The sequence below is a fragment of the Equus caballus genome, chromosome 7 (genome assembly GCF_041296265.1).
Source record: "Equus caballus isolate H_3958 breed thoroughbred chromosome 7, TB-T2T, whole genome shotgun sequence".
In the NCBI taxonomy this organism is placed as follows: domain Eukaryota; kingdom Metazoa; phylum Chordata; class Mammalia; order Perissodactyla; family Equidae; genus Equus; species Equus caballus.
Genome location: NC_091690.1, coordinates 33,353,090 through 33,425,178, shown reverse-complemented (window position 1 = coordinate 33,425,178; position 72,089 = coordinate 33,353,090). Strand labels below are relative to the sequence as shown.

The 72,089-nt window shown below is 36.3% G+C and overlaps 2 protein-coding genes and 1 pseudogene across 2 annotated transcripts; 2 read left to right on the top strand and 1 right to left on the bottom strand.

The window, feature by feature from the left end:
* Window positions 1-9,782: 9,782 nt before the first annotated feature.
* Window positions 9,783-10,715, top strand: OR8B12I (olfactory receptor family 8 subfamily B member 12I). The gene has a single exon (NM_001391579.1). It carries the CDS (start codon window positions 9,783-9,785, stop codon window positions 10,713-10,715), a length of 933 nt encoding a protein of 310 aa, NP_001378508.1.
* Window positions 28,706-29,604, bottom strand: OR8A12P (olfactory receptor family 8 subfamily A member 12, pseudogene; annotated as a pseudogene).
* On the top strand, window positions 52,308-53,240 carry OR8B12J (olfactory receptor family 8 subfamily B member 12J). The gene has a single exon (NM_001391199.1). It carries the CDS (start codon window positions 52,308-52,310, stop codon window positions 53,238-53,240), a length of 933 nt encoding a protein of 310 aa, NP_001378128.1.
* Window positions 53,241-72,089: the final 18,849 nt, after the last annotated feature.

Genomic DNA, 72,089 nt, shown 5'->3' with positions numbered 1-72,089 from the left:
TCACCTGCATGCCTCATCCAGTGGCTGCGTTTCTCTCTGTGTGGTACTCTAGGTGATCACAGACCTGGAGTGCTGGGTGGAGGAAGGGGCACTTTCGTTCTCCTGCATTTCCACCAGCTGCTGCTTTTCTCTCCATGAGTTGCTCTGGGCAATCACATGGCTGGAGTGCTAAGGGGGAAGGGGTGTCTTCTTACACCTGCATACCCCTCCCAGCTGCTGCTTCTCTCTCCACATGGTGCTCTGGGCAATCACAGGGCTGGAGTGCTGGACAGGAGATGGGTACCTTCTTACACCTGAGCACATTTCCCAGCCTCTGATGCTCTCTCTTCACAGTGTTCTGGGCAATAGCCAGGCTGGAGTGCTGGGAAGGAGAAGGGGCATATTCTTACAGCACACCTCCCCTGGCCTCCATCTCTCTCTCTGCACAGCACTCTGGGTGATCACAGGGATGGAGTGCTGGACAAGGGAAGGGCCACTTTCCCTCACCTGCATGCTCCCCCAACCACCACCTCTCTCTGTTTGTAGAGCTCCCACCCATCAGCTTCCACTTCCTCTGGAGGATCCAGCCCCATCACCTTCAGATGTATGGCTGTGTGGGTCTCTCAGATGTCTGTTGTGTTGTGTAAATATTCTCTGTTGGTGTTTGAATTCCCTTTTGGTTGTATTTTAGATCGGAGTGTTCAAGGGGAGAGCTCACTCTGCCATAATGTTTATCTCACTAAGAATTAACATTTTTAAAAGTCCATAGTACCCAAAGCAGTCTACAGATTAAATGCAATACCCCCCAAAATTCAAAGGGCATTCTTCACAGCAATAGAACAAACAATCCTAAAGCGTGTATGGAAACACAAAAAACCCTATATATCCAAAGCAATCTAGAGAAAGAAGAGCAAAGCTAGAGAAATCAAGTTCCCTGATTTCAAACTATATTACAAAGTTATAGTAATCAAAACAGTATGGTACTAGCATAAAAACAGACACATAGATCAATGGAACACAATAGAGAGTCCAGAAATAAACCCACAAATATATGGTTAGTTAAGTTGTGACAATGGAGCCAGGAATATACAATTTGGAAAGGACAGTCTCTTCAATAAAAAGTACAGGGAAAACTGGACAGCCACATGCAAAAGAATGAAACTATACAACTCTCTTACACCGTAGACAGAAATCAACTCAAAATGTATTAAAAACTTGAATGTAAGATCTGAAACCATAAAACTCACAGAAAAAAAATGTGGCAAGCTATTCTCTTATGCATCAGTTTTGATGATATTTTTTGAATTTGATTTTAAAAGCAAAAATAAAAAAATGTGACTACATCAAAGTAAAAATCTTCTGCAAAAGAAAAACAGAAACAAAACTTCTGCACAGCAAAGGAACCCATCATCAAAATGAGAAGGCAACCTAGTGAATGGAAGAAAATATTTGCAAATTAAATATCTGATAAGGGTTAATATTTAAAATATGTAAAGATCTCATACTACAAATAGCAAAAAAGAGACAATCCAATCAAAAAATGAGCAGAGGATCCAAAGGAGACATAAAGATGGCCAACATGTACATCAGAAAGTGCTCAACATCACTAAATATCAGGGAAATGCAACTCAAAACCAAAATGAGATAACATCTCACACTAGTTAGAATGATTATTATCAAAAAGACAAGAAATTACAAGTGTGGTAAGGCTGTGGAGAAAAGAGAACCCTTGTGCACTGTTGGTGGGAATGAAAAATGGTGCTGCCACTATGGAAAACAGTATGGACTTCCTCAAAAAATTAAAAATAGAAGTACCGATAATCCATAAACATTACTTCTGGGTATTTATCCAAAGAAATGAAAACAATAACTTGAACATATATATGCACTGCCATGTTCATTTCAGCATTATTAACAATAGTCAAGATTATGTGTATAATATTATATTTACACACAATAGAATATTATTCAGTCCTGAAAAAGAAGCCAATCCTGCCATTTGCAACAACCTAGATGGACATTGAGGGCATTATGCTACGTGAAATAAGTCAGACACAGAAAGACAAATACTGTATGATATCACTAATATGTGGAATCTAAAAAGAAAAAAAGAAAGGAACTAATAAATACAGAGATGAGATGGGTGGTTGCCAGATGTGGAGGGGGAAGGAGAATTGGTTAAAGGAGACAAAAGCTACAAACTTTGAATTATGAAATAAATATGTCATGGGGATATCATGCACTTTATGGTGACCTTAGTTAATAATACTGTATTTTATACTTGAAACTTGCTAAAAAAACACATCTTAAAAGTTCTCATCACAAGAAAAAAATTTGTAACTTTATATGTTGATGGGTGTTAATTAGACTTTTTGTCATCATTTTGCAATAAATACAAATATTGAATTATATTGCTGAACAACTGAAACTAAGATAATGTCATATGTTAATTATGCCTCAATTTAAAAAACCCAGCATTGAATTTATGTTTGTGATATGAATTTTTATAGAAGTATATTTGTATGGAAGTCTATTCTATTAAATAAGATTTTATAGTGCATCTATTATATATTCATCACTGTTTTAGATACTGGGTGTGTTAGTATATGCAAAAGTTATGAGATAGATTTTTCTTGGAAGGACCTTTTATTAGTTGTGGCTTATAGAATATATTCTTGAAATAATCAACAAATAGCAGAAGGCTCTTTTAGACCAAGTATATATAAAGAATTATGTAAGAATGAGTGAACAGGACAACAAGAGAATGATCTAATTGTTATGTTCAGTCTATCTGTTGACTTCTCAAGAATATAGCCATCCCTCACCCTTCAACTCTTCTGCTCCCTCGACATGTGTGACACTTCATTTATTACACAATTATTTGCTAACTTGAATCTTTGCTAATGCTACATCAAATCCTCAGAAACACCTGCAAATTTAGAATTATTATCTCTGATTTTTATCGGGACACTGAGTGTAGACAATGTTAAGCAACTTGCCCAATTTCATGCAACTATTGAGTAATAGAGTTAGGATTTAATTCAAGGTCTGGTTGACTTCAAAACCTGCTCTTAGATGCTACACATGTTTTTTTAAACACTTCTGTTGATCCACTTCTTTTTCTCATGTAAGGGCAGCTTTAGGGGAGACTTTTAGCTCTTACCAATCATTCTCTTTTTAAACACACTTGCTTGGAGAAATTCACCATTCCCTTTTTTTTTGTGAACAACTCTGGCCCTATAATTCTCCAATTTGCATCTATATCTCTTCTCTCCCAAGCTCTGATCTTCCATTGTCAACTTCTTTCTGATCTTTGCCTTTTGATAATTCTGCTAGGACTTTTTATTCTTGTCTATAATTCAGAATATTACCCTCTTCACTCTTTAATTCTTCATTTCTGTCATTCTACTCCTGACTCCCAGGGCTTGAAATTTTAGTCAAATTTGATTTGTGTCTCTTTCCATCATTCTCTCCTGTACCACTGAAACACTAAATCGTGTTAATAATTCCATCACTACCTGTCCTACACTGCTTGTTTTTTTCTGTATTTACTCACTGTGAAAAGTTTCTAACTGATCTCCTTGCTTGCTGTTCTCTCTGTTTCAGCCTATTCTGACACCACTGGCTATATTAAACACCACTACTATTAATAGAGATGTTTCAATACTAACATTATTTAAACTACTTCATTTTATACCTTTTAAGTGCTGTAATCAGCACCATTTTTTCATCACAATAATCCTTTGAGGTGTGGTTATCATCTTGATTTTAAAGTAGGGGACTGGAAGGTCAGAGACAAGTTAAACACTTCCTAAGTTCACACATCTAGTTAGAGGAAGAGGCAAGTCACATACTGAAGTTAGTCTGATTCCAAAGTTCCTGCTCTGAAGATTTAGGGAGACCATTCACTAATATATATCTGAGACAGAAAGGTGGTGCTACTAATGGTTCTGCTGAAACAACAGGCATAACTAGGACTGTTTTCGACAAATTGACGGGGAGTCAGCTTATTGATACTCTATTGTCATATTGTTATTCCTTTCCAATACTGTACCCAGTTAATGGGGCAGGTTGAGGATGTATTTGCTTTTTCAGAAGAGGAACTCTGTTTTTATGTTGGTGTTTGATTCATCACAGGACAGCCTATTGTAAATATACAGTAAAGTTGTTGGATAATATTTTAGCTGCTTAGTAGAGAGATGAGAACTAAAGTAACGAATTTGAAGGCCATTCTTATAGAGGAAGTTGTTGAACAGAGGAGCTCACCAGGAAGAAGAAAAAGTACATAGGACACTGGGGAAGTAAAATATGAGGGGAGAGGAAAAGGAACAAGAGACAATATGAAAGTTATTTCTTTTAGACTATAAGTTCCTCCAATGCAGGAACAATGTCTTTTTGTTGCTAAATCTAGAATTTTAAAGTGCTAAATGAAGTACAAATTAAAGATTAATTGAACATTAAAAATAATTATATCCTTTCTGCCTCTTGAGTAATCACCTTAATTTTATTCATTTGCTTGGAAGTTCAGGCTATTTCAAACGAAGAGTAATCAGGTGCCATCTTTTTTTTTCCAGCTAGGCTCTATGCCTCTTCTTGTAGAATTAATGTGAGTTCTGGTGTTTCTCTGGTGTGTAGAATGAACAACTCACTCAGTACCATACTAGTGCCCTTTGATGGTCTACAGTGACTCTGAGACGTGTATGTAAACACATTGTATACATGTTTACATATCAAATATACATTTACATCACATATATATAATGTATATAGATACACATATGTTAGATACGTGCTAGAAGTAACTGAAACAAAGAAATCATTAAGCAGATATTCAGGTTTTAGAAAGGAGAAAATTCTGTACCAAAATGAACATGGTCAAAAATATTTCTCTGTATACTGTGCCAGCTTGTGCTGGAGCAAGTCATCAGTGAACTTGACTTTGGAGAAGCCATGGGTGAAATGTATTTGAAATAAAGTTTTCATGACAATAGCCTCTGAAGTGACATCAACTCAGAGGGAATATTCCTGGTGTTGCATCATACAGACAAGCAACCTCTGAGGCTCCTAGAGGGAAGCCAACTTTTAATGAATCCCTGAAGTCTTCTTTACCTTTAGTTCCCTGTGGGAGTTTATGACAGTTAATTATTTCTCTCCACTTGTAACTTATGTGTAGTGCAATTAAGATCAGGGTTTGGGATGCATTAGAAACACTAGGAAACAGCAAAATTCCAAGTGTAAATCTAAAAATGAAGCACCATTATTGTGGAATATTGGCTGAAAATGTCTCATAGAGATGGATAAACAAGCATACAGTGATGTATGCAAACACACAAACACAGTGATAGGTGCAGTAATTGCAGTTAGATTTGATAGGGAGCTGGGTTTCTGCCTTTGTGGTACAATTTCATAAACTCCACATGAGAAGCTCTCAGCAAAAACATAGCTTACCCACTTGTTCACTGAGGCTTGATTTTCTCTGAATACAGAATTTTTGTCCCCTTTTGCTAAAAGTAGCATAAACACCCTCTGAAAAGATTTGCAGTATAGGTGACCACACATCAGCTCAACTAGTGTCTGTACAAAGGGGTTATCGGATCCCTTCCTGTGAGCTGACTCAAAAATTAAGTGAATTTAGAGCAGCTGGTGCTGCCTATTTAAAGACCAGAAATGTGTGTGGACAGTGACCTTCATTGTGTGACTTTACGATTTTATAAAAAGCTCAGAAAGGTCTTTTGGTCTCTCTGTCTTGTCACTAAGCACAAAATTCCCTCCATGAGAGCCAGTGCTTATGCTGAAGCTATTGTCTGAAGCATAGGACAATAATGCATTGCCTGGGAGAAGTGATACATTAAGTCCATTAGAGCAGCTGATATTAACAGTACAGCTGTGACTATAGTCTTTCAAGTCTTTGTTCAAGTGTTACTTCACAGAGAGATCTTATCGACCATCCTATTTAAACACACCCTTTGGTTTGTTTTTTTACAGCTATTGCTATCTTATAAATCTTACCTAAGGTACTTATTTCTTTTATTTATTGTCTATCTTTCCCCTACTGGGGTAACCGCTCAATGAGGGGAGTGACTTTGATTTGTGTAGAACTTTATCTGCAGCCCCAAGAACAGTACAGGACACATAATTTCTCAACTAATATTTGTTGGCTAAATTTTTGGAGCTCTGCTTTGGCAGCCTGGGTTCAGTTCCCGGGTGCCGTCCTACACCTCTCATCAGGGGCCATGCTGTGGTGGTGACACACATACAAAAGAGAGGGAGACTGGGATGGATGTTAACTCAGGGTGAATCTTCCTTAGCAGAAAAAAATTCATTTAATTCTTGTTTCTAACTCTCTGTTGGAATTTGCTATCTGTTATTAAATTTTCTCTCTTTTATCTAAATTTAAATACACAATTAGACCAATAATTTCAAATTTTATGTCTGCTAATTACAACTCTTAGGTCCCATGTGGATCTTCTTTTATTTAGCATATTATTTTTTTCTTCGTGATTCTGGGTCCTATTTTCATGTTCTTTGCATTTCTAGCAACATTAATTTTATGATGCTGGGCATGTAAATATATTGTAGAGACAGTGGTTATGTTATTCTTTCCTACAGAGTATGAATTTTGTATTGGGATGATTTTAATTTACTAGCAGATCACATTGATCCTGTTCAGAACTGGATTTACCTTTTGCTACCATGTATCCGTTTCAGTTTGCCCTTATTCTGAGTGCTTAGTCCTTACTCTTAGGGTTTGGGTTTCAGGGGTCCCAGATTGATGCCTTGTTTCTTCTCCAAAGCCTCTCTACTCTCACTAGGTCAGAAATCTAACATCTCCCCAGTACTATGTGATCTATGTTCATGCCTTAGTCGTACTACAGCTGTTGTCTCCTAGACCTCTAGAGTCTTGCCATGCATACACAAAATTTAGGATTCAGCTAAGAACCCAAGTGAGCCCTTTATCCAGATGGCTGAGGGTCCTTGTCTATGTCTTCTTCTTCTCCACACCTGGCCCTTAAAATTCCAGCTGTCTTAGTGTCCCTGAACACTGATCTTTCTTTATTCCACTGGTAGCGACTGCTGCCATTTGCTTGGGCTCCACCTCACTATGCTTGGTTTAGAAATTGCCCATAGGGAGCAAGTTAGGATGAAATGTGGTAGTCATTTAATTTTCTTACCTTCTCTTAAGTACTTCATCTCTGTGCTGTCAGCTTCCCAAAGCTTGAAAATAGTTGTTTTATATATATTTCCCAGTCTTATAGTTGTCTATGGTCAGAAGGTAAGTGTGAAACCAGCTACTCTATTACACCTGAAATCAGAAATCTCATTCCTTAATTTTTAATTACTTGTTCTTTGCATTCCTGCCAAACTAAGACCATATAGGCTCATGCACTAGGAGAGAATGGAAACCTGGAGAGTTAAACTAGATCTATCTGTGACCTTGGACCAGTGGCTTTACTTCTTTGGATCTCCTTATTTTGTCTGTAAGACAAGAGAGAATATGAATTCTATGGAGCTATAAGGTGATGGCATTGGGATCATGTGGGAAGATTTAAAAAAAATACAGCTACCATATTCATTCTCATAGAGATTCTAATTCAGAAGGTCTGAGTGAGGCACAGAATTTCTTTTTAGTAAATTCCGCATGTAGTTGTGGTTCTCAGCCATATTTTGGATATACTGGATTTGATAATTTGCTGTCTTCTCAGGTCTAAAACTCTATGAGTTTGTGGTCTTGATGTTAAATGAAGTAAGTAAAGATCTGAGAGACTGAGACATAAGGTAGATAATTTTTCTCAAGGAGAGGTTGGTGGTAGGGAATAGAAGTCAGAAAAAGACAAAAGCAAATCAAAGAGGAAGAACAACTTTGGATGTGTCTCTGCACTGGGCATCTGATCTGATAGGATTCAATTTGAGAAAACAGAGAAGCTAGAAAGTCACTGGAGAGAAGTGCTTGAAGAAAAGTGGGTGGAAGGCAGAGACAGTAAAGGGACTTTGACTAGCTGGTAATAAGAGAAAGGTTGTTTTAGAAAGAGGTTGAGAGCAATTTCCTGATATCCCTTACTCTGATATCTTGTTATCATAAAACTTAGACTCCATGAGAGGGCAGGGGAACAGAGAAGTCTCTTTTATTGTCTATGCTGGAAGTAGAGCAATTATTCCTAGAATGAGCTGGAAGATGAATAATTTACTGAATGTCCTGTCTTAAATTACAATAGATGTCCCCTTCTGTCAATCTTTCTTTGATATAATAACTTCTTTTTATTATAGTCATTGTTTATTTATTTGTTACTTTTCAAGAGATTGTCATATCCAATAGGCAATGACCACTCTTTATGGATTTCAGTAGCTCTACTCAGGAGGAAATTTAGTCTAGTGAATATGATTCAGGACCTTGGAGTTAGAGAGACATAGGCATGTGGGCTCTGAAACATATTGTCTGTGTGAGCAACTTACCTTTAAATGGATATCATTACTGCAAGGAATAAATGAGGATATGTTTGTGTAGTGCTTTGGATCTTGGCGGCCAGAAGTCAGTATAAGTGTGCTGTGTCAGGTACATTACTGGGTATGCAAGAAATGGAAATGATAATAATTTTTTTCACAATGATTTTTCCCCTGTAGTGCTGGTTAAATGTTACCTGGAAGAAAGAGTCATCTTTAAAAGCCTAAAAAGTAATATCAAGAGTATAAATAAACATCTGTTCTTCCTTTGGTAAAATAATCTCTGAGGAAATGGTCTTGAGGGAGTCTTTGTGTTAACAATTAGGCCACTGAGATCTGTAAAATGGAATAAAACACTTTAATCCCCTGTATCCATTGGTCAGGAAAAGGAACTGTCTTCTTCCTTGAAGCTGGATGACAAATCAACAATTGGAAATCATGTTCTTCTGTGCAGAAGAGGTTATAAGATAAAATAGATGTTCTGATCCTTTGGACTGGACTGGGAGAGGAGAGTTCTGAGCTCTAAGCTGTGTCTTCTATTCACTATGGTCACTTTCCTTCCCAGAAAAGTTGTGCACAAGAGACAGTATTATGGCTCTGAAAAAAGGAAGATGAGTCAGTCCCCGCCGGACCCTGGTGAGTCGTGTAACATCATTGCTACAAGTGCAAACTATGAGACTCGGGCTGCCTAAGTTCACCTTCTGGCAGCCACTCAGTAGTTTTGGGACTTTCGGATAGCTTCTTAACTCAGTTGTCTGATCTGCAAATGGGATAATAATATTATAACATAGCTCTTAGTACACAGCCCCTTGTAGCACCACTTAAATAAGTGTTAGCTTAAAAAACTATCATTAACCCCATAGCCACTTGAGCTAAGAAATCTTGGAAAATGTAACCTCACTTTCTTTATCCAACAGCAGTGAGCCAAATGCAGGAGCTTTGAGCAGAGTCACAGTGGTTTCTGCCTGTCAGGACTCCCACCATGGAAGAGGCCCAAGTTTCAGCAAATGAAGCAGAGGCAGAAGAGAGAAGGACATAGAAAATGGACTGACTTAAAAATCTAATGACATCTATCTTATTTTTCCTATCCTTTTCTCTGGTAGCACCAGTTCTCTCTCTGGAGGCAAAGTTCAGCCTCATAATGTTCTCCGGAAGTGAAGGTCACTTGGGATGTGAAGATAAATCCATAGCAGACAGTTGACAACCTTCCTACCATACTGAAGTTCAAATCTCTCTGTGTGGATTCTAATCTCAAGAATGGGGGGTAAATACTGGGAGTGTGTTCGTGGTGTTTCTTTCTCTCTAACATTTTCTCTTTTCTTGTCCCCACAGAATACCCTATTTCTGCTTGTCTCTAGAGAATAATGGCAGCCCCAAATTCTTCTGTGACAGAGTTTATCCTACTAGGCTTAACAGACCAACCAGGACTCCAGATACCTCTCTTCTTCCTGTTTTCAAGTTTCTACATGGTCACTGTGGTGGGGAACCTGGGCTTGGTAACTCTGATTGGGTTGAACTCTAACCTACACATTCCCATGTACTTTTTCCTTTTCAACCTCTCCTTAATAGATTTCTGTTACTCTACCACCATCATCCCCAAAATGCTGAAGAGTTTTGTCTCAAAGCAGAACATAATCATGCATGCAGGGTGCATGACTCAACTCTTTTTTTTATGCTTCTTTGTCATCTCTGAATCCTTCCTCCTGTCAGCAATGGCATATGACCGCTATGTTGCCATCTGTAAACCACTGGTGTACACTGTCACCATGTCTCTTCAGGTCTGTTTACTCCTCTTGTTGGGTGTGTATGTGATGGGATTTTCAGGGGCCTTGGCCCATACAGGAAACATAGCAGGTCTGACCTTCTGTGCCAAGAACCTTATCAATCATTTCATGTGTGACATCCTTCCTCTCCTTGAGCTCTCCTGCAACAGCACCTATGTCAATGAGCTGGTGGTTTTTGTAGTTGTTTCCATTGGCATTGGAATGCCCATTGTCACCATCTTCATCTCTTATGCTCTAATCTTCTCCAGCATTCTCCACATTCACTCCACTGAGGGCAAATCCAAAGCCTTCAGTACATGTGGCTCCCACATAATGGTGGTCTCTCTTTTCTATGGTTCTTCAGCTTTCATGTATCTCAAGCCACCTTCTATTTTGCCCCTTGAGAAAGGAAAAGTGTCCTCCCTATTCTATACCATTGTGGTTCCCATGTTAAACCCATTGATCTATAGTTTGAGGAACAAGGATGTCAAAGTTGCACTGAAGAAAACCTTGGGAAGAGAAATATTTTCTTGAGAAAGTGTAGTATTTGAGGAAGGAGATATAATGCTTTGTTTACTCTTGTGTGTGTTTTCAATGAGAGATCCAAGTTCTAGGTTTTTTTAGTCTCCTGTACAGAAAGAGAAGTTTAAGTCTTTATGTTTGGATTGGTCTTTAGTGCAGATCTGTTCTCCTTGTCCCTAGACCCATCTCTACTATTTCAAAATTTCTTTATTTTATTCAAAGTATGTCTACAATCATAGATCATTTAAGCTTGAATGTGCCTCAAAAATCATTTAGTCCAACTTCCTTAGTTAATGGCTTTGACACTTAGAAATATTTATTTTGGCCAAGGCCACACAACTCCCTGGTACTGAAATTGACTGGAATCCAGGCCCTTGAGTTCCAATCTACTTTTTTCTAATGTCATATTTTCATTCTTCACTGCTGCCCTTGCTGTTTTCAGTTTAAAAATATGATACCTTATCATTTAAAACCTCATTTTATTCGTAAAAATTTAATGTAACTTCTATATTAATAATTTTTGAACGTTTCATTTTTTTGAGTGATAGAAGTGAAAAATTTACTTAATTTGGTCTTTGCTCAACCAGAAGAGAGGCGTGTTGAGAATGTGGGGTGTGGGTGGCAAGTATGTAGGGCCCACTAGCAGGTAAAGCATGGTAATTCCTGAGATCATGTATGAAAACCTAGGGACCCTGCTTAGGGAATTAGGACTTCGGTAGGTTTAAGGTTCATGAAGATGCTGAGTGAAAAGTTTTATACATTATTTCAAGACCAAGAGAGTCAGAATTGAGAGATTTTTTTCCTCTGTGTTAGTTTGGGTGTTTTAGCTATGAGGCAGAAATCTGTGGCTCACGATAATCACCTAAGTGTCTGTAAGTTCTAAAGGAGGAGTAAATAATTTGGGGGATCTAGTTAGTTATTGAGGCTGCACCAAGCAGCTGATTTTTAGAGGAAGCAATTTGCATTGAATTTTATGGAACTTCAGATTGCACTGATCTTCTCATACAGGTATATGTGAGGGATAATTCACCTCAGGACTTGTTTATAAATCCACAACATTGGGAAAGAGAGGTATTAATTACTCAGAACACTTTGATCTCAATGACTTAGTAATGGAAGGTTCTTTGGAAAAGCACTAATGTATTAAGTACTGGGTAGACACTGACTTGTCAGCTGTTCTTTGGGAAGTTTCTCTTCTTTGGGATAGAAGGAAGTTTAGATGAGTGTTTCGTTTTGACCTTTAGAATGACACAGACGAAGTTGGGGAAGCTGTAAAACTGAGAGGTTTGGGGGAACATTTTGCTTTAATCAGTATGGAATAGGGAAAAAGAACTGAGTTTGGGAGGACTGTGGGGTGTGTGTCAGGTGGGTAAGGTGAATAGGCCACATTCAGTAGGTAGTAAAGGAAACAGCAATTTGTGAGGCATACAGTGGGGACAGTTTTGTATCCGGCTCAGTCACCTAGTAGTTGTGTGACTTTGAGCAAATGACTCAATGTCTCTAAATATTAATTTCTGTGTTTTTAAAAGAGAGACAATGATCTTGATTTCATTAGGTTTTTGAGAGAAATAAACACCAGGCACTTAATGAATCTTAGTTCCCTTCCTGCTGGAACTCCTTCATCCAGTTTCAGCACCTCCTCTAGCTTTTGCCTGACCTAAGGCAAATCACTTCATCGTCCTGGAACTCTGCTTAGTCATGAGAAAAAAGATCTCTTCTGTAACTTTCATTTAAAAGGTATATTAAATATTATTAAAATATATTTTGAGTAAGTAATACTTTGCCAGCCCTGGTGATCTAGTGGTTAAGATCTGGTGCTCTCTCAAGCACAGTGTGCGTCACTTCTGGGTCAGTGAACCACACCACCCATCTGTTGGTTGTCATACTGTGGTGGCTGCATGTCACCTTGATGCTGAAAGCTATACCTCAGTATTTCAAATACTAGCAGGGCCACCCACGATGGACAGGTTTCAGTGGAGCTTTCAGACTAAGAGACAGTAGGAAGAAGGACTTAGCCACTCACTTCTGAAAAATTAGCCATGAAAATCTTATGAATAACAGCAGAACATCCTCTGACACAGCCTCTAGAAGGTGAGAGGATGGCTCAAAAAGATCCGGCAGGATTCAGCTTTGCTATCAACAGGGTTGCTAGGAGTTGTAATTACCTCCACAGCACTAACGACAAAATTAATACTTGCACATGGTAGAAAATTGAAGAATATACGTAGAGATTATACAGTAAAAACATGTTTTCCTCCCATCTAGTCATGCTGTTCCTGAATTCTCTTCCTTAGAAGCAATAATTGTTGCTAATTCCTTATGAATCCTTCCATATTCAAGCATATACGTGTCTTTATATATTTGTATGTATATTTCTTGTGCGCCTTCTTATATTCAAGTAGTATAAAAACGTATTGAAGAATGATTTTTTGAGTGGAAACAGCTTAGAAGAGGATGGAACAGAGAACATTTCAGAGGTAAAAAGAAGAGGAGCCAATCACAAAAGAGGCAAGGGGAAGGATTTGGGTGACAAGAAAAAGGAGAAGAGATGCATCCTTGGCCCTGGAAGTGTCCCTATGGATCCAAATCCTGCAGCCACAGAATAACATTTTGTCCCCTGGTCTTCTGTCCTCGTTCTAGGTTGCACCACCTTTATTCTTGGGTGATGCTGTAATGAGGTCAAAGCTCTTCATAGCTGAAATACTTGTCAGGATGGCAAGTGTTTTTAATTCAGCACATGGTTCTAAACTTGTTTATTTATTTATTTTAATAAATGAGGCACATGCTTTCTCTTTTTCCCACTCTTGAAGTAATTCATATTTAATGTCACAAGTTCAGAATATAAAAAAATGTGTGAAGAAAAAAATTACCTATACTTCAATGTAGTAGTTTAGATTATTGGTCAAAATTTGTCACTCATCTAGTAATAGTATTGATCCATACTCTTGCCATGGTCTCATAGAAGTTCGCTATATTTGCTTGCCTCATTACTGGTCAGGTTTGCCATGTGACCCATTTAGGCCAATAGGGTATCAGCAAATGTGACGTAAGTAGATGCATGGGATGTGTTTACACGGTGGGGCTTGCCCTTTTGTGTTTCTGCCTTTGCCTTGAGAAGAGCTTCTCCTAGGCAACTGCTATTGCTTCCAACTGATTCTCATGGTGAAAACATGTGGAGCAGATATTGAATCAGAGTTGCCCACCTAGGCCCAGGCAAGATGAAGCACCACAATCACCTTGTTGATGCGTGAGGAACAAATATTCACTGTTTTATGCCAATGAGATTTTTAAGGTTGTAACTGATACACTCCATGTTTTGTGCTGGTCTCAGCTTATCAATAACCAATGTTGTGGTTGGACCAGTCTTCATGGTTCTTATTATGATTGCAAGATGCCCTTAAGCAATAACCATCAGGAAACTTTGAAAAAATAAAGGTTTATTACTTATAGGACCTGGCAATTAGACATCACAGCTGGGGCCACACAGCAAAGTTGCTGGCGGGCAGAGGCGGTGGGAGGCGGGGAATGCACAGGCCTAGAGTTTTACTTTTATTGGGGTTGAGGTTGATGGCCCAGGGTTTGGCAAGTTCACTCTTTAGTATAACTGTAAAACATAAGAGTGGAAATTTGAAGCATGGGAAGAGAAAAAAACATGTGGCCCAGATAATCAGTTATTGAAATCAACCAAGATCTCTCAAACAAAGGAGCTTCAGTTGGCTAGGTGACCTGGATCTTTATCTAGTCCTGTGGCTGGTAATGTGTGTATTTGAAATAGCCATCTTTGAAGTGGATGCCTAGGTAAGCAAAGCTTAAGTCAGGCACTTCCATTACAAAAAAGAAAGAAAGAACACCCAGCTGTCTGTGTTTACACTCCTGCATTCCGAATTAAGGAAAGGAGCATCTCACCTGAAGTATAAAATTTTGTTCCAGTGGAATCATAGTCTATATTCCATGCTATAAAATATCGTCTAACATCTCTATAATGTGAACTTCTTTGCTTACCAATAAATATTTTCTGAATTATACTTTTTATGGTTTTCATTATGTAGGTATGCCATATTTTATTTAAACCTTTCCCTATTATTGAACATTAAAATTGTGTCAAGCTCTTCTGTTTTATTACTATAGATAATGCTGTGATTACAATTTCTGTTAACAATTTTGTCGGGGTTTCTGATTATTTTCTCAAGAGAGATTCCTATTTTATTTTCATTATTTTTTTGCTTCAAAATATTTCCAGTTGTCCCTCTGATTTCTTCTTATGTTTCCTATTTGTTACTTAGAAATGTGTTGTTAAATCTTTGTTTTCTCGGATAAGTTTTTGCTAAATTGACAGGTGGATCAGAGCTCCAGTCCTGTGTGTTCTCTTTGTTCTTTGGTCCTCCTGATTTGGATAATTCTAACTTCAACACCTCTGAACGTTTTGATCTTTAGCTTTTCCCTCATAATTTTCTTCTCCTCTATCATTTCTCCTAGAATGATGATTTTTGTGACAATTAAAAACATAACCACCTATTTGACATCAAAGACCCAGCTTTTCCCTGCTGCTATGTGTGATAATCCAGTTTTCCCAGCATCATTTACATTAGTTGACCATAAATGTGAAAGCAATTTATGGGCTCTCATTTCTGTTTCAGCAGTCTATGTGTCTATTTTTATGTGAGTACCCTTCTAGTTTGAAATCAGGAAGTGTGATGCCTCCAGCTTTGTCCTTCTTTCTCAGGTTTGCTTTGGCTATCCTGGGCTTTTTGTGGCTCCATACACATTTTAGGATTGTTTTTTGTATTTGTGAAAAATGACAGTATAATTTTGATAGAGATTGCTATGAGTGTATAGATGGCTTTGGGTAGTATGACCATTTTAACAATATTAATTCTTCCAGTCCATGATCGTGGAATATCTTTCCATTTATTTGCATCTTCTTCAATTTCTTTCATCAAAGTCTTATAGTTTTCAGTGTAAAGGTCTTTCATCTCCTTGGTTAAATTTATTTCTAAGTAATTTTTAATTTTTGATGTTATTGTAAATAAGATTGTTTACTTTATTTCTTTTGCAGATTATTTGTTGTTAGTATATAGAAATTCAACTGCTTTCTGAATGTTGATTTTACATTCTACAACTTTACTGAGTTTGTTGTTTTGTTCTAACTTCACTGAATCAATTGATTAACTGAATTCATTGAATAGTTTTTTGGTGGAGACGAAGATTTTCTATATAAGATCCTGTCATCTGCAAACAAAGACAATTTTACTTCTTTTTTTCCAATTTGAATGCCTTGTTATTTTTTCTTGACTGATTGCTTTGGCTAGGACTTTTAGTTCTATGACAAATAGGAGTGATGAGAGTGGGTATTCTCACTTTTTTCCCAGATCTTAGAAGAAAAACTGTCAACTTTTCACTGTTGAGTATGATGTTAGCTTTGGGCTTGTCATATTTGGCCTTATCATATTGAGTTAGTTCCTTCTATACCCACTTTGTTGAGAGTTTTTAATATGAAAAGATCTTGTATTTTGTCAATGCATTTTCTGCATCTATTGAGATGATGGTATGATTTTTTCTTTCATTCTAACCATCCTTCAATCCCAGTGATGAAACCCACAGAATCGTGATGTCTAATTCTTTTGATGTGCTGTTGAATTTAGTTTGCTAGAATTTTGTTCATAATTTTTGCATCTATATTCATCAGTGACATGGGCCTGTAATTTTCTTTGTTTGTACCTGGATTTGATATTAGGGTAATGGTGGCCTAATAAAGTAAGTTTGAGAGTGTTCCCTCCTTTTCAGTATTTCAAAATAGTTGAGAAAGTTTGACATTAATTGTTTTTTAAATGTTTAGTAGAATACTCCAGGGAAACCACCTGGTCCTGGGCTTTTCCTTGTTGGAATATTTTTGATTACTTATACAACCTCCATACTTGTTATTGATCTGTTCAGATTTTCTATTTCTTCCTGATTCAATTTTGAGAGGTTGTCTGTGTCTAGGAATTTTTTCATTTCTTTTAGATTATTGATTTGTTGGAATATAATTGTCCTTAGTAGTCTCCTATGATCTTTTATATTTCTGTGGTATCAGTTATAACATCTTTTTTATTTATGATTTAATTCATTTGAATCTCCTTTCTTTTTAATTACTCAGGGTAAAGGTTTGTCAATTTTGTTTGTCTTTTCAAAAACCAGATCATAGTTTTGTTAATCTTTACTATTGTTTTTCTGGTTTCGTTTCATTTACTTCTTCTCTGATCTTTGTTATTTCTTTCCTTCTGCTAACATTGGACTTCATTTGTTCTTCATTTCCTAGTTCCTTATGTGTAGAGTTAGGGTGTTTCTTTGAAATTTTTATTTTTCCCGTTTTAATGTGGGTATTTATAGCTATAAACTTCTCTCTTAGAACTGCTTTTGCTGGAGTTCATAAGTTTTGATATGTTGTGTTTCCATTTCATTTGTCTCAAGATATTTTTAAAAGTTTCTTCTTTGACCTATTGGTTGTTCAGGACTGTCTTGTTTAATTGCCATGTATCTGTGAATTCTCCAGCTTTCCTCCTGTTATTGATTTCTAGTTTCACACCAATGAGGTTGGAAAATATATTTGGCATGACTTCCATCTTTTTACATTTCATAAGACTTGTTTATGACCTATCATATGATTTATCCAGGACAATGTCTCGTGTACACTTGAGAAGAATGTGTATCCTGCTGCTACTGGATGGAATGTTCTGTATTTTTCTGTTAGGTTATTTGGTCTAAAATGAATAATTTTAAAAATTAATTAAAAAATTTAAAAGTAATCCATAATTACGCTAATGTATGTGCCTTTTGCTTGAGAATTTAATTCATTTACAGTAAGAGTAGGCATGGACTCACTAATGCTTTCTAGCCATTTTGTACTTCCCTTGTAACTTTTTCCCTCTCCTTCTACTTTCCTTTGTGATTATTTTCCATAGCATTATGCTTTTATTCAGTCTGTTCTCCTTATCTTTTGTGTGTCTACCGTAGGTTTTTGCTTTGTGATTACCATGAGGCTTACATAAAACATTTTATAGATAGAACAGTCTGTTTCACTGGATAGCAGCTTAACTTCAGTTGCACACAAAAACGCTACACCTTTACTCTCCCCATTTTCATGTTTTTGATGTCACAATTTGCTTCTCTTTATATTGTGTATCCATTAACTAACTAATGTCCCTACAGTTATTTTAATATTTTTGTCTTTTAATCTTTATACTAGAGTTAAGTGGTTAAGACACCACCATATTTCACTGTGAGAGTATTCTGAGTATGACTATATACTTACCTTTACAAATACTTGTATATTTTCACGTATTTTTATGATACTAATTAGTGTCCTTTTATCAGCTTGAAGAACTTCTTTTAGCATCTCTTGTAAGGCAGGTCTAGTGATGAACACCCTCAGCCCATGTGCATGGGCTTCAGATATAAACCAATGAATCCAGGGTGCATAACCCCCAAAACCCTCTTTATCAAGCTTTCAAACTCTGGGTGACTATCCACTTTAACTAATCATCCCAGAGTCAGATCCAGAAAACTGAAGACAGCCCTATGCTCCACAACCAGGTGAAATTATTCAAAAGTGGCCAATCCTACACCCACTTACTCTGGCTTACTCATTCTTTCCTTTGGAAAACACAATAAAATTTCTTATCCAATTTTCCCCTCTCTTTCTGCCTCCTGACCAATCCTGGTACTTCCCTCTTTGGCCTCACTGGTGTGGCATTCTCCCTTTTCTTGAAAACTATGAATGTGAAAAACTCTCTTTTCAAAAAAAAGCATTATTTTTCTTTGGAGCAGTTTTAGGCTTACAGCAAAATTGAGCAGAAAATACAGATATTTTCCACATATCTCTTGCCTCCCCACATGCATAGTCTCCCCCATTATCAACATTCTGCATCAGAGTTTTATATTTGCCATAATTGATGAACCTACATTGATATGTCATTGTAACCCCATGTACATGTATTATATTAGGGTTCACTCTTGGTGTTGTACATTTTATGGATTTGGACAAATGTATAACAACATATAGCCACAATTATAGTATCATACAGAGCAGTTTCATTGCCGTAAAAATACTCTGTGGTCTACCTATTCATCCCAACCTATTCCCTACTCCCTGGCAACCACTGATCTCTCTACTGTCTCCACAGTTTTGCCTTTTCCAGATTGTCACAGAGTTGGCTTCTTTCACTTAGTAATATGCATTTAAGGTTCCTCCATGTCTTTTCATGACTTGATAGCTCATTTCTTTTTAATGCTGTATAATATTTCATTGTCTGTATGTACTATAGTCTATTTATCCATTCACCAACTGAAGGACACCTTGGTTGCTTCCACATTTTCATAACTATGACTGCAACTGCTATAAACATCCATGCATAGATTTTTATGTAGACATGGGTTTCAGCTCCATTGTGTAAACATCGTGGAGCACAGTTGTGGGATCATATAGTAAGTGTATATTTAGTTTTGTAAGAAATTACCAAACTGTCTTCTAAAGTGGCTGTACCATTTTCCACTCTCACCAGCAATGAATAAGAATTTCTCTTACTCTACATACTCATCAGCATGTGGTGTTGTCAGTGTTCTTGATTTTAGTCATTTTAATAGGTGTCAAATGTTATCTCGTTGTTTTCATCTGCATTTTCCTGATGACAAATGATATGGGGCATCTTTTCATGTGTTTATTTGCCATGTGCATATCTTCTTTGGTGAGGTGTCCATTAAGGTCTTTGGCCCATATTTAAGTCAGGTCATTTTTTTTTTTATTGTTTAGTTTCAAGAGTTTGCATATTTTGGATAACAGTCCTTTATCAGATGTATCTCTTGCAAATATTTTCTCACAAACCTCTTTTCAATGGCAGTCATCTCCTGATCTGTTGTCTTTGCCATGCCTAAATAATAATAAAACTCATATTTTAAAACATCATCCTTTACCCTTACTGTACAATATCACATTTGGATTTGTCTATTCTTCCCAAAGTTCAGACTGAGAAAGGAAAGCCAGGTCTTCTCCTTTTTTCCATTTGGGCTCCTCTTCTTACAAGGTTGATTTCTTGTATAAGGATGCACTTATCACATTGTTGATTGACACTAGCAACCCTTTCACTCTGAAGAAGAACCCAGTGGGGCATCTCTTCAGTTTTGCAGCAAATGAAGGCATCAGAGTTTGATTAAAATCAGCCTGATCACAAAGCCTATATCGTTTTCACTGTATGATGCTTCTGCAAGATTTGCATTTCTCTGAGAATCAAGTTGTCATTTTTACCTGGAACCCATCAGATCTGTGAATATGAATTTCTAGTTATAATTTAGGCCTTAAAGAGAACATGATTTTTTGAGTCAATCTAAAAACATGTTCACATCTCTGTTCTGCCTGTCACTAACCATGCAAACGTGATCTAAGTATTTTTACCTTTTTTTTACCTTTGGCTACTTATTTGTATAATGCAAACATTATGTATCTCATATGGTTGTTATGAATATAAATTGCATTATATGTAGCAATCACGTAGAATAGGGTTGGACATTCTGTTATTTCTTTTTTTATCTTCCCCTCTGATTATATAAGAAATATATCTCATGTGCTATAATAATGTTGCTTGGGTTTACTCATAAGGAGGAAAAAATAGGACCCATGTCATAAGTTTCTCAATATTTCATGCCTCAGGTAGATAATATTATCAGCAGTTCAGATAAAGAGGCTCAGAGATTAAGTACCTTTCAATTTATAGAAAATATGGTAGAAAATTTTATTTGAATGTTAATTGATGCCCTTCCTCATTCTGTTTAAACACCTAAGTTTTGCAATTCCTTTTTGCCTAATCCACCCATCAGAAAAAGGTTGACTTTAAAGAGTTTGAACCAGAGAGACCTGGAGTGGGATCTACAAGCCCATCAGAATGAGGGGCGTGACTCTTTACTGCAAAGAGGGTGATTAAGTTTAGGAATGTTTACTAAAGGGTGAGATCTGCAGACTCTTCCAACTGCTGGATTCTAAGAATATTTGCAGTCAGTCTTATGGTCATCCTGCTTGACCCCCTGAAATTAGAAGATTGTAGGGCTTTTCTCTGGTGAAACAAACCTGCCTAAGGAAAAAGAACTAAGATACTGTTGGATGTTTGACTCCTAATAAAGTGGCCCACATGGATCACCCTTTCCCTAAGTCCTCTAGTTGACAAGTCCAGCCAGATTATAATGAGTGTTCAGTCAACTTGTTATTGACTTGAATATATGAGGACAGCCTAGGATCACCAGCCATTTGAGCAATGATTTTATATTTAAAAAAAGAGAGAAAATAAAATGTCATGTGACAGCTGCCCCCTCCTTTTTCTCAGTGAAGAGGCTCATGTCGGCTGTATTGTGAGAAACCAGAGAGGTGGCATGATTTTGTCAGTCAGGCTCATACTGAATGCAATGGGCAAGGAGTTCCTGCAAGAGCTATCCATGTAGGCAGCCTGCTGGGCATGGATGTTGGAGAAACAGATGCTGGGACAAGAATATTGCACTGAGGCATTCCTGAACTAGAACAGAGGAGTGGAAGGAACTCAGGGAGCAAGCATCTTGGTGTCTCTAGTGGGCCCTTCTATTTCTGCTCATCCATTGTCTTGATTTTCTTCACGTAGCCTCTGCTTTCTGGGTTGATACTGCTGGGATATAATAGTACAGAACATGACAGGTGCAAGGACTTTGCTCTTTGCCCTAGGTCAGCCAAATGTTCTGACTCAGTCTTTTGTTCTGATAGCTCCTTCCTCTCAAAGGCTCCCCTGGACTCCCAGGCTAATGAGCATTTGCATCTGCTGCCTTTGCATTTTGGCTCCAGCATGCATGTAATTTCATGACTCCTTCTTAAGATAGCTGACAGTTGTGGAACATTTTCTGCCTGGATTTCTGAAACAAGAGGGGTGTGGGGTGACATTGCAGGAAGGGATTGGGGTTGAGAGAGAGCCCCTGACATTCCATTTCCTTCTTCCAGAAGGAGAAGAGAAACAACACTTCTCCCCATCTGTGGTTGAAGAGGCAGGGGGTTGATGATGAACCATTCTTGGTAAGTGTAGTAAGCAAACAGCACAGATGGGGAAGAAAATAAGAAATCCCAATTCCCACATGGCCCATGTTCTCTTTAATAGGGGTTGTGGATTTGCTGAGTTATAATCTAAAACAACAGATATCTATATTTATATCTATATATGTATTTGTTTATATTTTTGTGACTTGGGTTTGTTGAGAGAAACAAAGGGAAGTGGAGAGTGAATGGAAGTGACTATTATCCAGAACCTATTTATGTGACAGGCATTGATATGCATTTTACCTAAGTGATGTAATCAATATCTCTGGACGTGGAAGTAAAGAGGCAACCAAAGCAAAAATAGACAAATGGCACTATACCAAACTTGAAAACTTTTGTGCATCAAGGGACACAATTGCTAGAATAAAAAAGCAAACTAGTTAATGGGAGAAAATATTTGCAAATCATATGTCTGATAAGGAGTTAATATCCAGAGTACATAAAGAACTCCTACAATTCAACAACAACAAAAAAACACAGTTAACCTGATTGAAAAATGGCTAAAGGACTTTGCTGTAGACAGAACGTTTTTATTCCCCCCAAATTCCTATGTTGAAACTTAATCCTCAATGTGATAGTAGTTGGACTTGGGCCTTTTTGGTGGTGATTAGGTCATAAGGGCAGAGCTCTCATGAATGGGTTTATTGCCCTTATAAATGATACCCCAGAGAGGTCCCTTGCTCCTTCCACCATGTGATGTTATAGGAAGAAGACAGCTATCTATGAACCAGGACACAGGCTCTCACCAGACACTGAATCTGCTAGCCCCTTCATCTTGGACTTAGCCTCCAGAACTGTGAGAAATAAATCTTTGTTATTTATAAGATACTCAATCTATGATATTGTGTTATTGCAGCTTGAATGGACTAAGGGAGACTTGAATAGACATTTCTCCAAAGATGATATATAAATGGCCAACAAGCAAAGACGCAAGTCAAAACCACAGTAAGATATCACTTCACACCCATTAGGATGGCTGCTATTAAAAAACAAAATAAAACAAAAACAACACAGCAAGTTTTGGTGAGGATACAGAAAAATTGTAACACTTGTGCATTATTAATGGCTGGGTAAAACATTACAACTACTATGGAAAACAGCGTGGAGGTTTCTCAAAAATTAAAAATAGGACTACCATATGATCCAGCATCCTACTTCTGTGATATATCTAAAAGAATTGAAAGCAGATATCAAAGAGATATTTGCACACTTATCTTCATCTCAGCACTATTCACAATAGCCAGGAGGTGAAAGCAACCCACATATCCTACAACAATGAATGAACAAACAAAGCATGGTGTATACATACAACAGAATATTATTCATCTGTAAAAAGTAGGAAGATCCTATCACAAGCTACCATATGGATGAAACTTGATGACACTATGCTAAATGAAATAAGCCAGTCACAAAATGAAAAATACTGTATGATTACACAAATACTGTATGATTATATAATGTATCTAAAGTAGTCAAATTCATACAATCATAAAGTAGAGTGGTGGTTACCAGGGGCTTCAGAAAGGAAGGAAAGGGTAATTGTTTTTTAATGGGTATAGAGTTTCAGACTTGTAAGATGAAAAAGTTCCAGAGATCTGTTTCACAACAATGTGAATATGCTTAACACTCCTGAACTATACACTTAAAAATAGTTAAGATGGTAAATTTTATATTATGTTACCCCAATAAAAAATAAGGCTAATAAAGTGATAAATAAAATATGTTCCTACCTCTTGCCTTGACAAACTATTTTAACAACCCTAGAAGGCCAGATTCAAATTTAGAATCCTGAGAATCTGTATAGTCCATGCCAAAACATGGTGGCACAGGGAGAGCCATCCTGGTTCCCAGGTACCTGCCCATGGGCCACAGCTTTCTCCCTCCACTTCTCACTCCCACTCTTCTTACAGTGTGTGGAGTCCACACATGCACAGATATGAACACCTCCAGTCCACAGGCCCAACTGCCATCCACATCCCTGGAATACAGCTTCTGCCCAACCACTTCATGAGGTGAACACAACAACAGTATGGTCTGCTACTGGAAGAATGGACCCACAGAAGAGGCTTGCATAGAGCTTGGAAGCTGAGTCGTCTTGCTCCAGGCCAAATCTCTGCAATCTTTCAGGCTGAGCATAGGCAATTATGAGGGCTCTTCCTGGCAGTCCTTACAGAGCAAAAGTCCAGGTGGTTCTAGCCCTCCAAAGGATAAAAGGAAATACCTAATTCCAGCCCTCTCTAGCCATCCTGTCCAGGTTTATATGGGTTTAATGGTGATTTCTACCAAATATTTAAGGAAGAAATTATACAATTGTCTAAAATTTCTCTCAGAAGATAGAGGCAGAGGGATTACTTCCTAGTTCATTCTATGAGGACAGCTTTATCCTAATATGAAAAGCAGACAAAAACTATACAAGAAAAAAATAAGAAAATTGCAGAACATCTGTCATGAACATAGATGCAAAAATCCCCAAAATATTAGCAAATAGAATTCAATGATATATAGAAAGAATTATACACCATGACTAGGAGGGATTTATCCCAGTTATGCAAGGTTGGTTGAACATTCAAAAGACAATTAGTATAAATCCTCACATAAACAAGCTAAAGAAGAAAAATCACATGATCATATCAATAGATTCAGAAAAAGCATTTGACAAAATCCAACATCCATTCACAATAAAGCTCTCAGTAAACTAAGAATAGAGAAGAGCTTCCTCTATCTGAAAAAGAACTTCTACACAAAATCTATAGTTAACATCACACTTATTGGTGACAAACTTGAGGTTTCCCCACTAAGACCAGGAACAAAGAAGAATGTCCCTCTCATGACTGCTTTAATATAGTACTGGTAGTCCTAGCTAATGCAGTCAGACAAGAAAAGGAAATATAAGTTATACACATTCGGAAGGAAGAAAAACTGTTTTGCGTGTGTGTGTGTGTAAGATTTGCCCTGAGCTAACATCTGTTGCCAATCCTTCACTCTTTTTTGGTTTTTGCTTGAGGAGTATTAGCCCTGAGCTAACATTGGTGCCAATCTTACTCTACTTTGTATGTGGAATGCCTCCACAGCATGGATGAGTGGAAGAGGTCAGCACACTTGATCCCACCCTGTGAACCAGGGCTGCTGAAGCGGAACACGGAAATTTCACTGGGCCATGGGGCTGGCCCTGAAATAAACCTGTTTTTATTCACAGATGACATAGTTGTCTATGCAGAAAATCTGAAAGATCAACAAAATTCCCTGGAGCTAATAAGCCATTATAGCAAGGTTGAAGAATACAAGGTTAGCATACAAAAGTCAATTGCTTTGTTATACACCAGCAAAGACCAAGTGGAATTTGAAATTCAAAACACAGTGCCTTTTACAGTAGCACTTCCAAAAATGAAGCACTCAAGCATAAATCTAACAAAATACGTACAAGATCTAGTATAGGAAGAAAACAACACTCTAATGAAATAAATCATAGAAGAACTAAATAAATGGAAAGATATTCCATGTTCATGGACAGGAAGACTCAATATTGTCAATATGTCAGTTCCTCTGAATTTGATCTATAGATTCAATGCAATTCCAATCAAAATACCAGCTGGTTATTTTGTGGATATCAACAAACTGATTCTAAAGTTTATACGAAGAGGCAAAAGACTCTGAATAGCCAACACATATTGAAGAAATAGAACTGAATTAAAAGTTGAAAACTGACACTACGTGATTCCATGCCTTACTATAAAGCTACAGTAATCAAGACAATATGGTATTGATGAAAGAATAGTCAAATAGATCAATGGAACAGGATAGAGATAACGAAAATAGACCCACATAAATATAGTAAATTGATCTTTGACAAAGTGGCAATAAATGACTGAGAAAAGATAGTCTTATTAAAAAATGGCACTGAACATCAACATGCAAAAAAATGAATTAGACACACACTGCTCACAAAAATTAAGTCAAATGGATTACAGACTTAAACGTAAAATGCAAAACTATAAAACTACTAGAAGATAACATAACTACAAATCTAGATGACCTTGGGTGTGCTGATGACTTTTTAGGTACAACAGCAAAAGCACAATCCATGACAGAAAAAATTGATAAGCTGGACTTTATCAAATTTAAAAATTTCTACTCTATAGAAATACACTGTTAAGAGAATGAAAAGACAGGTCACAGTTTATGAGAAAATATTTGCAAAAGACATAGCTGATAAAGAACTATTATATAAAATATTAAAACCCTGGATGGACCCCTGAGGACATCATGCTAAGTAAGAAAAGTCAGAAAGAGAAAGACAAATACTGTATGACATCACTTGTAGGTGGAATCTAAGCCAAACTGGTAAAAACAGATTAAAATCATGGTTGTCAGAGGAGAGGGGAGTGTGGAGATAGGACAGATGTTCTTTAAGAATACAAACTTGCAATGAGTAGTAAATTAGATGCACAATATACTGAATACAGACAACAATATTGTATTATAATAATCAAACTTACTGAAAGACTAGAACTCAATTATTTCAATGACTAGAAAGAAATGGTAATTATGTAACATGATAGAAGTTCTAATTATCAACGCAATTGCCATAATATTGTGCTATACAAATGTTTCAAATTAACATTTTGTACACCTAAATTTACACAATGTTAAATGACAAATATATTTCATTGAAAAAGACAAAAAAAAAGGGATCAGTCTGATAAAAAAGTGTTCCAAAGACCTTAACAGACTCTTCACCAAGGAAAATGTACAGATGGTAAATAAGCATAAGAAACGATGCTCCACATAATTTGTCATCAGGGCAATGCAACTTAAAAAACAATGAGCTACCACTACACGTCTATTATAATAACCAAAATCAAGACTACTGACAACACCATATGCTGGTGAGGCGGTAGAGCAACAGGAACTCTTATTAGTGCTGGTGAGAATGGAAAATGGTACAGCCACTTTGGAAGACAGTTTGGCAATTTCTTACAATATTAAACATACTCTTACCATACAACCCAGTAGTTGTGCTCTTTGGTATTTACCCAAAGGAGTGAAACATATGTCCACACAAAAACCTGCATATGGATGTTTATAGCAGCTGTATTCTTAATTACTAAAACTTAGAAGCAACCAAGATGTCCTTCAGTTGGTGATTGGACAACTGTGGTACATCTGTACTTTGAAATATTATTCATAGCTTAAAAGAAATTAGCTATGAAGCCATGAAAAGACATGGAGGAAACTTAAATGCATTTTATCAAGTAAAAGAAGCCAACTCCATGATTACGGATACAGTAGAGATCAATGGTTGCCAGGGGTTCTAGGGGAGGGAGAGATGGACAGGTGGAGTACAGAGGATTTTCAGGGTAATGAAACTGCTCTGTGTGACATTATAAAGGTCATGCATATAGTGGATACATTCCATTATACATTTATCCATACCCATAAATTGACAGCACCAAGAGTGAACTTTAATGTAACTTAAGGACTTTGGGTGATAATGATCTGTCAATGTAGGTTCGTCAATTGTAACAAATGTATCATTTTCATGGGGGACGTTGTTAATGGAAGAGGCTATGCATGTTTACGGGACAGAGAGTACATGGGAAATTTCTGTACCGTCTCCTCAGTTTTGCTGTTGATCTAAACTACTCTAAGAAATAAATTCTATTAAAAATTGCCAAAAAAATACTGTGGCCGTTTAGTTTCCTGTATTAAATCACTTTCTATTTCAGAAACTTAGAATTATTCATTTTTCCATGTCTGAATGATGGATGAGGTGTTGCACCTAGAAGAATTAAAAATGACAAAAGACAGATATAGTGTTATTCCTAAAATAATTATAAATGACAATTAAAAGAAAGTCCACAGACCTTTGGCAGTGAGAGGTAACTAATTCTTTAACATGAATCCCTGAGATTGTTTCAACCAAATTGGCAGAAGAGGTTTTGTCCCAAGCCAATTGGATTTACTGAATCTGTTTGGCAGATGATGCAAAATGTCAGTTATTTACAGAGGAGAAAAGACTACAAGAATGTTTAATTTCATTGGCTATCTGGGAGCTCTGGGAAGATAGCGGAAGGAGAGGAAGGCATTTTCAGGATATATTTGAAATTGGAAGGTTATCAATAGGCTGCATAGAGGGACTGTTGGCCAAAAGAGAGAGGATAATGAGTTGTGGCTGTGATTTTCAGTTTTAATTGTTTACCAGCTTTGAGATCCAAAGAAAAATTACTTAACCTCTCTAAACTAAAGTTTTCTCATCTGAGAAAATGAGATAATTAAGGAAAACACTTAGATTGCCTAGCATCCATAAATGTTAGATGTGATGACGACAGTATAATGATGATGATGTTGGTGATAATGATAGCAGTAATTGATTAAGGGGCTAGTTAGATAATATTGGCTGGAATAAGTAAATAGTAAGAGTATAATAAGAGAGAGAATAGAGGGAGAAATCTGGCTGAGAAAGAGACTATTTGCTATTTCTTGGTGACTTTGAAATTCATCTCCATTTGTCTTGAGTACACCCAAGTGCAAATTACTATTAGTTTGGGTAATATTTTCTCTATAAAAGATGATAAATCAATGAACAACTCTCTTAAACTCATTGTGGAAAGTTCTAAATTTATGTTATATTACAATTAATATAGATACATGTTTACCAGAAGGCCAAGGACAAGAAAAATAAACAAATGAAAAAGTGATCCCAAGTGGAAGAAAACATGAGCTTGAAACCAGCAAAGATTTAAGCAGAGTAAGACCTAAAAGAAGCAAGAAAGAGAAAGGGAAGAGGAAAAAGGAGTAAATGCACACAATCAGCCATGTTGAGAAGTGTTTGTTTTCCATTCCTGTGCACCCAAAGTTTTAGAAGGCTTCTCCCTATATTTCAACCTGAGAAAGACTAATGACATTTGTATCCAAAGATTTTTCACCTCAGTGTTTTCTGCACAGCAGCCTTTACCTTATTCCCCAAGCTGTAGATTAGGGGTTTCAGCATGGGGATCACTGTGGTCACATTCTCCTGGGCCAGGGAATGGGCTGTGGAGGGTTTTAAGTATATGAATGAAGCAGACCCATAAAATAATTCCGCAGCAGCAAGGTGGGAGATGAGGGGCTGAAGACTTTGGACTTTCCCTCTGTGATGCTGATGCAGAGGATACTGGAGAGGATGAAAGTGTAGGAAACAAAGATTGTTAAGCTGGTGACTATGATGTTAAATCCACCCACAAAGAAAGTTGTCACCTCAATATCATAGGTGCTAGAGCAGGAGAGCTTCATGAGGGGAACAATGTAACAGAAGTAATGACTGATGAAGAGCTCACAATAGGACAGTTTTAACATTAGGGCAGTCTCTATTGTTGAGCCAATGAACCCCATGGCATAGACCGCAGCTGCCAGCTAAGAGCAGACTTGATGAGACATGATGATGTTGTAAAGCAAAGGGCTGCAGATGGTGACATAGCGGTCATAGGCCATCACCGTCAGCATGTAACACTCGGCAATGACAAACTCAAGGAAGAAGTAGAGCTGTGACATGCACCCTGCATAGAAGATGATGTTCTTCTCTGACACAAAGTTCACTAGCATCTTAGGGGTAATGACAGAGGAATAGCAGAGATCCACAAGTGACAGATTACTGAGGACGTAGTAGATGGGGGTGTGAAACTGAGCATTCAGACAAATCAGTGTGAACATGCCCAGGTTCCCTATCATGGTGAATGAGTAGAACCCAAAGAAGAGGAGGAAGATGAGGAGCTGGAGCTCTGGCTGATTTGTTAAACCTTCAAGAACGAACTCTGTCACTGTCAAGTAATTTTCTGCAGCCATTCTCCTTTGTTTGGGACCCTTGTGGAGAAAAGAGACTAGAGCCTATGAAAGGCTATATATGAGTCTTCTGTTGAGGCAAGGTACCAGCATCTGCTCTTGAATGAGTGATCTTGAACTCTTGCCTGATCCTTTGTCTCTTAATTCCTTCTAAGGTTTTCTAGGATTCAGATGATTTTGCTAAGTTTTGGAGAACATGAAGGTGAGAAAAAAGGGGTCTCTCTGGAGCTTTCACTACCCTCATGTTTCTCAAATACCCTAGAGGTAACTATAGTATGTGTTATTTATTAGTTTGGAGTTGAATGTTTCTCTAGAAAGAGAATCTCCTTTGTCATCTGTGCAATCCCAAAATATTACCAGTAAAATGAAAATGTGTGGCCACCTTATCTCAAGTCCAGGTACTGTAGACTGGTATTTAAAGCCCTACCAATTCCGGAGTGACTTCAGTTTCCACATTTGAGAAACAGATGAAGTTATAATATCAATTCCCAAAGTTAAAAAATATATATATGTAATTGGATAATATACATGGAAATATATTCCAAATGTTCACTTGCTATGCAAACGTGAATTTTCATTAGCCATATGAGATTGGTCTTAATATTTCATTGAACCTGTGGTCCTAGGGTATTTATTCTTGGTTCTAGCTATGCATAATAATCTCCTGGGGAGCTTTAAAAAATAATAGTATCAGGTCCCTATCTATAGCAATTCTGATTTATTGTTCTATGGCATTTCCTGGGCATTGAGCTCTATGTTTCTGGGCAGGTGGGAAAGTTCAGCTAAAGAAAGTAAAGACTTTGTTTTTGAAAATTTTTAGTGATTATTGGAACCAGAATAATTTTGTTAATTGAAAAATTGCCATGGATTGTGGTTTAACCTGAGTAAAATAAAGCTACTGAGGAACAGTTTGAGGTTGATTGCTCTCCATTGTGTTGAGAGGACTCAGGAAAAGCTCAGGTTGTATCAGGATTAGGAGTTGGTGGAAGTATAAATAGAACATAATGCAACTTACACATCAAAAGCAAAATGATTTGAGTGGGAAATGGACATTTTCCCATATCCCCTTCTTTGCATACCCTTAAATCCTAATGTCCTTAGTGGTCCGTCTATCTTGGCCTCTTTCCTCACACTAAATGTGTCTTCTATAATAATCAGTCTCTCTTATTTCTTCACCATGTTTCTCTTTCTATGCTGCTGATTTCCAATTTACTACTTATTGTCTATTTATTTTTAGAATCAAGCTATGATCAATGCAGAGAAGATTTTTAGCTGATAGTAAATATATGTAGATACTCAAGAGACTCACAGGAAGGAATCCTGGTATGTCTAAGTCAACATGGGAATTCAAAGTTGGTCTGGAGAAGGAACTCCTGTCACTAGATGTTTCATCTTCTTGTGATGATTTTTCTTAATTTCTCCTTTCTACTTAATGAGAAAAAAGACAAAAAAACCCATAATTTATAAGAGCAGATGGTATTTTTCTTCTGATAAGTTGCTTGCTAAAAGTAATTTGGTAGATTCTGTTGAGTAATTATCAAGTGATAAATGTAAGCTGCTGGAAGATCATTTGCCTGACACTGGCTAAAGTTTCCTAAGTTCTAAACAAGATTGGTCAATAGAAGAAATGACTCTAAAACTACTCTAGTCTTATTTTTTATGATTTCAGCTCATAGATGAGCAAAGAGAAGTTCCATATGAGTGAAAAAGAGTTTTACTTTTTTTTAATTTGAAGAATTTCACAACATAGTCATTTAGAATAGTTAAAAGTTAGTGGGTGGACTTCTATTTTCACCCACGAAGGATGAACTCCTACTGGAATTGTGTTTGCACCATAAACAACTAGAAAACCAGACAAAGTATATGAAACCAGTTCCAGCCATTTGACAACAGGCAGCACCAAACTGATTCCTGAGAGGAGGGTAACAAACAACATGATCCCAATGATAGTACCAGCTTACCTGCCTGTAGGAATTTTTCACTCCAGAAAGAATGAATGTTGTAAAACCTAGAACAACAACTAGTTAATAAAAAAAGAGATATAGCTAATAAGTCAATAGTGGAGATAAAATATAATCATCAAAAATACTCAATTAATCCAAAAGAAAGCAAGAAAATAAAAAGTGAAATAAAAGACAGTTGGAAGAAGTGGAAAACCTATAGCAAGAAGGTAGAATTAAACTCAACCATATTGATGATTGAAGTAAATGCCAATGGTTTAAATATTCCAATTAAAATGGAGAGATTGTCAGAGTGAATACATATATTACCCAATTAAATGCTTTTCCAAGATATCCAATTTAAATATAAAGACACAGGCGGCCAAAACTATAGGGATGGAAAAAGATAGACCATGCAACAACATCAAAAGAAACCTGGAGTGTTTGTCCAGGTTTCAGCATTTAGCAAAATAGACTTCAAAGGAAGGAATATTACTAGAGCTAAGGAGACACGTTTCATAATGATAAAGTAGTCAATTCATCAAGGTGATATAATACTCCTAAATGAGTTCATCTATTAATAGAGCTTCAAAAGACGTGGACCAAAACTGATAGAATCGGAAAGTGAAATAGACAAATCCACCACTTGTTGGAGATTGCAATACTCCTCTTTTATTAATTGATATGGCTAGTAGAAAAATTAGTAAGGACATAGAAAATATCTAAAAGTTGACATTTTTAGAACACTCTACCCAGAAGCAGCAGAATACACAATTGTTCAGGTTTAAATGAAACATTTTTCAAGATAAAATCTATTCTGGGCAATAAAACAAGCCACTACACCTTTAAAGAGTTGAAGTCATATGGAATATGCACCCTTAACACAACAGATACAAACTATAAATAATTTATGGAGAGATACCTGGAAAATCTTCAAATATTTAAAAATTAGAATACTTTTAAGTAACACGTGGGTCAAAGAAGAAGTCACAAATTAAGCTAGAAAATAGCATTTTGAACTGAATGAACATGAAAATACGTCAGTCAAAATTTCTAGAATACAGCTAAAGTAATAATAGGGAAACGTCATTAAATTATTATTTTAGAACCAAAGGAAATTCTAGAATCAGTAATCTAGGCTTCCACCTCAATACACTACAAAAAAGGTAGAATTATGGAAATAGTATTATAGATAATCATGGAAATCAATGAAATAAGAAACAGTAGGAAGAAATTTATGAAACTAAAACTGGTCTTTGAAAATATTAATAAAGTGAAAAATATCTCGTCAAAGAGATAGCGATGAAGATAGAGATAGAGAATCACATCATATAAAGAGCAGAAATGAGATGAGGATGGCATTGGACATCTCAATGACAATACTGGGACCTAGGATGGAGGGGATCCACACAGGAAAGGAGCAAAGGGAACTCCAGGCTGACTGCCATGCTTCCGATCTGGAGAGTGAGTTCAGAAAGGACAGAGGATGGAGGCCTTCAGGAGAAAATGAAATTGGTAGATTGTCCCAAATGTTTGGACATTTGGAAAATAATATAAAAGATTACATGACAGATACTACAGAGCATGTGGAAACATAAAGGAGAGATACTTAGTACTGGGTAATTATTACAATACAAACAAGGTGCAAATGAGGAAACAATGCAAAGCACAATATTTGGCTCTGCAGTGATGATTCACTGCAGAATTCACTATAATAGTGAAATCTGCATTATCATAGTTCTAATACTGTAGACAATGAGTACTGAGAATACAAAATTGTATTATGGCTATTTTGGGAGAATAGGGAGAGGAATTGGGGTGTGGGAGTATTAGATAAATCTGCATCCACATTAAATGGAAGTAATGCTTTCAACAAATGTTTATCAATACATATTATGAGTTAAGTCCTATTATAGGCCATGAATAATGTCTAAAATAATGAAATCCTCAAAGATAACTGTAAGCATGTAATGGAGAAACAAGAGGTAATAAATAATTAGCAATAAGGAAGGTTCTTTGGGAAAGCACTAGTGTCTTAAGTGCTGGGGAGACACCTTGACTTAAGAGCTTTTGTTTGGGAAGATTCTCTTCTTTGGGAAAAAGTAGACCATCAATCTGTTTTGTCCTCCACCACACCACGCTGTCTTGCTGTATTTTATCTTTTTGTGACATTTTATTTTTATATTTTAAGTAAACTTAATTTAACACCTTAAGACCAAGGAGAGATCTTATTACCGTATTTCCAGAAACATGTTTTTAAACTACCAAAGTAATATATTTGCATCTAGAAAAGTAAACATAGAGACAGGCAAAAATAAAATCATCATAGTCTAACTACCAAGAATCTAAAACTTCTATGTATATTCTACCAGACTTTTTCTATGCATATACACATTTACATATATGGCTAAATATATGTGTATCTTTTTTACTCAAAATGATCATACTACACATGTTGTTTTGTAACCTGCTTGCTTGTGTAGCATTAAAAGACATTGACTCACTTGTCCAGCAACAATATTACTTGTGTTTGTTGTGGTATTGAAGACAGGGAAATCTGCATTATCATAAACTTTAAACCTTAAATTATTCACAGTGAGATATTTAACTTCTTAGAACTAGTAACAGCTAGAATTTGAATTGCATTCCAATTTCTTATAAAAAGAAATGTTTCACCTAGATGGTGACAATAGATTTAAAAGATATTTCACATATCCTCTTCTTTCAGTTCTGAGTCTCCTAAAATAAGGAACAGAAAATCCACTACAAATATATCACTACCAGGAATCAGAGTTCCTTACAAACACAATTATTGTTCAGAGCAGAGTTTCTTCCTGCCTTTCATGTGAACACATTTTCTATTGTATAGAAAACTGTGGGCAAGAGAAACCTAAGTTTTACTCCTGTAATCTTCTAGCTAACTTATACAGGTCCACAGATTTCATGTTACCACTGGTTTTATCAGGTTATCAGAAGCTCAGAATTGCTGCTAATAACAACATTCAGAATTACATAGACAACTAGATTTCCTTATGAAGGAGGGAAAAAGCACTGTGCAAAAGGGAATATGTGATTGAAAATAGTATATATAGAGGTTTGCATTATAAATGGGAATTCATGGAAGATATTTTATCCTTATCTTACATAATTCCTTTAAAACTATAATTGAATATGTGTATTGAGGAAAACTGGAATACCGTTACCTGGAAATGTTAGATGGTACTTTGTTTTTAGCAATCAAGAAATACATATCAGAAAATAGAAAGTCATCAGATTTACATTTATTTCTAGTCAAAGGGGCCAACACAGTCATAAAGACGGGTCACTGAGATTGGGAGAATTAAGTATGTTCATGAATAGGCAGAGCTTCTCCTGGGATGTAGGCACTACAGAGTAGCTTCTTATTGAAGGAGTAATTAGTCTGGGTTTACACTTGCACTATGAATGATGTTTTGCTTCCCAGTTGTGTTAATTTTTCTTCTCTTGGGAGAGTTACCCTGTAGTCTGGGAAGCTTGGTGCCTGGTGCCAGCACTGGGACATTTTTAGCTTCATCATCGTTACCATGACCACTATGGTCATTACCATCAATATCATCATCACCTTCACCAGTATCATCACCTTTGCCCTCAGTCACCACCATCATGGTCAGTATTCATGATTAATTTTTTGTCTTTATGTACAGTGAACTCTATTTATAATATTTATTATAAAAATATTTATTTTACACATTTATGTTTTGAATAGTTCTCCAAAAATAAATTCACTGAATGTACTAAGGAAAGAAAACCTGTTTAACTTTGGTTAACTGTTTTTTTTAATTGAAACAGAATGAACTTTTATTTTATATTTTACAATTAACCTTGATTAATTTTATTTTCTACAGATTTATTGAGATATGCTTGACAAATAAAAATTGTATATATTTAGGTTGTACAAGGTGATTTTTTTAGGTGTACAATGTGATGATTTGAAATACGTATATGTTGTGAAATGATTACCGCAATCAAGCTAATCAACATATCCATCATCCCACAGAGTTACCATTTTCTTTTTTCTGGTGAGAACTTAAGATCTACTCTCTTAGTAACTTTCAAGTGTGCAATACCGTATTTCTAACTATATTCACCATGCTGTACATTAGATCCCCAGATCTTATTCATCTTATAATTGAAAGTTTGTACACTTTGACCAACATCTCCCCTTTCCTCCACCCTCTAGCCCCTGACAACCACTATTCTTAGATCTATACGTAAATAAATATTTAATGCTACAATGTCTATATAGTAATTTTGGTTATTTAAAGCTTGTTGTCCAGTAGATTCCTTAGGAAAAACTCGTGGCAACAAGATCCGCTGAGTTTTTATCACTTATTAACAGTATGTCTGCAGCTTTTATATCCAAAGTCAGATTGTCTGTATAAAAAATCATCGTTGGTTCATATTTAAATTTTTTAGTTTCTGAAAACTATTATTCCATTTTCTTCTTCTGTAAAGCAAAAGCATTGTTGTCAAAACATTTGATAACAATATAAGTTTTTCCCCTTATGAGTTAATTGGTCTTTTTGCCTGGGTGCCTAAAAGCTCTCTTCATTTTCGTTAAGGTCCAGTCATTTTATTAGAACATGGTTTGGTGTTTTTCATTCTGAGTTGATATTCTTTGGTATGCTGTGTTACTTTTCAATATATGCTTCAATCCTTTTTTTTTTTTTTGTAACCTCAGGAGAATTTTCTTGAACTCTAATTTTTAGTGTTCCCTTGCTTTCATTATCTTCTTGGGTCTTCTGTGTATATCAGATCATCTTTGTCTAGCTTCAGTTAGAAGTTTAGAAATTAGAAATTAGAAATTTCTCTTGAATACTCTTTCTTTTATTTTGATCTTAAATTGTCCTTTCTTTTCCACATAAGTTTCCCTTAAGATATTATCTATTGTGCTTATTTCCTCTTCTGTTACATCTAGTTTAGTCTTCATTCCGGATAATTTTTTCTTTAATTTCTAATTATTTCTTGAGTTCTGTTGCCTATTTATGAGTTTTTTGTAATTCTGATTTATATTATTCCTTCATATGTTGTAGTATTTTCTAAATTATCTCAGCGCATTTTGAAATACAAGGTTAGAGGATTAATGTGTTTTGTGGGCACGTCTTTTGGCCATGCTTTTTCTTTTTTCTTTGTAGGGCTGTTTTCTGTTCCATACTCTCTCCTCTCCCACTTCCCATTATTTTTCCAGGAAAATTTTTCTACCTCATATATATATGAAATATGTATATATATATTTTTCATATAATAACTTTATATGGGATTTGAAAACTTAGATTCTTTTGCTCCTTTTAAGGATCTCTATTGTCCTTGTGCTCCCCAGGCTGGATTTTATTCCCAGAAATTTCTTATCAGTGTAGGGCTTTGTTCTGGTGAAGAGTTCTGTGTGATTAAATTTGAGAATTATGAAGAACAGACTTATGCAGGCCCTAAGACCCTATGGTGGGAATCTGACACTTACTTGCTGGAGTGTGTTAAACCTCTCCCAGTTTCTGTTGCTATTCCCAGTCTGGCCTACTAAGCTTTCCTATAAGTAACTTTAAGTCATCTTGGGAATCTGAGCTTTGTCTGATCCCTTCTTGCTTTTCTCACTTTTTCTTGCACAATTGTTGATAACATGAAGATTTTATAATTTTTGGTGTTTTATTCCCAAGTGCTTGCACTTTGGGACTCATGCTGTTGGTCATCTATTTTTGTTATGGATATTGTCCATAGAATTTTTAGTTCACTGAATGTTTTTAAGAAGAATTTGTGGAGAGAAACAGTAGACAAATACAGCCAACAGTTTCCAAGAATTCCATAATGCACTCTTTTTGTATATATTTCAAAGAAAAATATACTCATTTCAAATATATGTTTATAAGGAATATAAATTTATTTATTATATCTATAAGAATATATATACACACATTAAAATATATTCAGAAAGTAAATTCCTAAAAGATACACTTTTGAATATTGTAAATATGTTAAAAATATTCTTTAAGTATGAGTAATAGTAATACCTAGTGCTTACTCTATCTCAGGCATATTTTCTCAGGCATATATTTCTTTTGGCTTTTATTGGTCTTTCTTTCTCTGTGTCTCCAACATTTAGCAGTCACTAAAAGCCAGTCAAAAGTAAACAGATAAGACTTCTGTGTGCAGCCATGACTGAGTAACCAATACTAGCCTTATCTTCCCGCTGTAAACTGGAAAACTGGAAAAATATGTGTAACTAAGCTTTAGACATCTGAGAACAAGCATCTGGGGACTGGGATTTAAGATGGAAGAGAAAAAAAACAGGTGAGTCTTATAATTGTCCAAGCTATAATTTTAGCTTGTGCTAAATTTTTAAAATAATTTTACCTGTGTGCAGACCCTGCCACCAGAGGGGCAACCGAAGCAGAGCAAAAAATTGTCACTGAGTTTGGAGTCAGAGATCAGGAAGGCTGAGTCACCTTGAATTTATGGGGAAGACGACTTGAGCTACGATGAAAAAAATGAATACAAGTCCAGAAATATGAATACCAGTCCCTTTGTGTTTCCATGAAACTAGGTAAGAAGAAAAATGTTAAAACCAACCAGATAATAAAGACAAATTTCACAAAGAGGACCAAAATAAGGATGGTCGTTGACTTCTTGTAATGAATAAACTGAAGAACAATGAGACTATGTATTTAAAACACTGAAAAAAAATTTGTCTGTTCAGGATTATATCCAGAGAAAACATTCTTCAAAATTAAAGTAAAGAAAGATTTTTTTTTTTTGGTCAGAAAAATAAGAGCTTAGAGAATTCATTGACAGCATGTCTGCCCTAAAAGAATTGTTGAAGTCAGTTCTTCCAACTAAAGGAAAATGATGTCAGGTGGAGACTTGTATGTAGACAAAAGAATGTAAATATAAAAGATATTTGTTTTCTACTTAAATTTGTTTAAAATGATAACAGTTTATAGCCAAAATAATTATGGTGTAAGGTGGAGTTTTTAATATATCTAGAAATAAAAATATTACAATAATAACACAAAGAACATGGAAAGGAAATGGATTAGACTTTTGTTAGCTTCTTAAATATTGCAGGAAGCTGTATAGTATTATTTAAAAGGAGATAAATTACAGATGCATATATTAAACATTAGAGAAATCTTTAAAAAATAAAGACGTATATTTAATGAGAGGAAATTAAAAAATATTAAAAATCAGAATATATTAAAATATATAAATATTCATGTAAATATAAAAAATAAAAAAGGACACGTAGAAAACAAATAGAATGATGGTGCATTTAAACCTAACTATATCCATAAGTACTTTGATACACTCCAATTAAACACTCCAATTAAAAGACAAAAACAAAGTAAAACACACTATTTGTTGTTTACAAGAATCACACTTAGACGATAAAGAGATGGATGGCTTAAAATTAAAATGATGAAAAAGAAGGTGATATCAGCATCATAGCAGCATGAGTTGTTCCTTTTTTCTCTCCATTTTAACAACTAATTGGACATGCATAATGGAATGAAAGTGTCTCTGAACATTACACAGGACGCCTTGGAGGTTTCTATTCACCTGTGCATTTGAAAGTGAATGGCAAGGACTTTGGTCAGGGCTGCAGACCCAAGGGAGTTAGCAATCCTACCCCACCTCCACTAGCCCAAGCAGGAAAAAGGGAACCTGGAGAGTGCAAAACTGGGTGGATACCCAGAGGCAATAAATAATGGAGATTCCTGCCCAAGGGGGAATCTGGCATCCATTGGAACAGGATAGAGATGAGTTTGGAAGCAGAGGAGAGGGAGGAACTCATTAAAGTGGTCCCACTCCCCAGGGCAACATTACAAGGGGCTGAGATTTTGGCGGCAGCAGACACATACTTTCTGGCATGGGAGTGGAAAGCAAAAGTAGTGAGTGACTTCCTGGCTGCCCTCGTTGCTCTAGTTGCAGCTAAGAACATCAAAGGGGAGGGACCGGCCTGGTGGCACAGAGGTTAAGTTTGCACATTCTGCTTCAGCGGCCCTCTGTTCACCGGTTTGGATCCTGGATGCGGACATGGCACCACCTGGCAAGCCATGCTGTCGTAGACATAAAGTAGACGAAGATGAGTAGTAAAGTAGAGACATATAAAGTAGAGGAAGATGGGCACAGATGTTAGCTCAGGGCCAGTCTTCCTTGGCAAAAAAGAGGAGGATTGGAGGCAGATATTAGCTCAGGGCTAATCTTCCTCAAAAGAAAAAAAAAAGAACGAATATCAAAGGGGATTAAAAGAATGTGATTCCTCCCACCTGCTTTGGGATTTCAGCAGCAGGTCCACTCACAGACCTCTGGGACTGTCCCACTGGAGGATCCCTCCACCAGCCCATGGACACCCCCAAAGCTCCAGATGCTAAGCCCACACATCCCTCTACCCTGCTGCTAGCTCCTTATGCACCACTCCTGAGTGCATTCACTAAAATCAGCTCCTATAGGAGAAACTACAAACTTGAGATTTTGTGCCACCTTCTGGAAAAGAAAAGAAAAGTTTCAAATAAGCAGCCTGTTGAATTGTAAGAACAAAAGCAGACATAAAACTTTAGTTAAGGAAGGTAACTGCTATCTCAAATGTGAAAGCAAAAGTACATACCCTCAAACTCGATGAAAAATCAAGGAAATATGGTATCACAAAAAGAAAATGATAAATCTCTAGCAACCAAACTCAAAGGCATGGAACTTTGCAATGTAACCGATAATTAAAAGAACTGTAGAAGAAATTCAACAAGCTGCAAGAAAACTCAGAAAGGTAATTCAATAAGCTCAGGAATAAAATTAATAAAAGTAATAAGTTCTTCACCAGAGATTGAAATTATAAAATGAACCAAACAGAGATTTTGGAGAGAAGAATTCAGTGAATGAAACAAAGAGCCAATAGAGAACATTGCTAACAGGAAAGACTAGATGGAAGCGAGTATAAGTGACTTCAAGGGTAGGAATATAGAAATAACTTGGTTAGAAGAGGAGAGAGAACTAAAACCTTAAAAAAGTGAGAAAGCCCTATGAGAGCTATCAGATTTGATCAGAAAGGCAAATCAGAAAGGCAAATACTTCGTTTTATGGTGGTTTGCCATGTTGAGATTTACAGATATTGTGTTTCTTACAAGACCCTACACCAGCAAAAAGATAATGATTCACTGAAGGCTCAGATGATGGTATTTTTTAGAAATAAATTATTTTTTAATTAAGGTATGTACTTTTTCTTTTGTTTCAGAAATAATAGATTACAGTATAGTGTAAACATAGTTTTTACATGCATTGCAAAACCAAAAAATTCATGTGACTCATGATATTAACATTATTGTGGGAGTCTGAAACTGAACTTGTAATATCTGAAGGTATGCCTGTATAAGAATAGTGTACCAGAAGGAGAAGAGAGGGAGAAGGGAATAGAGAGTTTATTTAAAGAAATAATAGCTGAGAACTTCTCAAACCAGGGGTAGGACTTGGACATACAAGTCCAAGAAGCTAATAAAATTGCAAAGCTTCTCCAAGACATATTACAATGAAACTGTCAAAAATCAATGATAAAGAAAGAATCTTAAAGGCAGTCAGGGAATAAAGGAAAGTAAGCTACAAAGAAACCCTCATTAAGCTATCAGCAGATTTCTCAGCAAAAAGTCTACAAGCCAGGAGAGAGTAAAATGACATATTCTAAGTGCTGAAAGATACAAAATTGCCAGCCAAGAATAATATATCCGGCAAAATTATTCTTCATATATGAAGGAGAAATGAAGGCTTTCCCAGACAAAAAAATAAAAAAGCCCTGAAGGAGTTCACCACCCCTAGATCTGCCTCATAAGAAATGCTAACAAGAGTTCTTTAACCTGAAATGAAAAGATGCTAATCAGTGACATGAAAACATATGAAAGTACACAACACTTTGGTAAAGGTGAAAGACAAATGGTCAGAATTAGAAAACTGTAACTCTATATTAGAATGGTGTGTTAACCACTTAACTATAGTACAAGGTTAAAGGAAAAGAGTATTAAAAATAACTACAGCAGTCTTCCCTTATCTGCAGTCTTACTTTCTGTGATTTCAGTTACTAGTGGTCAATCAATATCTGGAAGCAGATGATCCTCCTTCTGACATGTCCTCAGAACATCGATAGTAGCCTAATGCTATGTCACAGTGCCCTATCATTCACCTCTCTTCATCTCATCATGTAGGCATTTTATTATCTCTCATTATCACAAGAAAAAGGGTGAGTAAGGTACAATAAAATATTTTGAAAGAGAGAGAGACCACATTCACATAACTTTCATTACAGTATATTGTTATAATTATTCTATTTTATTATGAGTTATTGTTAATCTCTTACTGTGCCTAGTTTCTAAATTAAGCTTTATCATAGGTATATATGTATAAGAAACAACATTGTGTATATATAGAGTTTGGTTTCAGGCATCCACTGGGAGTCTTGAAACATATCTCACATGGATAAGGGGGGTACTACTGTACAGCTAGTATAATTTGTTAAATAATGCACAGCATAAAAAGAGGTAAGTTGTCACATGAAAATGTAAGAGAGAAGGAGTAAAAAGGTGGCGCCTTTACAGGCAAATGAAGATAAGTTGCTCTCAGCATAAAATGGACTGTTTTATCTACGAGATCTTTTTTTTTAAAGATTGGTACCTGAGCTAATAACTGTTGCCAATCTTCTTTTTTTTTTTTTCCTGTTTTTTCTCCCCAAATCCCCCAAGTACATAGTTGTATATTTTAGTTGTGGGTCCTTCTAGTTGTGGTATGTGGGACGCCACCTCAATGTGGCCTAATGAGCAATGCCTTGACTGCGCCCAGGATCCGAAGCCGTGAAACCCTGGGCTGCTGAAGTGGAGTGTGCGAACTTAACCAGTTGGCCATGGGGCCGGTGCCTCTATGAGATGTTTTACGTAAGCCTCATGGTAACCACAAATTAAAACTTTAGAGTAGATTCATGACCCATAAAAAAGTGGGAGACTGAACACACCATCATGGAAAACCATCAGCTTATAAAGGTGATCAGAAAAAGAGGGAAAAAGAAACAATGGAGACACATAACAACCAGAAGGCAAACAATGAGATGGCAGTAGTAAGTCCTTACATATCAATAGTCACTCTAAATGTAAATAGATTGAGTTCACCAATCAAAAGTTATAGAGTGACTGAATGGGTAAAAAACAAAATCCAGTTATATGCTGCCTACAGGAGACTCATTTTGGCTTTAAAGACACACATAGGCTCAAAGCAAAGGGATGGAAGAAGATACTCCATGCAAATGGAAACCAAAAGAAAGTGAGGATAGCCATACTTATATCAGACAAAATAGACTTCAACTAAAAATGGTAACAAAGGATAAAGAAGGTCACTATATAATGATAAAGAGGTCAGTACATCAAGAAGATATACCACAAATATATATGTACCCAACATCAGAGCACCTAAATATATTAAGCAAATACTAACAGATCTGAAAGGAGGAATAGACAACAATAAAATAATAGCAGGGGACTTCAATACTTCACTGTGAGCAATTGATAGATTATCTAGAAAGAAAATTAACAAGGAAACATTGGAATTGAACTGTACTTTAGACCTAGTGGACTTAACACACATATATAGAACATTCTAACCAACAGCAACAGAATACACATTTTTATCAAGGGCACAAAGCACATTTTCCAGGATACATCATATGATAGCATGCAAAACAAATCTTAGCAAAATTAAGAAAACTGAAATCATATCAACTATTTGACCAATGGTATGAAACTAAAAGTCAATAACAAGAGGAAATCTGGAAAATCTAAAAATATGTAGAAACTAAAAGTATACTTCTGAACAACCAATGGGTCAAAGAAGAAATGAAAAGAGAAATAAAATTGAAATTGAAAAAATGAAACTGGAAATACAACATATCAAATCCTGTGGGATGCTGCAAAAACAGTTCTGAGAGGAAAGTTTATAGTGATAAATGCATATATTAAGATATTATAAAGATCTCAAATAAACAGCCTCACTTTAAGTTTCAAGGAACTATAAAAAGAAGAACAAATTAAACCCAAAGTTAGTAGAAAGAAGGAAATAATAAAAATCAGAGTGGAAATAAATAAAAGAGACCAGAAAAACCATAGGATAAACAGAACTGAGAGCTGTTCTTTGAAAAGCTAAACAAAACTGACAAACGTTTAGGTAGACTAAGAACAAAAGAGAGAAGACTCAAATAAATAAAATTAGGAATAAAAGAGGAGACGTTACAGCTGATACTACAGAAATACATAGAATCATAAGAGACTATTATGAACAATTATATGCCAACAAATTAGATAATCTAGAAGAATGGACACATTTCTAGAAACTTACAACCTACAAAGACTGAAGGAGGAAGAAATAGAAAATATGAACAGACCAATAATGAGTAGAGGTTGAATCATTAATTGAAAACCTCCCAACACATAAAATTCCAGGTCCATGGCTTCACTGGCAAATTCTACCAAACATTTAAAGAAGAATGAAAGCCAAACCTTCTCAAACTCTTCCAAAAAATTGAAGAGGAGGGAACACTCCCAAACTCATTCTATGAGGCCAGCATTACCCTGATTTCAAAGCCAGATAAGGACTCTACAAGAAGAGAAAACTATAGATAAATACCCCTAATGAAGATAAATGTAAAAGTTTTCAAGAAAATGTTAGCAAACTGACTTCAAGAACACATTAAAAGGATTATACACCATGACCAACTGAGATTTATCTGAGGCATGCAAGGATGGTTCAACATATGCAAATCAATAAATGAAATACATTTACACTAATAGAATGAAAGATAAAAATCACATCATCATCACAACAGATGCAGAAAAGCATTTAACAAAATACAGTATCCTGCATGACAAAAACCCTCAGCAAGTTGGGTATACAAGGAAGAAACCTCAATATAATGAAGGCGATATACGACAAACACACAGTTAACATTATATGCAATGGAGAAAAATTGAAAGCTTTCTCTGTAATTTCTGGAAGAAGACAAGGATGCCTACTCTCACCACTCTTATTCAGTATAATACTTAAGTCCTAGCTAGAACAATTAGACAGGACAAAAAAATGAAAGTCATCAAAATTGGAAAGGAAGAAGTAAAAATGTTGCTATTTGCAGATGATATGGATTTGTATATAGAAAATCTCAAAGACTCAACCAAAAAACTGTTGGAACTAATCAACAATCTCAGTAAAGTTGCAGGATATAGAATAAACATATAGAAATCAGTTGCATTTCTATACAGTAATAATGAAACATCTGAAAAAGAAATAAAGAAACCTTTCCCATTTCTCATAGCATCAAAAACAATAAACTATCTAGGAATAAATTTAACCAAGGAAGTGAAAGATCTGTACAATAAAAACTACAAGACTTTGTTGAAAGAAATCAGAGAAGACACAAATGGAACGACATCTGACGCTCATGGACCAGAAAAATTAATATTGTTAAAATGTTCATACTACCCAAAACCATCTATAGATTCAGTGGAATCCCTCGCAAAATCCTAAAGAAAAAAATGACCCTAAAATTTGTGTAGAAATGTAAAAGACCTTGAATAGCCAAAGCAATCCTGAGAAAGAAGAACAAATCTGGAGGTATCGCTCTTCCTGATTCAAACTATATTACAAAGCCATGGTAATAAAAATAGTATGGTACTAGCATAAAACTAAACATGCAGATCAACAGAACAGAATAAAGAGTCCAGAATTAAACCACAGCGTATATGGTCAACTAATATTTAACAAGGCAGCCGAGAATGCCCAATGGAAAAGGATAGTCTCTCCAACAAACGGTGTTGGGAAAACTGGATAAACACATGCAGAACAATGAAATTGCACCCCTATCTTATGCCACTAACAAAAATTAATTTAAAATGGATCAAATACTTAAACATAAGACCTGATACTGTAAAACTTCTAGAAGAAAACATAGGGAAGAAATTTCTTAACTTTGGTCTTGTAATGATTTTTCAGCTATGACACCAGAAGCACAAACAACAAAATAAAAAATTAACAAATAAGACTAAATCAAACTAAAAGATTCTGCACAGCAAAAGAAACAATAAATAAAATAAAAAGACAACCTACAGAATGGGAGAAAAATATTTGCAAATCATATTTCTGGTAAGGGATTAATATCCAAAACATATAAAGAACTCATGCAACTCAATAACAACACCACCAAAATAATATGATTAAAAATGGGCAAAAGGACTAAATAGACATGTTTTTAACAAAGACGTCCAAATGACCAAACAGGTACATCAACATTACTAATCATAAGAAAAATGAAAATCAAAACCACAATGAGATATCACCTCACACCTGTTAGCATAGCTATCACCAGGAAGACAAAAGATAACAAGTGTTGGTGAGGATGTGGAGAAAAGGAAACGCTTGTACACTGTTGGGGGGAATGAAGTTGGTTCAGCTACTATGGAAAACAATATGGAAGTTCTTTAAAAATATAAAAATAGATCTACCTTATGATTCACAGAAATTATGCTGAGCAAAATAGACCAGATCAAAGACCACAAACTGTATGATTCACTTTATGAAGTTGTAGAAGAGGTAAAGCTAATTTAAGGTGAAAAAAACCTGACTAGTTTTCCACGGGGAGGAAATTACTCAGATGGAACAAAGAAAACTTTCTGGAGTGATAGAAAACTTATTTATTAAGATAATATTGTGAGTTACAGAGGTGCATCTTTTTGTTAAAAGTTGGATAGCTACGATTTATGTGTTTCAAGTTACATAAATTTTACCTAAGAAAGAACTGTAATTATTATCATCATTGATCGAGAGTAAAAAGTTAGTGAGGTATATATGATATAAGATTGTCAGAATGTTGATATTGTTGAAACTGGGATGGGTACAAAAGAATTTACTATACACTTCTGTTTACATTTCATCGTTTGAAATGCCCCAATATAAAAAAGTTAAACAAAATTAACTCAAAACGGACCATCAACCTAAACATTAAGGTGAAAACAATAAAAGTATAGAAGAAGACATAGAAGAAAAAACATTTTCCCAACATTGGGCTAGGCAAAGAATTTTAGACAGAACAAAAAAAGCACTAACCATAGTATAAATTGAATTTCATAAGAATTTAAAACTCTATTCCTTGAGATACACTGCTGAGAAAATGAAAAGTAAGCCACTGACTAGGAGAAAATATTTTAAATATATATTACAAAAGACTTATACCCAGAACATATAAAGAACTTTTATAACCCAATAACAAGAAAACACAAAAGCCAAGTAAGAAATAGATAAATAGTCAAATACAAGGATATATAAATGTCCAATAAGACATGAAAAGAGGATCAATGTCATTAATAATCAGAGAAATGTAAATAAAATCACAATGAGATACCATTACATGCCAAAGAAAATGAAAATTAGAAATACTGATAATACTATGTATTAGTGAGCATCTGGAACTCTCATTTATTGCTGGTGGGAGTGTCAAATGGCACAATCATTTTAGAAAACTTACACAGGTTTTTTAAAAAATTAAAAATACGTGTTCTATATGATGATCTTAGGTATTTACCTGAGTGAAACGAAAGCATATCCCTGTAAAAAAAATTTATGCATGAACATTCATAGCAGCTTTATTTATATTAGTCCCAAATTGGAAACAATATAAATTTCCCTCAACTAGTGAATGAGTAAACAAATTGTAGCACGTTCATATCATTGAATACTCCTCAGCAATAAAAGGGAATGAATTACTGATGAATGCAACAACGTGAATGAATCTCAAAACTATGCTGAGTGAAAGGAAGGTAACACAAAACAGTACATACTGTATGATTACATTGTCATAAATTTTAAAAGGCAAAAATAATATATAGTGATTGAAACCAGGCAGTGGTTTTCCAGGACCAGGAGTGCTGGTCACTAATTATACTAGGGAACTTTTTAGGAAAATTAAAATGTCATGTCTTTATTGAGTGATGGTTGCATGGGAATATACATGTGTTAAAAATTACTGAACTGTATAAACCCATATATTGGGTTCATTTTATTGTATGTCAATTATACCTCAATAAAGTAGATTTAAATATTCAAGTACAACACATGAATGGCTAAGGCCAAAAGACAGAAAATTAAATTCCTGAAGCCCAACATAATTTGTAATAAAAGAGATATGAATTAAAGTAATGTGATGGCATTTTTAGCGTCAAATTGGCTCAATTTGTTAGAAACTTAGGAAAGACATAAGGAAAAAGGTGTGCTTATACATTGCTGATAGGAGTATAATTGAAAAAAGCCTTTCATGAGAACATTTCAGCAATATTCTTAACAGAGAGTATCTCTTTAGACTTAATTTAACTTTTAGGAATTTCTTCTCGGAAAACAAAGAGATTGTCTACAATTTCTAAAGACTCTCTGGAAAGGAACACCACACACTCTCTCAGTGATGTGTTCCAATATTTTACAAAGCTTTCTCTCAGGAACTTTATTCTGATGACTAGCTTAAACCAAGAGGCAATGTGGCATCCCGGAAGAACCCTAGGCTTAGGAGTCTAATGATCTGGCTCTGGTCAAAGAGTCTTGGACAAGCCACTACCTTGTGGAAGTTCATCTTCTATGAAAGAAATAGATGAAACCAGACGTTAAATTCAATGAATATTTTTCAGTCCTATTTTACTTAACAATGTGAGAGCTAACTTCTTCCTGAAATACTTATTTTCCTTTCTGTAATAAAAAAAAATCCATTTTTTTCTTTCCTGTATAGGGAAAAACCCAGTTCTTCCCTACTGTGTGTTTCTCTCCTGTGAGTCTCCTCTACTATTCACACAGCACGCTTCACTTCTGACACTTTTGGTCGCCAAATATGTGGGGGCTTTTCCCCACAGCAAGCAAGTCTCTCTGACATCAGCTGGATGTCCTACAATTTAACTCATTTCTTACACTGTCTATCTGGATATAGTGTCAGATCCCACAGGTTAAGGGCTGGATCCCACAAGACTGCCTCCCCCCACCACACACACACACACACTTCAAGCGCCAGTCGCAAGCCCAGGTTACCTCCTGTGCTTCTGATCCATTGGTTATAGATCAGAGGTTCCAAAGAATTCCTCCTTCGGTTCAATTAATTTGCTAGTGTGGCTCACAGAACTCGTGGAAATACTAAACGTTTACCAGTTTATTAAAAGATATGATAAAAAGGATACAGATGAACATCCAGATGGAAGAGTTGTGTAGAGCAAGGTATGTGGGAAGGGGCATAGAGCTTCTGTGCTCTCTCCAGGTGCCACTCTCCCGGCACCTCCATGTGTTCACTAACCTATAAGCTGTCCAAACCACATACTTGTGGAATTTTATGGAGGCTTGATCACATAGGCGTGACTGATCATTAACTCCATTTTCAGCCCTTTTCCCTTCTGATGAGAATGGGGGGGCGGGGCTGAAAATTCCAAGCTTCTAATCATGTCTTGGTCTTCCTGATGACTAGCCCTCATCCAGGAGACTATCCAAGTCACCTCATTAGAACAAAAGACACTCCTGTTACACAGGAAGTTACAAGGGTTTCAGAGCACTGTATCAGGAACCAGGATCCAAGACCAAATATTAAAACAAAGGATACTGCTAGTGCTCTTATCACTTAGGAGAGGTTGAGAGGACATCTACTTTTGGGGAAAGGAAAATGTATTCATCTATGTCCTCAGTGAGTTCAAGGATGACCACGGGACAGCCTCTTGGAAATATCCAGAAAAAGGTTGGTTACATAGGAAAAAAGCTTAATAGGAAATTGAGAACTAAAGACACAAATTTGAGAGCCATTATATGGAGGGACTGTTGAAGCCATAAAACAAATGAGCTAATCCGGAAGTTAATGAAGCAGAAACAGTGCGGAAGATTAAGAACTGAACCCCAGGAAATGTGAAATATGAAGGGACAGAAATAGGAAAAAGCGCCTACAGGGGCGATGCCTCTATTAGACTGTAAGTTTCTTTCTTGCATGAACCATGTTTTTTATATCCATGAACCTCACATATTACATCCTCAAATACATTTATTAAAATCAACTTAACATTAATTATTATACATATTACTCCTGAAAGATGAATTTAATTCTATCTGCTTTCTTAGGAGCTAATCAAAGGTATTTCACATGAAGTCCTCTCAGTTGCCATCTCTTTTCTCTGGCTAAATTTGTGCTTCTTGTTGAAGCTGGGAATCCTATGATATGTAGGGATTGGTTTGGGACCATACTTGTGCATCTTTGATGATCTACCAGAAGTCTGAGAGCTAATGGACATGCATGAGACATATATGCAAAGACATTTTATTAGTATTTAAATATTCACATGCTTCATAATGTTACATTTATATAGTTGAAGTCAGAAATAAGTAGAAGTAGGAGGCCATTTTTCAGAGATTCCAGTTTTGGAAAGGCAATAGTACTGCACAAATGGAAAAAGACAAAATAGCTTTTTTTGTTCTCTACTCTGTACGGGAGCAAGTCATCAGGTAACATGGCTTTAGAGGAGCCCTGCTGAAGATGCATTTGGAAATGAGGTTGTCATGGCAACTGTCTCCGAAGTAACAAAATCCCCCTTGAGCTCTCAGAGAACTCCCAAAATCTTCTTTGCACTTGGATATCAAGGAGAGCTTATTTTAATGAATTGTTTTTCTCTATTTATAATTATTGTGCAGTGGGATTGAGAACAAAGATTGGGATTCATTCGTTACTCTGGGACATGAAAAACTCTAAGTGTAAATCAAAAGATGAGGCACTGTTATTGCTGAGTCTTAGCTGAGGGTGAGCAGGTCCTCATGGATGTATGTGCACATACTCATAAGCATACACAGGCCTGTCTGCAGTAGTTTTAGTTGGACTTGTCTGGAAGAAGATGGACTTATGCCTTCGTGTTTTGATTTTATAACTTTTGTAAGAGGATTTCTGCCATTAACCCAGGACCAAAAACCTATCTAATCCACTGGCACATGAAATTTCCCCAAATCAAGATTTGTTTCCTGGCTAGGAAATCTGTCATCCTTAATATATAAAAGCCCCTGGTAAAGGGTGTAGAATGCAAGTTGCCACACAAAACTTCATTAGTCCCTATATAAATAAATTGCCTTCCAGATAACTATTTTGAAAATGTGTGCAGTTTGCAATAGCCAGGACTTGAGTCTAGAGATAAAATTGTATGTTGTCAGTAATGCACATTAAATATGTTCTGCTTGCTTAAGAAGCCCAGCAAGATCCCTGGCCCCATGAAGTTTGGAGTTGGACAGACCACAGTTTGACTCAAGATACTGGAACCTACAAGATGTATGTGCTTCTCATTGTTAAAGTGGAGATTAACAGGTCTAACCTATAAGGTTTTGTGAGGAATAAACAAGGTAAAATTATCTGTGCATTGCTTTAGATACTTGCTGTCAGTAGGAGGGTGCTGGATAAGAAACAGTGTTTGGCGCACAGTAAATGCTCAACACAGGGTAGTCAGTATTATTTTTCCCGCAGTACTTTGCTCTTAACTGTGCTTAAAAAGATGTAGTGAATAAAAGAATAAGTCATTAAAAGCCACGTCAAGTAGTATCAAGGGTGTAAACAAACATTTCTTCTTCCTTAGGAAAGGTGGTCTCTGGAGCAGTGATCCTGAGGGAGTATTTCTAAGTAGGTCACTGAGATCTTTAATTCTGAATAAAACTCTTTAGTCTCTGGTTATCCATGGGCCTTACGAAAGGATGATGTCTCATTCCCAGAAGCTGGACAGGAGGCTCATGACAAAGCCACAATCAGAGATCATGTTCTTCAGCTCAGCAAGGGAATCAAGATAAACTAGAGGTTTTGATCCTTAAACTAGAGAAGCAGAAGCAGAGGGGTATGAGCTGCAAGTTGTCACTTTCTTTTCACCAGTGCCACTTGAATCTCCATGAAAGAGATGGATGAGAGCCAGCAGAGTACAGCATTGTGATTCCAAGCAGAAGGGTGAGTGCCTGCCTGACTTGGTCTGTCCTGTAGCAGATGATTAAAAGCTCTATCCCTGGGAGCCAGACCACCACAGTTCACCTTCTGCTGCAACTTAGTAGCATTGGGACTTGTGCAAATCACTTAGCCCAGTGTCCTCAACTGTCAAATGGAGATAATCATAATGCCCCTCAGCATTTAGAACAGTGCCTATCATATAGCTAGTGCTCAGTAAATATTTATTTTCTTTTTTCTTAGATTTAATCAATAACTTTACATGATCATCCCAATATTATTATTACATAATAATTCCACAGCCGTTTCAGCTAAAGACTTTGGGCAACATGACCTCACTTTCCTGCCCTGTCTAGTATTGATCCAGTGGTGGAAAGTCTAGGCAGGGTCAAATGGCTCCCATTTCTCAAGAATCATGCTAGAGAAGAGCCCCACATCTAACAAACTTGATCAAGTGCTGTAGAAGGAAAGAAGTACACAGAAGATGGTAACAGTAAAAGTCGAAAGGTCATCCCAGCTGGGCTTTGTGGACTCCATTCTCAGTTGTACCAGCCCTTACTCTGGAGGTAAAATTCACCCACAGATAGTTACTAAGATGATTCAAAGCATTTGGGGACCATGAAAACAGAGACATATAGGAAATGCCATCTTGAACTTCAAAAATCTCTATTAAAATACCATTCTCAAAAATGTTGCCCCCGCCTTTTCTCTGAGCAATTCTTTTCTTTTTCCCTCAGAGATCCTCCTAGAGGAGAATGGCTGCAGACAACACCTCTGTGATAGAGTTTATCCTCACAGGCTTAACAAACCATCCAGAACTCCAGATACCCCTCTTCTTCCTGTTTCTAGGTTTCTACACGGTCACCATAATGGGGAACCTGGGCTTGATAACCCTGATTGGGCTGAATTCTCACCTTCATATTCCCATGTACTTTTTCCTCTTCAACTTGTCCTTCATAGATTTTAGTTTCTCTACTGCCATCATCCCCAAAATGCTAATGAGTTTTGTCTCAAAGAAGAACATCATTTCCTATGCAGGGTGTATGACTCAGCTCTTTTTCTTTTGTTTTTTTGTCTTTTCTGAATCCTTCATCTTGTCAGCGATGGCATATGACCGCTATGTTGCCATCTGTAAACCATTGTTGTACACAGTTACCATGTCTCCTCAAGTGTGTTTACTCCTCTCGTTAGGTGTCTATGGGATGGGAGTTTTCGGGGCTATGGCCCATACAGGAAATATAGTGTTTCTGACCTTTTGTGCTGGCAACATTGTCAATCACTATATGTGTGACATCCTTCCCCTCCTTGAGCTCTCCTGCAGTAGCTCTTACATAAACGTACTAGTAGTCTTTATTGTTGTGACTATTGGCATTGGGATGCCCATCGTTGCCATTTTTATCTCTTACGGTTTCATCCTTGCCAGCATTTTCCACATCAGGTCCACTGAAGGCAGGTCCAAAGCCTTTAATACTTGCAGTTCCCACATAATTGCAGTTTCTCTTTTCTTTGGGTCGGGAGCTTTTATGCACCTCAAACCACCTTCCGTTTTACCCCTTGAGCAGGGGAAAGTGTCTTCCTTGTTCTATACCATTGTTGTGCCTATGTTCAACCCATTAATCTATAGCCTGAGGAATAAGGACGTCAAATTTGCTCTGAAGAAAACCTTGCGCAGAATAACTTTCTCTTGAAAAACTATTAGAAAATGAGAAAAGGAATTCAAGGATTTTTTTATTGGAGTGTATTATTATTGTTATTATTTTCTTCAATGAGGAACCGAAGCTTCAGTGCTGTTTTTCCTGTCCTATATGTACAGGAATTTTAACTGTCTTTCCCAAATGAATTTATTCTCCCTCACCTTCATCCCCCAACTCTTCCTTCTTTATTTTATCAAAAGAGTTGCTACAATTTTAGAGTATTCAATATTGAATGGGGCTTAGGAATTGTTTAATCCAGTGCCTTTATATAATACATTACTCTTTGGAAATTCAGAAATATTTGTATGTTGCCCAAGAACATAAGACTACCCAGGGCCAGAGCTGGGACTAAAACCCCAGCTTGAACCCCAATCCTGTTTGCTTTCCTTTATGCCATGTTTTCTTGCCTCATCTCTTTCTTGGGAGATTTAATTTCTCATGTTGGTGACCTAGCACATTTAAATTATGAATATATTCATAGTAATTTCATGCTACTTTTTACAAGATAATTTTAATATATCACATTTTGCAAGAGAGTAGGAGGTGAAAATTTTATCGAGTTGGTTTTGGCAAAATGACAAGATCAGAGTTTGATGAATTATGTAGTGTGTAAGTAGTGAGTATGTTAGATTTCAGATAGAGGCAAGTATGGTGACCATTTACTTGGTGAGTGGAGCCCTAGGGACATAGTTTAGTGAATTAGAACTCCCAGGGAAGAGAAATATAATTTTAAGGTGTGTAAAGATGTGGAGTGGAGTTGTCATATATTATTTCAAGACTAACAGAGATAGAATTTGGAGTCTTTTTTCAAGGGTTACCTTGGTTGTGGTCTGAAGTAACTGGGAGCTGCACTATCCAATATGGTAGCCACTAGCTATGTTGAGTACTTCAAATGTGATCATCCAAACTGAGACATACTGTAAGTGTGCAATATAAGTGCAAAATACACACTGGATCTTTGAAGAATTAATATATAAAATAATGTAAGATATCTCATTGATAACTTTTTGTATTTAGTACATGTTGAAATAATATTTTGGAAACAATATGTTAAATAAAATATGTATATCATTAAATGAATTTATCTGTTTAGTTTTTTAATGTATCTACTAGAAAGTTTAGAATTATATATGTGGCTTGCATTATATTTCTATTTGATGACACTGGTCTGGAGGATGTAACAGAACACTAGATAGTTATGGGTACACATTTAGCTATCAGGGTAGCATTAAGCTGTTGCTTATTAGGAGAGTTGCAATTGCTACTGAATTTTCATGCATTGCAGATAGTCATTACATTCTAATGGGCAAAATGGGGAAGGGATGACAATCCAGGATGAGTTCATAAATCCACAGTACTATGTAATGTGAAATATAACTTTATATAAAAAACTCAAAGGAACAATTTTTTGATCTAAACTTACCATTAATGGTAAAAATTTCTTTGAGAAACAATGATAAGTGATGTTCTGGGGAAATATCTTTACCTATAAACTTTTCCTTAGGAAAGTTCTCTTCTATTGGGAAATAAGGGAAGTTTGGATAAATGTTAAGTTTTGCCCTTTGATTTTGTTCAATGTTGCTTCAGTGAAAAAAATACGCATATGGGGGATGACTGCACTTTAGATGAGACTGAATAGATCCTTGAATTCAGGGGACCTAGAATTTAGGAGTGAGGTTGGTGTATGTATTGGGTATGCAGTAAAATGTAGGCAATAGAAGAAAACGTAAACCTTCTTTTAAAACTCTGCAGTCCAGTTTTCATATAGCAAAGAGCACAAATCTTAAGTGTATAGCTCATTGAACTTTTGCATATGTATATGCAACCTAGATCAAGATGTAAACATTTCCATCCACTTTAGAAGGTTTCCTCTCCAGTAAATATTACCTGCCCTCAACCCCCAACTCTAAAGCTATCCGCTATTTTGACTTTTATTATCACAGATTGATTTTGCCTGTATTTGAACTTCATGTAAACATGTACTGTATTGTTTCTGGCTTCTTTTCCTCAGCATAAAACCTGTAATATTCATCTATATTGTTGCATATATGGATGGATCACTATTTTTGTATTGCCGTGTAGTATTCCATCACCTGAATATAGAATTATTTAGTCTGTTAATGAACATATAGTTTCAAGTTTTTGCCTATTATTAATAAAGCTGTTATAAACATTTTTGAACATGTATTCTGATTGAAATTTGCAAAGCTTTCTTTTGGATATGTACTTAGATGTGAATTTGTTGGTAATAGAGTAGGCATATGTTTAGCTTTTATAAACACTGTCAAGCTATTTTCAAAAACATTTTAATCAATTTGCACTGCTATCAACAATGCCCGAGGGTTCCAGTTTCTCTACAACCTCATTAACACCCAGTATTTTTATTTTACCTATTCTGATGTGTGTAGCAGAATGCATTTTTGTTTTAATTCTCATTTTCCTCATGAATAATGTTGTTGAGCACCTTTTAATATGTTTATTGGCTGTTTGGATATCTTCTCCTGTGAAGTCATTATTCAAGTCTTTTGCCTGTTCAAAATACAAGACTGTTAGTTGTTTTCCTAGTGATTTGAAGGAATTTAAAAAATTCTATATATAAGCCCATATATGTGCATGTATATGTGCATGCATATATAATATCTATCTCTATCTCTATTTCTGTACATCTTCTCCCTGATTATGCCTTGCTTATTCTTAATTGTATCTTTTGATAACAGATGCTCTTAATTGTAACGAAGTTTGACTTATCAACTTTGCCTTTTGCGGTTAGCGTTGTGTCCTGTTTAAGAGATGTTTTTTATTTTTCCTGAGGCCAGAAGAAGAGCAGTGTGAAGAGAGGAGTGAGACAGAAGATGTAACAAATCCGTGGCAGCTTTGGCTCTGTCAACATTTTGGGTCTCCTTATCTTTTAGCTCCACCCATGCTTATACTACCTCTACCTCTATTTGGTTGATGCTTTGTAGGGGCAGAGCACTTGAGACCTGAAGGTGCCAGGATTACAAGTATTTTCAATTCAATAAACACATTATTTGTTTATTTATCTACTTTTTATGTTTTAGAAAGAGTTTTAAGGAGAGATGATCAGCACACTAACTACAAATGTTTAAAGCATTAATTTTGATAAATTTTGACATATCTGTACACTCATGAAACCATCACCATGATCTTGTCCCTTTGAGAACCTTCCCTCCTACCTTCTGCCACCCCTCCCTCCCTTCTAGGCAACCATTGATCTGCTTTCTGACATTTTTTTTGTTTTCACTCTTAAGATTTTTGTACAAATGGAATCATACAGTATGTACTCATTTTTGTCTGGTTTCTATCACTTAGTATAAGTATTTTGAGATTCTTCCATGCTGAGATGCTTCCATGTTGTTCTACTAATAATTAATTACTTTTTATTGCTGAGTAGTATTTCACTGAATGGATATACTACCATTTGTTTATTTATTCCCCTGTTGATGGACATTTGGGTTGTTTCCAGTTTTGGCTTTTATAAACAAAACTATTATGAACATTCATATACAAGTCTTAGTATGGACATATCCTTTCATTTATCTTGGGAACACATAGATGTGGAATAGTAAAGTTATATCACATACGTATCTTTAACTTTTAGAAAAACTGCCAAAGTTTTCCAAAGCGTTTGCACCATTTTACACTCCCACCAGTAGTGTTTGAGATTTTCCATTCCTCCACACCCTCACCAACACTTGTCCACTTCTTAATTGAAGACATTTTAATAGGCATGCAATGGTATCTCCTGGTAGTCTTAATTTGCATTTCCTTAATGACTAATGACGATGAGCATATTTTCATGTGGTCACTTGTCATCCATATATTTTCTTTGGTGAAATGTCTATCCAACTTATTTGCCCAATTTTAAAAGTAGGTTGTTTATTCCATATCATTGAGATCTCAAGTTTCTTTTTATATTCTGAATTCAAGTCCTTTACCAAACAGGAAATTTTCAAATAGTCCATGGCTTATCTTTTTATTCTATTAACAGAAGATTTTAATTTTAATGAAGTCCAATTTATCACTTTTTTCTTTTATGAATTGTAGCTTTGTTGCTATATCCAAGAAATTTTGCCTAAAAAAAGATCACAAAGATTTTCTTCTACATCTTTTTCTGGAAGTTTTATAGGTTTTTACATTGGGTCTATAGTTCACTTTGAGTTTAATTTTTGTATATAGAGTGAAGTATGGATCAAAGTTGTTTTTTTGGTATGTGTGTGTGTTTGCATATAGATGTCCAGGGATTGTTCCTTTACCTTTGTTAATAATTAATTGACTCTATTTGTATGCGTTTCTTTTGTTCTTTATAATATATTCCTTTCATCTGCTTGTCTATCTTGATGCCAGTACCACACACTTTTGCTTACTGTAGCTTTATAATAATTCTTGAAATCAGTTAGTATAAGTTCTCTACCTTCATTCACCTTTTTAAAAGTTGGTTTGGTTATTTTAGGTCCTTCGAGTTTCTCTATGAATTTTAAATTGGCTTGTAAATTCCTACAAAAGAATCTGCTGAGATCTTTTGATGGGATTATGTTGAATCTGTGGATCTTTTTGGGGTGAATGGATATTTATTTTCCCTTCAGTCATAAAAAGGAGTGCCTACTTTTCTACAGTCTCTACAGCATAGTAGATTCTCAGAATTTTCACTCTTTCCAAACTGATAGGTAAGAAACAGTTTTTAAATATTGTTACAGTTTGCATTTCTCTAATAATGAGAAACATTGGGGATATTTCCATGTATTTAATGGCTGTTCCTATTACTTCTTAAAGAGACTATCTCTTCATACCCTCTCCCCACTTTTCTCTTGGATTTTGATTTTCTCAATTTTTAGGAGGACTATATATTAGCCATATTAGTTTTTTTGTTGAGATACAAGTTGCATATACTTTTCTCCCAATTTGTGATTTGGTTTTTGACTTTCCTTATGATATTAAATTTTTAAAAGTAAAATTATTAATCTTTTATTGTTTCAGGGATTTTAATCATAGTTAGAAATGTTTTCTTTCCTCTTAGGTTATATAGAAATCCACTCATTTTCTCATAATGTTTGGGTGATTTCACTTTGTTCCATTTAGATGTTTGATATTTTTAGAAATTGTACCAGTATATGGTGTGAGGAATGGATCCAACTTTATCTTTTTCCATATGGCTATCCAGTTGTTGTATCACCATTTATAAAAAATGTCCATCTTTTCCCTGCTGATTTGAGCTGTTGCCTTCATTACATACTAAGTTTCATAGGCACTTGAGCTATTTCTGTGTTTTCCGTTCTGTTCTATTGGTCTGTAAGTCTATTCATAAACCAATAGCTCACTGCTTTAAGTATAGAAGCTTCACAATGCTTTCATATCTTGAAGGTAACTTCCCACATATTGTTCTTTTTTAGGGCTTTCCTAGCTATTCATTTTTGACTATAATCTTTATAATTAATCTGTATAGCTACAGAAAATACCCTTAGTGGTACACTTTTTGCTTGTATCTTAAATTTATAAGTAAACTTAGGGAGAACTGACATCTTTGGATCTTGAGACTTCCAATTATGAAGTGTAGTATGTCTTCCCATGCTTTCCAGGTATACTTCAGTATCTTTTAGGAGTATTTCATAATTTTCCTCATCTATGTTTTGCATATTTCTCATTAGATTTATACTTGGGAAATTTTTAAAATTTTATTTTTGCTACTATAACGAGGGTTCTTTCATTGTATGTTCTGATTATTCTTTGTATGTATGAATTCTATGTTAATTTTATACCTTGTAATATAATTGTTATTTTTTGTAGAAGTTTTTCCATGAATTCTTTTAAGTTTTCCAAATATGCAATAAACTTTTTTATAAATGGAGATAATTTTTCCTCTTTCCTTCTGATTCTTTTTTTTTCCCTAAAGATTGGCAGCTGAGCTAACACCTGTTGCCAATCTTCTTCTCCCCCCGCCGCTTTTTCTCCCCAAATCCCTCCAGTATACAGTTGTATATTTTAGTTGTGGGTCCCTCTAGTTGTGGCATGTGGGATGCCACCTCAGCATGGCCTGATGAACGGTGCCTTGTCCACGCCCAGGATCTGAACCGGTGAAACCCTGGGCCGCTGAAGCAGAGTGCGAGAGAGAACCTAACCACTTGGCCACCGGGCTTGCCTCCTGCTTCTGATTCTTATGACTCTTATCAACTTCCCATCTATAATGGCATTTTTTACTACCTTTAATACAATGTTAAGTAATAGAGGAGATTGTAGGCATTCTAGTTTTACTCCTGGCTCTAATTAGGAATGCCTTTGGAGTTTTCAAATTAAGTTGCTCGCTTTTGGTCTGAGTTTTATATATTTTATCATCTTAAAGTAGTATCCATCATTCCTTGATTCAAATAGGTATTTTAAAACGAATGGATATTGAATTTTATCAACTTCTTTTCATATTCTTTGGGATTTCATTCCCTCAAAATTTGCTCCACTTTCTTAGATCCTTTATCTCTCTGTCTCTACAGAATCTTCTACCTCTAAACATACGCAAGCCTGCTTTACCCTTAAAAATTTCCTTTGATACTCCTTCTCTGTTCCTCCTCTTCTGCCTAAAATTAAGAAGAGTGAGCAGTGCTGCCTTCTTCTCTGCATTCATAGTCTCAATGCTATATTTTATAGATTATATATGTAATTTCTTGCCTATGTCTCCCTTTGTACCCCAGTGTCAGAGTGTAACACCCCTGTACAGATGCACTTGTATCTCAAAATATGATTTTTCCATGCCAGTGAGGACTTCATGTCTGATTTTCAGGGCATTGTTGAACCCTAGGTTCAGCTCTTGTTTATGAGCCCTGATTACTGTCTTGAAATTTAGGCATGAAGTCACCAGGTGCAGGGAGTCACTCTGTCTCACCTAAATTTGAAGTTGTTATGCCAATTCCAATTTTTCAATAAGTATGAAGTTTCAGTTATGCAGGATAAATAAGTTTTAGAGATCTGCTGTACAACACAGTACCTCTAGTTAATCCTGTATCGTACACTTCAAAATTTGTTAAGAGGGTAGATCTCATGTTAAGTGATCTTGCCACAATAAAAAAAATATGTAAAACAACTTAGACACAGAAACAAGGAACATAACATTTAAAAACCTCACTATATTCCATATCACTTTAATTAGAAAATATATAGCATTATTTAAGAAAGTAAATTCCAGAAAAAATTGCACCATCATTCAATTAACATTAAGTTTTAGAGGAAACTTTTTACAGCAACTGGGTATGATTTAATTTCTATATTCTTTTTCAAATGCAGAAATTATTGAATGATGGAATAATTATCGAATAAAAGTATGAATCATTCATATAGTGAACTTCTGCCTTAGCCAACATAATAGAGAATATATACGCTGATTCTTGGCCTCCAAAAGTGAGGTATCTTTAGAAAAATGTCACCATGGTTATGTGTGATTCTTCCCTGCTGTGTCTACATGGCACATTAGTGCTTTCATAGAACCAGTGATAATACAGCATTTACTTCTTTCTCTCCTTTATGCACAGATTTTAAGCCCTTTTGGGGCAACTTCCATTATTAGTTGATGACAAAGAATCTTTGTAGCTTTGAAGATTTCTAGATAATTTTACTGAAAAAGGTAACATGATGAGAGCTTTGCCATGTTGGGCATGTTAAGATCTTAACCAATTGCCAGATTGTGCTACTGAAATTTGTCATTGTTATAGAGAGCCAACATAGGGATTCCTACGTAGAGCCAACCCTGCACCCTGTCTGTGGCTCTGGAAAGAGGGGCTCCTGCTTCTACTCCTTGGATTAGCAGTCTTTGGGAGACAGGAATTTCTGCAGAAGTCAAAGTGTGGTCTATTTTGAAGATGACATTTTCTTGTTTGTTATATAAACTCCACATAGGAGGACATCTGAGGAAACCTTCTTTGGGTGTCCAGTTAGATCTTGATATATAAACACATAAACAAAGACCCCTTTTAAATATCACCTGATGGCCACAGTGCCAGGGACAGGAGATGTTTCCTTTCTTCCATTGGAGAGGAGTGTCTGGACACGGCCTTGATTTGAAATCATGATCTTTGGCTCAGAATTGATTCCAAGATAGTGTTGGCTGTAGTTTTCCTGCCTGAACAGGAAAAATAAGTATATATGCTCAGGGTAGCCCTCTTCCTATACCATCCAAGCCATTTTCCTTCTAGGAAGTGGGAAAGCAGAGACTATAAGACTCTGTACTGCTGACAGTAAGCTGAGCAAAGGGGAGTGGCTGCATGGTGGCATCCTAGGTCCCTTTTTGTCCTTCTTCCTAACATAGAGTCCTGAAAACTGAGTGTTTAGGGACTACCTCTTCCCCTAATTTGGTTCTGGGGTGGAAGTGATTGAAACAACGGAGGCAGAGAACATGATGCCTCTAGGTCTCTTCTCAGTTCTCATTCGTTATTCAATATGTGGTTTCTCAGCAACCTGGGAGATTACTGAATGTCCCTGAGATGCCGCTTCCCTGCCTTTGCTGTGAGGACTGGGTTCCAGTGCACACTCTGGTTTAGCTCAGCCTGGATCACTGGCCTCACTGAGCTGCTGACTGTGTTGGGACATTTTTCAAACTTGGGAGTACATTCATAAGAGTCAAATGGGACAGGAAGAGATAGGCATTCTTACATTCCTCATCTTCCATATGTTAAGACGAATCATTCTCCTGTTACAGCATTAGAAATTCTCATGTCTGAGTCATCAAATCCATTTAGCCCATAAAAAAGTTCTTCTCTTTAACCTGCAAAGATGACTTCCCTGAAGAGAGTGGCTGTGGGAAATGTCTCAACAGGGACTACCTTATTTTTGTTTGTTCCACAAATGGACAAGAATTCCATCCCACATTCTTCTCCTTATTCTCAGAACTTGGTCATTTTAACTGAGCTGAATTTTCTGTTGCCATCCTCACAAGCTTGTTTTCTGAGATCTCTCCTACTCCTTTGTCATTTGACTTAAAATGATAATGAACGCCATAGCAGAGAGTCACATCATCATTAATTTGAAGTGCAAGATTCTGCTCTTTTCTTCTGCCTGTTTATACCGTTTTAGTACTTGGGCTTGGGTCACTATGGGATCTGTGTCCCTCAGGTCTATTCTCTGCTGATGGCTGGTTTGTATTGGGATAGATATTGATGGTGTCATGGCGACCCAGTGGTCATGGTCAGTCTGTCTTCGTGGGACCACAACACCATCAACCACTGCACGTGTGACACACCTCTTCTCATCAAACTCTCTTTTATCAGCACCTGTTTCACAAGCTGGTGGATGTTGTAGTCATAAGCATTATGACTGACCATCTTCGTGTCTTACATACTCATCTTTCCAGTATCCTCCATTTCCTCTCTCCTAAGGTAGACCCATAAGCTGTTTCTTTTTCTTTGGATCAGGGAAATGCTTCTACCTCAGTTCATCTCCTGGGATCAGGAGCTACACTGGTGGTTCTCAAACTTAAACATGCATCTGAATCACTTGCAGGGCTTGCTAAAACGTAGATTCTAGGCCTCATCAACAGAGTTTCTGATTCAGTAGGTCGAGGCTAAGACTCAAGAATGCTCATTCCTAAAAAGTTCCCAGATGCTGCTGCTGCTCTGGGAACCAGCCACTGAGGACCACTGGGCTAACCCATTATCTCCTACAGCACAGTAGCAGCTGTGCTCAATTATCTACTCAATAATTAGTTTCCTGATGTGAAACCCTGAGATTTTTCCTTTGAGTTGGGGAACTAGTGACATATCAAGCATGTTTCATTTTTGAAATTTTTCATGATACATTCTGAATTCTAAAATTTTTCTTCTAAAAAGTGATGAGTTTGGGGGCCTGCCCTGTGGCCAGGTGGTTAAAGTTGTGAATGCTCCGCTTTGGTAGCCTGGGTTCACAGGTACTGATCGCGGGTGCAGACTTGCTCCAATCGTCAGCCATGCTGTGGCAGGCATCCCACATATAGAGTAGAGGAAGATGGGCACGGATGTTAGCTCAGCACCAAACTTCCTCAGCAAAAAGAGGAAGATTGGCAGCAGATGTTAGCTCAGGGCTAATCTTCCTCAAAAAAATAATAATTGATGGGTTTCAATTTTTCCTCAAATGGTTTTTTTTCTCCCCCATTCCGTTCTGTGTAATCTTGTCCCATAATCTTCATTTGGTTTCATTCCCCTCAACTTTTTATTGGGTTCCCCAGAAGACCTTGAGATGAAGATTCATGTGAAAGTGGTTTCTTAGGAAGCATTCACAGGTAAATCCAGTAGTGAATGCAGAAGTGAGAATAAGAAAGACTGAGAAAGTGTGTAATATCAAGCAAACTCTGGTGATAGGCAACTTTGGCTCAAGCTTGCATGGAGTCTTTGAAGACACTGTGTGACATGCCTCAGAATTGTCCTGAGCAGGGCCAGGCATCTGGATTCTCTGTACTCTGACACATGGCAGTCATGTGTTCGGGGGCACTCCATGGATGTACTTTCTCAGCACTCTGGCTCTCCTCCGCAGGGAAAGCAAGCTCTGGCATCCTGAGGGGAGCTGTGTGGCAAATAAAATGAAGCGCTAGCTGTTGGGAGTTTGTGAAAGCATATTTGAAGCTAATGTGCATCAAAATGAAAACAGAATCTGAGGGGATGTGGGTGGAGCACTAATTAGTATTTGGTACGCCTCCCAACTGGCAGAGGTGTTTCTATGTTATTGATGTGATTTTGAGGAGCGAAAAGTTGCATCTGAATTGGTTGTCATTTATATACTGAGATTTCCTCCTTCTGGACATATTTTCTGCTCTTGATGTTTGATCATGAGCAAACTTCATAACAGAGTGTATCTATATCCTTATGCTCTATGTGTTGAGTGATTTTTTTTTTATTGTGAATAAATGATTCCCCCTTCTTCAGGAAGGGAAGAGATCTATTTTTCTGTTAGTGATATCCTGGCTTCTGCCTGTTTTCTTCTCAGATATTTGGAGTGAGAGCCATTGATTCCTTCCTGTTTACTCCAGTAACATTTCAATTCTGACAAAAACTGGCAGTTCTTCAATAGCCCTCAAACTCCTAGAGGAATGAGCAACTTCTTCCTGCTCCCAACTCTCCTGTCTGGCATCCCTCAAGATGCTTTGGAAGCAGACATTCCAACATTCTATTTTACCTGACCATTTGGGCCTTATTCGTAGGGCTGAATTTCTGCCTAAGCTGGATATTTTCATTTTGCCTCTGCAAGTCCATTCTCTATGCTCATCCATTCTGCTCTCTCCCCAGAAGACTTACTAATATAAACTGCATCAGCAGACTCTCTTGCCTTCTGTCTTCAGCAGGCAATGTGATGAAAGAAGAGAGTGAAGACAGAGTATTTATTCCTCTGGCCTCCTCCCTGTGGGATCACTCTGGGCTGCACTCATCTACCAAGCATCACATTCAGGTTTGAGTGGCCCTAGCCACACAGCTCTCTCTCTCTACCACTAATTCAGGCCTAGAGATGCTAATGGTGACTCCTTTACTAGTTCTGGGATACTGCATAGTCTCTTGTGATTTTCCTATATCCCACCCATGCTTGGAAATAGTTTCTATTCTCTTTGTCTAACTAAATTATATGGGTTATATGGGTTTGTTCTTCCCTGGACATCTTGTGCACCCAGAGGGCCTACCTGGTGTGCTTACAGGATTAGGTTTCTAAAATCTGATCTGGCCATCTCTGTTGTACTTCTCTTCTCCACCAACTTATAGAATAGAGTCACAAAAGTAAGCCAAAGATTATGATTGACAGTTACACATCTCTCTGTCTCTCTTTTCTCACACAAAATGGGAGAGTCAAGAGCCTTGTGCCTTCTCTGAGTTCAGGAATGTTACTGTAAGTAGGAAGTGCTGGTGAATTTTTCCAGAGCAGTGACTGCCCTTTCTTTTCTTGAAATTACATATGGTTTGGAAAGTAGCCTCCTGAAATAGCTCCCATTTTGTGTATTTACACAAAGTTTGCATAAAATGCCCTGGGTTCCCAGAAGTAGGGCTGATAGCTGACCAATAGAGGGAAATAACTGGGCTAAAGGAGAAATATTCTTTGAGAAGCTGTGGTCCTCACATTTTCTAAGCACATTTTCAAGATGATTTGAAAAATAAACATTTCATCAGTGAAACAGTTCTGGGATCTGTTTATGGAACATTGGAAGCAAAAATTTAACATTCAATTATGCGCATATGTGAGATAGGTAATTATATGTTTATTCACAAGAGGAAACCTGGTTCGAGCAAATGATTCCTCCTCTCCATAGATGGGCCAATTCTCTCTGGCCAAAAGCAGATGATTCATCTAAAATGGGTACCTATCCTTTTATGCCCTAGGAGAGTAAAGAAAGGGAAGAATCCTTTCTCTTTATCCATATCCCTGTTATTCTATTCCTTAAGGGAGAGGAGTGACTCATTACTGCTGAAACTGCCAGACTGAATGGGGGAATAAATGGTCCAATACCCTGAGGGTTCTCTTTTTAGGACTGGCCTGTCCTCTGGACCAATACTTGTCTCCTCTTTTATGTTCCCCATTTCCCTTGGAAGGAAAGGCATGGTGCTGTCCATTTCTCCTTGCCTGGGTTCATCAGACTTATCTGAGGGATGCAGTGAGGGAATTAGAGAATCTCATTGTGGCTGCAGAGCTAAGCTCTGTCCTCCAGTTAACTTTATTAGTATAAAAGTTGATCTTTTTATCTCCTTTTATGAGTGACAAATAAATGGCAAGCAATAGGATATATTGGAGTATATGAGGAAGCCATTTGTTGTAAATCTATTTTGGCCTAACCTTGTTTTTTTTGTTTTCCAAAAACGCCTGATGTGGCCATTGAGCATGCATTGTATATCTGCTTTAAGCATTTGCTATGTCCCAAAGGCAAGAACAAATGCCCTTAAGATAAAGGTGCAACTTCCCCCACAGTAGCATTTCCTTAAGGATAAGCATCTCTCCCTAGACTAGAAGTTGCTGCACTCGCCTGTGACCACCCAGCTCACATGTGACCACCTGGCTTGAGACAACAGACCTGCTTCCTGCTGTGCCCACCAGGACAGTGGACCTACTACCCTCTGTGGCCATCAACTATTGTGCTGACAGGGCAATCTTGTGACTACTGTAAAAGGGACATTTCAATCATATGTGGTACATGCTCCTTGATGGTATATAATCACTCCGTGCACCCAACTTCTTTGGAGTGCTCCATTCCTTTGTGGAAGGACACTCCCAGGCTATATGGTCCTCACATTTGGCTCATAATAAACTCACCCTAATTTTGATTTATAGATTGGTTATGGATTATTTGCATCAACATGAGCCTCATTTGCCTGATTTCTCAATTTGTTCTCTATTGAAAGTGCAGAGCACAATGAGTGATTATCATTCTTGATGACCTCAGCAATCTCCTTCCCTCCCTTCCATAGACTCAGTGATTCAGCCCATAATATCACTTTCCTTTGCCCAAATATGCAGGACTTTACTGAAATTAACGGGTTTTTTTTCAGTTCCTATGTCTGCAATGCCCTCTGCTACCCTCTACCATTAACCCACTTATTATTTATGACTCATGGTGGTACATTTCTAGTATGTTATAAACCCAATAACACATTTTCTTAGAGACGATATAATAATAACATATAATTGGGAATGGTTTCTGAGTGAAAATTAAAGTAAGATAAATGAAAGATAAATAAAAGCAAAAATATACCATATCAAATCATATTATTTTGTATCAAAAATGAAGTCTCTAATTTTATAAAATGGGCAATGAACTACCTCCTGAATTTATTACCTAAAGAAACTTAATAGTAAATAAAGTGCAATTAAATGGTCCCTGAAAAATAAGCCTCTGGTATGAATACCTGTCTAAAAACAGACCTCATAATATTGACCACTTAAAACAAAAATGCTAAATATGCTATGTGTTAAATAAGCATTTAACTAATAACAGTATCATTAGTTTTAATACACATTAAAAAGAATTTGGAGATCCATTGCTGGCCTTCATTATTTTATAAATTTTCCTAGAAAATTTTGAAGTAATGCACATATTCAATAGATATCTGTGTAATATGTAAGCCGCGTTTATATTTATTCTATTTTCAGTAAAACAGTGTAACTTGGAATATTCTTTTAAGAAATATCATAAGGTGGAATGGAGAAATAAATTGTTGCATATTAATACAATGGAATAATATACAGAAAAAAACTCCCAAAGTACTACCTTATGCAACAATATGGATGAATCTTTCTCACTGACATAATGATGACCAAAATAAACCAGAAAACAAAACATGAAGTTCAAGAAGAGGCACAAGCAACCTATAAAGATAAAAGCCAGAATATGGTAACTTCTTGGGAGGGTGGTGGTGCTTTGACTGGGAAGGGGCGTGAGGAAACTTTCTGGGGTGCTGGAAATGTTCTGTATCTTGATCTGAGTAGTGATTATGATATTGACCCTGATATCAGTTTCCCCACATTAAACCCAGGATGTATGAGGTTAAAACCAAAACACTCATTCCCTGCTTACTCTCTGGCTTCTTGGCTCCAGAATCCACTATCCTCCATGGAAACAGACACCATCAAGGACAAGCACCTGGACTATCTCTTTTCACAAAGAGATACGGGCTGGTGGAAAAGCTGCTGACCAGCAAAGCCACAGGCTTCTTCCTCTCTGCAAGTAGTCTCAAGGTCAAAGACAGGCTGGTGGGAAAGCTCTGACCAGCAAGGCTATATGCTCCCCCTCCCCTACCTAAAACCCCAAATAAAAAGCCTTCCTTTTAGCTTTTCAGGGAGTTTGGGATTTCAGTGTTAGCTGCCCTCTCTCCTTGCTCAGTGCTGTGCAAAAATAAAATTCCTACTTTCTTCCACTACCCCTGGTGTCAGAGATTGGCTTGCTACGCAATGGGTGAGCGAACTCACTTCAGGTTCAATATCAATTACAGATTATGTTGAACTGAAGATTTCTGCATTTTATGTCTTACACAGTGTAGGGTGAAGAAATACATGTATATTATAAATCGATTTAAAAAAAACAATTCTGGTTAAGATGGACTATGATACTAGCAGATGACACCCCTGCATAAAAATTAAATCTGGACACAATTAACGAAAAGCAAAAATGACTACCTGAAGGTGTTGGAAAATGAACAGAAGCAGACAGATCCTGGTAAAGAATGAACATTCACTTGCAGGAGGGAAAATAGGGAGCAATACCAAGTCAGTATCCATCTTTGTAGCTTTTTCATTAGCACTAAGTGCAGTCTGCATGGTGTCCATGTGGAAAAATTCACAGTTTCTCTGGCTCAAGGAACAAGATAAGTGAAGCCAAGAAATCATAAATACTGAAGAGAGTTGGAGGAATTGTGGAAACAAATGAGTCAGAGAGAGAATCCCCAAACTAGACTCACCCATCTCTCTGATTGACCCCTAAATCATGCACATACAGAACAGACTCAGAGAAATTCAGATAAAGACAAAATATCTGAACTCATATCTGAGATATCGCCCATGAAACATAGTTTTCAGTTCAAGCCCAGCCAAAAAAATACCCGATGAAAGAAGGGAAACAAAACTCATCAGGAAAAAATAACAGAATCCAGAATCTCCACTTAACATTTGCAATGTCCAGGATACAAGCCAAAATTACCTGAGATAGAACTAAGAAAATGGAAAACCTTCTCAACAAAAGATCAATTGTGTCAGACCTCAAGATAAACTAGATGTTGGAACTAACAGATAAGAATTTTGAGGCAATTGTTATACCCCTTCTCAATAAGGTAAAAGAAAATGTTTTGCATGAATGAAAATCTCAAATGAGGAGTGATAAATCTCAACATACAAATAGAAACACACACAAAAAGGAAGCTCTAGATTGGAAAAACACAATTTATAAAATAACAGAATGGATGTACTTAATAGCCGAATGGATATAATAGAAGAAAGTGTTAGTAAACTTGAAGATTTACCAAAAGAAATTATCTATGGTAAAACACAGAGAAAAAAGATGGAAAATCATGAACAGAACCTTGAGGCTGTTAGATTATATTAAATGGTCAAATATACATTTAATTACAATACCAAAGGGAGAAAAGAGAAAGAAAGGGACACAAAAAAATACCTGAAAAAAATAACCCATCCAAATTTCTCAAATTTGATAAAACACAACATTTTTAGATGTAAGATGCTAAGTGAACACCAAACAAAATTAATATTAAAAAGCTTATATGAATGCACATGGCAGTGAAGCTGTTTAAGTCAAAGATGAAGAATAAACTTTAAAAATCAGTGAGAGAGAAAAAATTACATACATGGTACAGTGATCTCATAAAAGGCTGATTTCTCCTCAGAAACCCTGGAAGCCCAAAGGGACCAGAACAACAGCTTTAAAGTGCTAAAAGAAAAAGAAAACAATGTCAACCCAGAATTCAATATTTAGCAAAATAAATGAAGAATAAAGCAAAATAAAAACATTTTTCAAGTAAAAGTAAAATAAGAGAATATAATATTTATTATATTGCCAACAGAACTTCAATGTAAGAAATGGTAAAAGAAATTCTTCAGGCTGAAGGAAAATATCAGATTAAAACTTGAACCCTTAAGAAAAAAAAGGAAAAAAAAAAAGAAAAAGAACACCAAAACCAGAAAATATCTGGATAATAGAAGAGATTATTTTTTCCACTTTTGGGTACATGTCTAGAAGAACTGAAAATAGAATGTCAAAGCATTGAAAATCGGACCCATGTTTATTGCAGCATTATTCACAATAGTGAAATAGAAGTGGAAGCAAATAAAATGTCCATCATAGTTAAATAGATAAAGAAAATGTGGTATATATACATACAACACGATTTTATTCAGCCTTAAAAAAGAAAGAAATCCGGTCACATGCTACAACATGGATGAACATTGAGAATATTACGCTAGGTGAAATAAGCCAGTCACAAAAAGGTATATATTGCATAATTCTACTTATGTAGGTATCCAAAGTAGTCAAGCTCTTAGAAACAGAGAGTAAAACGGGGGTTGCCAAGGGCTGGGGAGAGGGGAAGGGAGCATTTCTTGTTCAATGGATATAGAGTTTCAGTTTTGCAAGATGAAAAAGTTTTAGACATTTGTTGTACAACAATGTGCATATAGTTAACAGTAGTGTACTATACACTTAAAATGGTTAAGGTGGTACATTTTATGCTATATGTTTTTGACCAAATAAAAACCATTATGTTTATTTGTCATTTTCTCTTAACTTATTTAGAAACCACATAACTGTTTAAACAAAAGTTATAGCATTTTATTGTGGATTTATAATATGTGTAGATATAGTTCTTATATATAACAACTATAACATAAAGGATGGGTGATTATGGACCTAAGTGTTGCAAGATTTCTATATTTCATACAGAATAGAACATTATTAACTGTAAGAAGACAGTGAAAGGTTAAGGATATATATTGTAATCAGACTATCACTAACAAATTAATACAAAGAAGTATCGTTAAGGAAAACAATAGGAAAGTTAAAATCAAATTGTAAAAATCATTCAAATAAAATTCATGAAAAGTGAAATAGAGGTACCAAAAAATAGAGGAGACAAGAAGAAAACAAAACTAAAATGGGACAGCCAAACCCAAACAAATCATTAATTACATTAAACCTTAAGGAGTTTAACACTCCAATTAAGAAGAGGAGATTGGGGGCTGGCCCGGTGGTGCAGTGGTTAAGTGTGCACGTTCCGCTTCTCAGTGGCCCAGGGTTCGCTGGTTTGGATCCCGGGTGCGGACATGGCACAGCTTGGCACACTATGCTGTGGTAGGCGTCCCACGTATAAAGTAGAGGAAGATGGGCATGATGTTAGCTCAGGGCCAGGCTTCCTCAGCAAAAAAGAGGAGGATTGACAGTAGTTAGCTCAGGGCTAATCTTCCTCAAAAAAAAAAAAAAAAAAAGAAGAGGAGATTGTTATATGGATTATAAACAAACAGACAACAAGACCTAGCTATATGTTTTATACTAAGGTTCTTAAAATATAGACAGAAAAAGGTTGAAAATGAATGGATGAAAAAACACATGCCACAGAAAGAGTAAGTATAAGAAGCCTGAAGTGGCTATATTAATATATAATGAAATAGATTTTTAAAAGTTATGTTACCAGAGAGAAAGAGGATGCTTCATAATGATAAAAAGAACAATGCATCGGAGATCACATATAAATATGCCCCAAAACAGAGTTTCCAAATACATGAAGCAAAACTTGACAAATATAAAGGGAGAAATATATAATTCTATAATCATAATTAGCACTTCTCTCAGCAATTAATAGAAATACTAAACATAAACAATTTTATCCAGTCTGAATAGCACTATCAACCACCTTGACATAATTGACCCAACAACGGTCAGAATATACATTTTTTAAAAGAATATATTACATTTGTCATAATAGTTGATAGTCTAGGGAATTAAACAAATCTCAATAAATTTTAAAAAATTGAAGTCATGGCATCGAAAGTTTAGCTAAGATACTCCATGGTACTGCTGTCTCGACATCCATTTTATTTGACCAAGCAGTCAAATAAACCTTAAACTGCAAGGATATGTCTGAGATAACAGCCCACAGAGTCCCAAGAAAATGTAAAGTTTCTGATATGACTTCTCCCGGCAGCTCTTGTGAACAACCATCTCCCTTGCCTCCCAAGGCCTTCCCCTTGTGAGCCCCTTAGATAAGACTTCTGTGGAGGTTTCCAAAACCCTACTGTTTCCGTTTGAGTTGACCAATCAGGCCTTAGCCTCGGAGCCCAGCGCACTGCACCCATGGACCCTAATACAAATACATGCCTGAGGTCCTATCACTCTTTCTCCGTCTG

Coding starts and splice junctions, on each gene's coding strand:
- OR8B12J (NM_001391199.1), top strand. CDS start 52,308: ATGGCTGCAGACAACACCTCTGTGATAGAGTTTATCCTCACAGGCTTA.
- OR8B12I (NM_001391579.1), top strand. CDS start 9,783: ATGGCAGCCCCAAATTCTTCTGTGACAGAGTTTATCCTACTAGGCTTA.